Source organism: Quercus robur, chromosome 5 (assembly GCF_932294415.1).
Source record: "Quercus robur chromosome 5, dhQueRobu3.1, whole genome shotgun sequence".
Classification (NCBI taxonomy): Eukaryota; Viridiplantae; Streptophyta; class Magnoliopsida; order Fagales; family Fagaceae; genus Quercus; species Quercus robur.
In genome coordinates this window covers 69279462-69351550 of record NC_065538.1, presented here as the reverse complement: position 1 = coordinate 69351550, position 72089 = coordinate 69279462, and the positions used below count along the sequence as shown (strand labels likewise).

The following is a 72089-nucleotide window of genomic DNA, read 5'->3' as shown; positions in this document are numbered from 1 at the left end:
TATCCAAACCAGCTTCTTCCACTTCCTCAGTTTCAAATACCCACTTGCAAAAAAATGCCCAAAACCAGCACCAGCAACAATCCCATGTTTCTAATAGGCCGGCGGTGCCGGAGGCGGCACCCTTGGTAGGGCAGAATCAGCAGGTGACTCAGATTGGAGGGGGGGAATCAACTTGGCAACCGCCTGACTGGGCGATTGAGCCTCGGGCAGGAGTTTATTTTCTTGAGGTTTTGAAGGATGGGGTGGTTCTTGATAAGATTAATCTAGATAGACGGCGACAAATCTTCGGGAGGCAGGTTCATACTTGTGATTTTGTGCTTGATCATCAGTCTGTTTCACGCCAGCATGCTGCAGTCATTCCTCACAAGAATGGGAGGTTAGATCTGTTTGCAATCTTCCTTGACATTATTTGGACTTCTTATTTTGTTCTTTGCATAACATTTCCTGACATTTATTTGCATTACATGTTACACCACTATATTGTTTATGATTGAAAACAGAATTGTTAGGAAAGAGTGTGAAATTGGCTTGATTGTTTTTAGTGATAGTGGCTTAGTGCAGTGGAACTTTTGTTTTGTTGAGTTCATGTTGGTTGAGCAAGTCAAAATTCGTAATGCACCTGAATTCTGGGAAAACAGTGAAGGAAAGAACAAATCGTCTGAGCTAGAGTTAGAGCTTGGAGGTGGATGTTTCTATTGTTATCTGTACTAGAATAAAAATGTTTATCATACTGGGTTCGACATTATTGGGTTTGCATTTTGTTGATGTTCCAGTGGGCTATGGGTGCTTTTGAGGTGAAGTAATCTTTCACTGTCCAGGCGACAGGCGCCCATGATGGCATGCATGTGTCATTTATAATTGTTACTTCTCATAGATAATTTGGTTTTGTGAAGTTTGGAAGGTTCTTTTATTTTATACATGGCATTCACAATGTTCTAACTTTCCCACAGCATATATGTAACTGACTTGGGATCTGCTCATGGTACATTTGTTGCGAATGAGCGCTTGACTAAAGATAGCCCTGTTGAGTTAGAAGTGGGACAGTCTTTGCGGTTTGCTGCATCAACAAGAATTTATATCTTGAGAAAGAATGAAGCAGCTCTTTTTCCTCGTCCTCCACCTAAAGAGCTCAATTTGCCGCCACCTCCTGATCCATCTGACGAAGAAGCTGTTGTGGCTTATAACACACAGCTAAATCGTTATGGTCTGAGCAAGCTTAACCTACTGTCAAAATCCACCAAGTCTGGTAGCTCAAAAGGTGGAAGAGATGACAGCCACCAGTCGGAGAGATCTACTAAGAGAATGAGGAAGCTGAGAGTAGCCTTCAGGGATCAAGCTGGGGGAGAGTTGGTTGAAGTCGTTGGGGTTTCAGATGGTGCTGATGTAGAAACAGAACCTGGTCCATTAGATGTGAAAGAAGGAAGTCTTGTTGGAAAATATGAACACCTTATACAGACTACAGTAATACCTAGAGGAAAGCAACAGTCCTCCATGAAGGAAGATACTACTTCCCAAAAAGGTGTGACCAATAAACTACAGGAAGTCTTAAATAAGGTCAAAACCACTTCAAAAGGTGGAATTTATGATGATCTCTATGGGGAATCATTTTCTGGAAAACTAGGTTCTTCCTGGGCTTATCCATCTGTTAGTTCTGGTGATAGACCAGCTTCTCCAACAAAAGATGCCCAAGGATGGACATCGAGTGTAAGCTCAAGTAATGTTGATGAAGAAAATGATGATGATTTATTTGGTGACTAACTGAAGTGGGCAGACTAGGCAGTGGAAGGATTGTGTTATTTTCCTGTATGTGAGTTTGATAATATGATTGGAAGTTGAGAAGCAGTAACTTTTGGAAATTATTTGAAACTGCTTCCCTTGAAAATGGGTGATATATGGTGAATTCATTAACAATTTTTTTTTTTGTAATTGCATGCCCCACCAAGGGTCTATAATCCTCCAATTCAGTTATAACCCAAGACTTTAACCTGTGTTATCCTAGAGGAGGCCAAAAGGAATTTAATTATGGCTGATTTTCAGCAGGTCAAGTTATTCCTTTTATATTTTGTGTCACGTGTAAACCTGGACTAATGTGCTTGTGTTGGCCTAACAACAATGAAGATCATGTTCACAGACTGCAAATAGTTGGTTGGCATCCCTGTGGTTTGGCAAGTAGGTTATCTTACAAGGTTTACGGTGTTGTTGTTCACTTCTCCTTGCTTGTGCAACTTGATATGTTGGAAGGCAATAGCTCTGTTGTATTTCCGCTAAAAATGTGTCACACTCACTCTCGAGTTCTTGATATGTTGGAAGGCATTAGCTCTTTTGTACCTCTGCTACAAATGTGTCACACTCACTCTCTTGAGTTTGAAATTTGATGTTATGGGGATTGTTATTCCCTTCTTTTTAGGCCGTGAAATGTAGAAGGTTAAAGCCACTTTGCATTTGAGGACCAAAAGGTCCAAAACAGTGTCTTCAGTCTTTGAGTAACAAACGCATGCATTTAGTTTTGCCCTCCAATTTTGTTTCTCATAATGCTCGGTAGGACAGGCTAGTACTTCCTCCTCTCTCCTCTTTTGGGTAGGAGATCATGGTGCCCCTTTGGCATTGCTGTAGGAAGTAAAGCTTCTATGATATAGAACTTTAATTGAAAAACTATTTAATGTTTGGTAAAAAAAATGAATAATGCTTTAAAGTTCTGGATTTATAAAGCCTGAACGGTAAATTGTAGAACTTTTTTCTTAGAAGTTTCAAATTTCAGCTTTAGCCTTAAAGCTAGAGGGAAAATACTTTTGGAACCTTAACTGCATTTTGATGTGCCCGTTTGGTATTAGTGTAGGAAGTAGAGCTTTAGCTATAAAGCTTCAGTTGTAGACCTTTTGTGAGAAAGAGTTTTGATGTTTAGAAAGTTTGGCAAATCACAATACTAAAGTGCTTCAAAATTACTAAACCGTTTGCTAATCTATTGCTAAGAGTTTTAAAACGTGGGAAATGACAATAATGGGACAAATAAAAGTTTTTTTTGTTTTTAATTTTTAGATTTGGTTGGCATAAAAATGCTGCTAGTTATTGCTATTTTATTTTATACTAGTTAGGGCAAGCACGTGCCTTGCTGTGGAAAAAAAAAGTAGTAATTAAGGTCAATTTTAAATTTTATTTGTATCACAAAACAAATATATGAATCATTTAATTTTTAAAGTATATAGAGATTTACATTAATCAAAAGAAACATTAATTTTAAGAATTTTGATAATTATGTCATAAAAAGTTAATCTCAATTTTGATCAACCACAAAGTTAGGGTAGCTATTTAACATATAAATATTATTTAACTATAATAGTTTTTTAGTATCTATTTGCTAAAGACAATATATTTACTCTCCAAAAACTTCTAAGAATGATAACGAATATTATCATATTTTAATAATAAACAACTGAGTTTTGCTAAGAAATTTAAAATAAAATAAAAAAATAACAAAAGGCATGTGTCATCGAATTTTTCATTAGATAAATTATAAGTTTTCAAAATTTAAACCTAGAAAATCAATATTCTTTAGATAACAAATAAATCACCTAATATCATCATTCTAACTTTCTAAGAACTTCTATCATTTAAAACTCAAAATACATAAAGAAAATTTTTAGGATGTTAAAATTTAGCGAGAGTAATTTAGACATTACACAATAAAATATTTTAAGAATCATAAGCTTTCATTAGGATTTAACTGAGAGAATAACAATATGACATATTTGCTCTTTTCCAGAATATTAAGAGAAAAATTGCTTGATTTTAAAATTTAAGGAAGAATTGTAAACTACCCCAAATATAAAAGATGAAAAATGTTTTTTTCCTAAGTTTTTGTTTTTGTTTTTGTTTTTGTGTGTAAAATTATTTGTTTTTACTTAAAATAGTGTGTAAAGAAAAAAATATACAAAAAGTCAACCCAAGAAAATTGTATGTGGAATAGTGAATTTTGGCTCAACAAAGTTGATTAAACCAACAAAAAATTTCTAAAAACACAACAAAATGATGCAACATTTTCATAATACCTTTATAATTTTGTTATATTTTATTTTAACTTGTAAAGAATTGACAGCTCAGCAGTTTTGAAAATATTGTGACGACATCAAGATGTCTTAACATTTTTCACACAAAAAAATGTTATGCCCATGACATTTTCACAACAAATCATAAGTAGTAGGTTACTACAAGTTGCTATTGCTGGACAAAAAAGTAGTTTCATTGATAAGTTTAAATTAGAACCAATAATAATTTACCATATTTGATTTGTTATGAAAGTGCTGTGAAAATTATTGTGGATATAGCTCTTCTTTTTCACAATAATTTTATTTTTAGTTGTAACTGATTCTAGTACGATATTTTATTATTTTATTTTGACCTATAATGAATTAACACCTTAACAATTGTGAAAATATTGTGCCAATTTGTGATGTTAATATTTTATTATAATGTGAAACAATGTGAATTGGACAAACCAAAAAAATATAGCAAAAATACTACAACTTTACGCATTCACAACAACAAAAAAAAAAAAAAGAAAAAAAAAAAGAAAAAAGAAAAAAAAGAAGCTTGCAAAATAGTGAAAGTTGAACAAACCAAAGTACTATAGCAAAATTACTATAGCTTTTTCCATTCACTCTTTTTATATATAGAAATATACATTGCACTTACAATGTAAATTTATATTGTAAACACATAAAAACTGGTTGTACAATTTTTTTTTTTTGCAAATGTATATAATATTTGCTACTTTTTGTGTATATACAATGTAAGCTTACATTACAAGTAAAAAGTAAACATATAAAGATCCTTTAAAATAAAAAAATAAAAACTCAAATCAAGTTGGTGGACTTGAAGAAATAAAAAATAAAAAGGGAAAAAGGCAACTCACTAAACCAAAAATACTGTTCATGAGCTTATTAAATGTATATAATATTTGCTACTTTTTGTGTGTATACAATGTAAACTTACATTACAAGTACAAAATAAACATATAAAGATCCTTTAAAAAAAAAAAAAAAAAAACTCAAACCAAGTTGGTGAACTTGAAGAAAAAAAAAATGGGAGAAAAAGGCAAGTCACTAAACCAAAAATACTATTCATAATACTATTCATGAGCCTATTCACTCTTTTTATATATAGAAAAAAGAGCACAAATCGATGATTTAAAAAAAAAAAAAAAGATGAATAGTACATATTGAACAAATTAAAAGTACTGTAACTTTTACACATTCACCTAACAAATGTCACAATATTTTCACAAAACATTTATTTTCAATTGGTCACAGTTTCATATTTTATTATTTTATTTTGACTTGTAAGAAATTGACACCTCAATAATTGTGAAATTTGTTGTGTCAGTATAACAATATATATGCGGTTTCTTATAAATATTTAAAAGAAAAAAAGTACAAATGGAAGACTGAAGAAAAAAAAAAAAAAAACGTTGTAGTTACTGTAGCTATAGTGCTACTTGAACAAACCAAAATGACATTGTAGCAACTGTTCAAAACTTGAAAAAGAAAAAGATAAAGATAAAGATAAAGACTCAATAAACCAAATATGTACTGTAAGAGCATTGCCGCTTTTTATATAGCTAATAGAAATACCTTTTTCAAAATTGAATCTAATCAATTCACTTATTAATCAATATTAATTTAATTTTTATTAAGTAAAATTACATAAAATTTTGAACATTTGACACTACTTTTATATTAAACCATAAATTTCTAATTACCCAATAATTATCAACCCCTTTTGTTGCAATTATTATTATTATTATTATTTTAGATAATTTCATAATTGGGGTATAAGAGATTTAAACCGGGGATGTCTTTATTGGAAACACTAGGAGTGCTTATTGAAGTATAATGCCCTTGACAATTATTATTACTAGCTTATAACCTTTGCATGTGTAGGGGTGCAACTCACACACACACACACACACAACATTTCTACCTATTAAATAATAGATCATACACATCCATAGTATTACATGGAAGCATACTAAATTTGAATTGAGTCATTTTATATTTTCTAAATTTAGATACACAAATTTGCATATAAACATAATTGACACACACAATTAAAGTGTAATTGAAATGACATTTGTAATGAAATTGTAGTGGTTTTTTAACAATTTGATAGTTACAATGGGGGATAGGAGGATTTTAACCTTAGACCTCTATGTTGGAAACATTAGCAAGTGTTAGTTGAATTACAAAACTCTTAGCATCAAATAATATGATAATTAGCATGACACTTGACACAAAATTGAAATTCAATTAAAATCTAATTTAGATTCTTGATTGAAATTTCTATCTACTTTTACATATTATAATTGTTGTTGTAGTTGTTGCTTAGGGAAATCATCCCAACCCCCAAAATCGATTTTTTTCTCACTCTCCTCAATAGTAGCAAGCAACAGTGGTGTCATGATGAGTGACGGTAATGGGAGGGATGATGATGGATGAGAATGGGGGAGAAATGGTTCGGTTCCTCTCTCTCTCTCTCTCTCTCTCTTTGATCGATAACAACGCCATCATATTGGCAATGACTCATTATATTGACAATAAGGACCTTCAATAGGGACTTGTGTGGTGGTGCATGGAGGGTCGGGGGATTTTTATTTTTCATGTTGTAACCAACTTTGGGCTTCACTAGTTCATGATTGTAATTTTTAATTGTATTTTTTTAAAGTTTCTTTGTGATTGTGTGTGAAAAATTTAAGGATTACATAATAAAAGATTTCTAATCCTTAACTTTTCGAGGAATCCTTTATTATAGTGGTTGTAAATGATTTATTTTTCTCGTTCAAGAATCTTTTTCAGCAAAAAAGAAAAAGAAAAAAAAGAAAGACAGAGACAATTTTGTCAGGGGTTTTCATAAAACCCAAACAATAACAAAAAGAGCTTAATTTACTAAAAGTTTCAATTTTGAGCTTTCACTAAAAGAGTTTGTTAGAGACTTAAAAGCTCTTTTCTGTAAGTTACAAGACATGATAAAATTACTTAAAGTGTTGTTTTGCACAATGATAGTTTCAAGGATGTGCTTTAACACATAGCTAGACAAACAAAAAATGCTTTAAAGGGTTCAGTAGCACATGAATAAACATTTTGTTACATGATCTAATATGCATACAAAACGTGTCCTAAGTAAAGTCATAATAGTAATTTTGACAAATTAGATTTTATTGTTCTATACTTTAAATTTTCTCTTTCATTCTTATGATATTTTGTTTATGTAATTTTTAAGATTTTTGAGAATTATTTTACTTTTTTTAGAAAAAAAAATTATTATTATATATTTTTGAAATTATGTTATCATGGGTTTTTGTTAAGACTTAGATGATTTTAGGACTTTAGTAGGTTGCTTTGAGGGAACCTAGGCCTCCATAGCAGAATTGAGAGAGAAAGAGGGAGAGAGAGAGAGAGCTAATGAAACTGTATTAACAATCTTGTTCAAATCCCCAATACAATCTGTGAAATGCCTATACATCTATAACCAACTTCACTCTAACTAACTAACTACCTTGCTCTAACTAACTAACTGCCCTATTACTGTTACAACTGAGTGTAGTGTTTTTCAATGAGTACAATTACTTGCTGCTATACTAACATGCCTTGTACACTTACCCAATACAAATAACATGCCTTGTACACTTACCCAATACAGATAACATGCCTTGTACACTAACTAATACAGATGTCTAACATTACTTCCCCCATTTAGAGCACCTTGCCCACAAGGTGGGGAAATGTATTTTGAAGCTAATGTAGAGACTCCCAGGTGGCATCCTTAAGAGGGCAGCCCAGCCATTGCACCAAAACTTCAGTAATCACTCTAGATCTTAGTGACCTGGTTCGAGATTGCAACACAGCAACAGGCTCACTGGACACCTGACCATCCTCATCCACTGGAGGTAAAGTGGGCATAGAATGCTTATTTAGGCCAAGCTTCATCATCAGACAAGAAACATGGAACACAAGATGCAATCTGGACTCAAGAGGTCGAGCCAACTTATAGGACACAACCCCTACCTTCTGCAAAATCTGAAAAGGCCCAAAGAACCTTGGGGACAGCTTCCACTTCCCTTTATAAGCCAAAGTCTTCTGTCTATAGGGTTGCAGCCTCAGGTAGACCCAATCACCCACATTAAAGGACCTTTCTTGCCTGTGTTTATCTACTTGAAACTTCATACTCTCCTGTGCAACAACCAAATGTGACCTAAGAGTAATCCAAACTGCATCCCTTTGACACAAGAGAGAATCCAAAGCATTCACACGAGTAGTGCCAAGAATGTAACTTTGCAAGGTAGGAGGAGCAAAACCATAGAGTGCCTCAAAAGGTGTTAACTTCAGACTAGTGTGGAAATTAGTATTAAACCAAAATTCTGCCAAGGACAACCACTCAGCCCATCTATGTGGCCTATCAGCAATGAAAGCCCTCAAATATTGTTCTAAACTCTTATTAACAATCTCAGTTTGGCCATCAAACTAAGGGTGATAAGCTGTAGACATGGCCAATGTTGTACCTTGCAACCTAAACAATTCAAACTAGAAAATGAAGGTAAAAGTGGCATCCCTATCACTAACCAAGGTTACAGGCAACCCATGTAGTTTAAAAACATAGTGCATATACAATGAAGTAACCTTAGCAACAGTATATGGGTGAGAAATAGGAATGAAATGGGCATATTAGTCAATCTATCCACCACCACCAAAATTACCTCAAAGCCCTGTGATTTGGGCAGACTCTCAATAAAATTCAAACTAACATCAGTCCAAGGAGTAGTAGTCCAATGGTTGAAGTAAACCAGTAGGGATAGAGGTTTTAGATTTAACTTGTTAGCACACATCACATTCCCTAATAAACTGCTTGATAGCAAACTTCATACCTTGCCAATAAAACTCCATTTTTACCCTTTGATAAGTCTTAAGAAACCCAGAATGGCCAGCAACAGGATTGCTATGTACATGATGGAGAACTTGGGAAATTAAAGGACAACCTAGTCCCAAAAAGAACCTACCCTTGTAAAAGATCAAATTATTTTGCCAAGTAAACCCCTTAGGGGTAGTACCAGACTGGATGGATTGAATCAATTGCTGTAAAGATTGATCTTGAATATAGCTCTCCTTAAGAGTAGTCAACCAAGTAGGGTCAGGAACAGAAAGAAGGAACAAACAACTTGACTTCTGAGAACTACACTGCTGCCCCAACTCAAAAACACCATCAGATCTTCTAGAAAGAGCATTAGCCACCTGATTCTCCATTCCTTTCTTGTATTCCACCACAAAGGCATACCTTAAGAGCTTTACAAGCCACTTTTGCTAAGCAGGTGTTGCAATCCTTTGCTCCAGTAAGAATTTAAGGCTTTGGTGATCAGTCTTCACAACAAAAAGCCTACCCAACAAACAGGGTCTCCACTTCTTGACAGCAGTAGCCAAAGCGAACAATTCAGTTTCATAGGTAGATAAATGAAGATGCTTACCCTTCAGAACTTGACTATGGAAGGCTATAGGTCTATTGTCCTGCATCAGTACAGCTCCGAACCCAAATCTAGATGCATCACACTCAATTGTAAAAGGTTTGGTAAAATTAGGAAGAGCTAAGACAGGTGGTTGAGCTAAGACAGGTGGTTGAGCTACTGCTGCCTTGAGATGATTGAAGGCAGTGAGAGCCTTATCAGTCCAAAGAAACCCATCTTTTTTTGAGTAAATCAATCAAAGTTGGGCTATAGCACCATACCCTCTAATGAACATCCAATAGTAGCCAGTGAGGCCTAAAAAACCCCTCAAAGTCTTCACAGTAGTAGGGACAAGCCATTGTTGCATTGCAATAGTCTTCTTAGGGTCAACCCTAACCCCATCCCTAGAGATTATGTGGCCTAGATACTCTACCTCAGCACATCCAAATACACACTTAGACATCTTAGCATACACCTGATGGGAAAGAAGAATCTCCAAAACAGTCCTTAAGTGTGACAAATGGTCAGTGAAATAAGAGCTGAAGACCAAAATATCATCAAAGAAGACTAAAACAAATTTCCTAAGATAGTGTTTGAAAATAGCATTCATGAGAGCTTGAAATGTAGAAGGGGCATTAGTCAAACCAAAGGTCACCACAAGGAACTCATAATGACCTTCATGAGTACGAAAGGTTGTCTTAGGTAGGCCTGTCCACGGGTCAGGTCGGTTCGGGTTTGGGCCTAAACCGAACTCGACCCGTTTGAATCGGGTGGATGAATCTTAGACCCGTATCCGACCGAATAGTCGGGTCGGATCCGGCGCTTCGGGTCACTGGATGGGCGGGTCGGAGTTGTCGGTTAGGCAGGTTGGGCCATTAATATGGGCCCAATTTTTGAACTTTTATGAAATTTTTGTTGGTAAAATTTTATCAGCCCTTTTAGCCCACTTTTAGCCCAAATTAAGGACTTGGCAGTTTTAAAAATTATTTGGGTGTCATAATTTTTGAACCATACAAAACAGATTGGGCCTCCGTTTTCCCTAATTTCTTTTAAAAAATGGGGCTTTCAACTAAACTAAAATTAAGCAACTTCACTTCCAAATATATTGGGCCTTCAAAACAAAAACTTCCTGGAAAAATAACCTCACCAAAGGTCACAAAATAAGCCAATTTCTACCACCTGTTAAGCATTAAATATCCTGAACAAAATACCCCACAACAACACAAAATAAACCTATTTTTACAACATCCGTTCAACCTCCACACATGGACCACAAAAACTAAACTCATCAATATATATTGTAAAACCTCAACAAAGAGCACAACACAAGTAACACACAAAATCCTATTTTCACCACCTGTGACTTTTTAAACAGCCACATTGACTACCCAAAAATTACCACAACAAATAACCTAGACAAAATAGCAAAACAATACACAAAACGTGTATTTCCATTCTAACAACCACACAACAAGTGATTAATTATAAGGCAGTAAAATCAATGTTTCCACAATGCAATAAATCATAAGGCAGCAACCTTGCTGGCTATACAATGTTCCAGCAATATAATTAATTACAAATTATAAAATACCACAGGTATTTCCAAAAAAAATAGCTTTTCCCAAACATTAAATGACAAATTCTCAAGCTTATAACTAATAGAAAAGAAAACCTATATGATTCCTAGGATTTCTTTCCTATAAGCATTAAGACTAGTATTGTTAGAAAAGCAATTTACAAAAAAGCTTCCAAAATGTTCCCAAAAGGTTCTGCCTCCTTTACAAAATAAGTGATTCCACCTACAAAAGACAAAAAAAATATTTAACAAATAATACATCACTACCAAATACAAGACCAAATATAAAGGGCAACAAGCCAGCAAGCTTATAACAGTAAGAGGTCAAAGGCAGTAACATACTAAGTCAGTTATCAATCTTCAACACTAATTATGGGTCATTTGCCTAAGCTAGAACCCAATTTGGAGCTGTTACATGCTAATGCACTTGATGATGACTGTTGATTTAAAACTAGAAAAGAAAAGGAAATAAATACAACATATTAAATTTTGTTTGAACATGAGACATAGACTATAGGTTCTAGAATTTAAACATATTACCTAAATCATGAAATTCCTCCTCCAATGCCTCAACCTCATCCCTTGATTGGCGATGAGAAATTGGTACTGTGGCTTGAAGCCAATTTTGTGCACATGCAAGGTTTTGAACCATGAGAGGGGAGAGAGAACTTCGAAATGGATCAACAATGCGGCCTCCGGTGCTGAATGCTGACTCAGATGCAACAGTCGAAACTGGTATAGCCAACACATCCTTAGCCACTTTGGACAACATTGGGTACCTACTAGAATTGTCCTTCCACCACCCCAACACCTCAAAATTCACATCCCTTCTACCATCACAATTTTCAGCTAAATACTTGTCAACCTCATTACTACAACCTATAGATTGCTTAGCTTCTAAGAAAAGCTCATATCAAGAGTGAATCATCACATATGGATCACTTGGATCACCTACCATTGGTGTCCTTTCACCCCCACTTGGTTCTTGCACATTTGGGGAATTAACAGAACAGAAAAAAGTATACAACTTCATCAAAAGAGCTTTCACCTTATCAACCATCACATTCCCCACTTCATTCCCATAAATTTCAGAAAAAAGAGAACTTCAAAAACCTCAATTTTTTTCGTGGATCAAGAACAACAGCCACATACATAAGAGGATTAATTTTATCACCTTCCCCCCCAGTACTTCTCAAATTTAGTTTGCATGTTTGTGGCTATGTTTTTCAAGAGGGTGTTTTGGGATTTAACTAAATGAGAAATACTCTCTTGAATAACAAAGATCTCATCAAAAAAGGCATTTGAGGTCACATACAAAGAGCCAGAGAACTTCTTTGTTGCATTGTAAAAAAGCCTCAAGAAAGTCACAAATGCCATACAATTTTGGAAATCACTCATACAAGGAGATCCCAAACCACCACTATCTTCCTTGCTCCTAAAATATGATGAATAACCATCATCTTCAAAGTCCATCCTAAGGAATACTTTCTCAAATTTTTCAACAGTTTCTAATATAAGGTAAGTTGAGTTCCACCTAGTAGGTACATCTAAACAAAGAAGACTCTTGGACTCCATACCTAACCTCTCCATAAAATTCCTAAAGGTTTGATTTCTATTGGGCGAGGACTTCACATACCTCACAGCTTCATGCACCCTAGCAACAGATGCATCAATTTCTTTCAAACCCTCCCCAATAATAAGATTTAGGATATGGGCACAACACCTCATGTGCATTAACTCATTTCCTAAAACTGTCCCATTCCAATCTTTTGTTACCCTTTGTAAAAATTTAATTGTGGTTAAATTGGAACTAGCATTATCCATTGTCAAAGTGAATATGCCATCAATACCCCACTCACGCAAAGACATCTCAATCTTTCTACCTATAGTCTCCCCCTTATGATCTTCAACTTGACAAAAATTTAAAATTCTCTTATGCAACTTCGAAGCATCATCAATAAAGTGACATGTAAGACACATATAATTCAAATTTTGTAGAGAAGTCCATGTGTCCGTAGTAAGACACACCCTACAACCCTTCAAGGATTTCCTTAGCTTCTCTCTCTCACTATTATAAATTCCAATCACATCTCTAGCCACAGTTTGTCGAGATGGAATATCTTTTAGACGAAGCTTAGGTTGCAAGGTAGTTACATATTTCTTAAACTCATAACCCTCAACACACCTAAAAGGCAACTCATCAATTATTATCATTTCAGCTAGTGCCTTTTTAGAAGCCTCAACAGAAAAAGTTGTTGACACAAGTTTGAACCCTTCATCTCCATCATTTTTGGGTTCAAAAGCTAAGGTTTTCTGCCCTTTATCTTCTTTATTAGGGTTCTTAGGACAGATTGTCACATGAGCTAACAAATTACTAATATCACAACTCTTACTATCAGCCAGATATGATTTTTTACAATAATTACATACAGCCATAGTGACACCCTCGTCTACCTTTACTTTTTCAAAATGATTCCAAGCTAAAGACTTTTTCCTACCACTACCAGTACTAGTCTTACTCACTACACTAGGTGGAACTAGGGGCAACTCACCATCAGTAGCTTCAGCTTGGGTTGCAGCAGCAGCCTCTTGGGTGGCAGTGGCAGTAGCACCATCCGCTTGGGTGGCAGTAGCACCATCCGCTTGTGTAGAAACAAAGGGAGCATTAGTGAAGGGATCCATGACCTAAAAAATCAAACATAGAAATTAGCAAACTAACAAATAATAATAATAATCAAACAAACCAAAAAGGAAAATCTTTGATGCTTGAATCTAGATAACAGCATTCTACATAAAACTCTTTTATATATATATATATATATATATTCTTTGCTAAATCAGTTCAAGTTATACTTAATATAAATTATAATATTTAATTAATCTGAACATCTTTATATCTTTTATATATATATATAATTTGATAGTTTAGGAAGAATGATTTGAACTCTAGATGTCTCATTTTAAAATATCACAAAGTATACCAACTAAACTTCAAAGTTCTCAACATTTTTATTCTTTAGAGTTCATTAAACCCACAGCTAATTGCATGTTTTACGCCCATCATAGTGTCAAACATTAAAATGATGATTGGAAATTTATAAAACATCTCATATATAAAATGCATATATTTATGGGCCAAACATTAAATGACATCTCATTTATAGGAAATTTGGTTCATAATTTAGATATGGAAGACAAGTCTCTTTAACAACAAAATCTTGATACAATTTAAAGTTGTGACGGCAATGCAGTAGTAAATTTGAATGTAACTTTATTAAAAAAGAAAGAAAAAAAAAGTTTGACAGAACACTAGACAAAAGAAATTCCAAACTTTCCATAAATCTTACATCCTTCTCTAAATGAGAGTAAAAGACAAATTCCATACAAGCTCCAAGCAACATGGTTTGAACTTAGAACTAGAAGGACAGCACATACACCTATTATCAGTAACTTTAGACAAAGTTATCTTCTATTCCAGTTACCATTTATCAACTTACAAGTAAAATAATATCCTACCCTCCCCCCCCCCCCCCAAAAAAAGTGCTTTTTCTTTTTCTTTTTGCTGGATTTGTGATTGTTTAAGCCTTTAAGGTATATTTCAGGTGTCTGCAATGAAATAAAAAGTTGGACAGAAACAAATTTTATCAGAAATCTGAGCTGGACTTAGAAGCCCAGATTCAATTGCAGGGACTCTCTCCTGGGCCGTTGTCACCTAACAAAAAAAAAGAACAAAATCCCAACTTTTAACACAAAACACAAAGGGAAACAAAAATCATACCTTAAAGAAACTAGGGGTGTTGGAGTTATGAATTTGAAGACTGAAAACCCCACTTGGACAACTTTCAATTCCTGAGTAAAATTAACATAGGAACAGAATTAATCAAACAAATAAACAAAGAACAAAAAACTTGAGAGTTTATTTGATTTTTAACAGTATAAATTTTACTAAATAATAAAAGCTGAAACATTGAACACATCCACAACAGCTTAAGTTACATGCATCAACTCTACGTCTCTAACAAAAAAAGAACAAAATCCCAACTTTGAACACAAAAAACAAAGGGAAACAAAAATCATACCTTAAAAAACCGTGGGTGTTAATATCAAGTTTGAAGACTGAAAACCCCACATGTACAACTTTCAATTCCTGAATAAAATTTAAATAGGAACAAAATTAATCAAACAACTGAAGTTACTGAACAAAGAACAAAGAACAAAAGTAAATGGTTAAGGTTTCAACTATTTCTAGTTAGGGTTTCAAATTATAAAACTTAGGGTTTATTTGATTTTAACAGTAGATTTTCATAACATATATAATCAATGAGAGACTGAAAAAAAGAGAGATGAGAAAAGGAGAACACATACCCTAGGTTCAACCCATATGATTGGCGGCAGGGAGAGGAGTGGCTGCTGGTGGCGGCGGCGGCTAGGTGTGAAGAACTTGTAGTGAGAAGCTAGGGTTTGGATCTTGGAGTAGAGAAAGGCAAAGTGAGAACTGAGAGTTTGAGAGTGTGGTCTGTTCATTGGTGAGAAGACCGAAGATGCAAGCTTTTAAAGAGTGAAGATTGAAGACTGATGAAGATTTGAGATTTCGTATGAAATTGGTGAAGGGACTGTAGAGATTAGAGAGTGAGAGACAGAGAGCATTCGTGTGAGATTAGAGGATTTGGTGAAGAGATTCCAAGTTTTGAGGATTTGAGATTGAGATAGAGAGAGAGAGAGAGAGATACAGAGATGAGAGAGCGTTACTTTGAGAGTGAGAGATATGAGATTACGATTAAAGAGAGAGAGAGTGAGTGAGGTCTGAGGCCGTGGATATGGTGAGAGAGTGATTAGGTGAAGTATGAAGAGAGATTGAGGTCATTGATGACATGTTGATCACTTGATCTTGATTCGGTGAAGACTGAACTCTGAAGAGTGAGAGAGAGTGTTGGGATATGAGATTAAGATTGAGAGATCTAATCAAATATTTCATCTTTAATTGTGACCGTTAGATTTTGATTTTAGTTTAATTTTAACCATTGATTTTGATATCTCTGACTCTCTGTGCTGTGCTAGGAGCTGTACTGTTGTAGAGTAGACTGAGTAGTATATTTATAACCGTTGATCTTAAACAGCAATTTCTTAAAAAAAAAAAAAAAGATTTAAAAATGGTTGGATTTGAAATTGGGAAGTTGTGCCCAAAATGGTTGATCGGCAGTTCAGCACATTACCCACTAATTAGATGACATGACTCATATCAAACTGGTGGAGAGTTGTTTATTATTTTATTTTACCAAATATTCGGTCGGGTCGGGTTATTCGGATTTTTTATTGTGTAACCCGAAACCCGAACCGATTATTCAATTCCTCTTAAAACAACAACCGTATCCGACCCGTATATGCACTCAGATTCACCCGTGGACCTTCAAGTCGGGCGGATATGGTCGGGCGGGTCGGATTACACGGGTCGCTGGACAGGCCTAGTCTTAGGGATATCCTCAAGTTTCATCCAAATTTGATAATACCTTGACCTTAAATCCAACTTAGAAAAATTGTGGCACCAGCAAGTTCATCTAACAACTCATCAACCACAGGGATTGGAAATTTGTCCTTAATAGTAGCCTTATTCAAAGCCCTATAGTCTATGCACATTCTCTAACTCCCATCAGCCTTTCTAACAAGCAAAGCAAGTGAGGAGAAGGGGCTCTGATTTGGCTGAATAGAACAAACCTCTAGTAATCATGCATTATTTTCTCAATCTCAGCTTTTTGAAAGTAGGGGTACCTGTAGGGTTTCTCACAGATAGGAGAAGTGCCTTCCGTAAGTATGATTTGATGCTTATGTCTTCGGAATGGGGTTAGTTGAGATGGTACCTCAAAAACCTTAGAAAACTGCTTTAACAAATCTAATAATGCCATAGGCAGTGAGGGCTGATTAAGACCTGAAGTGTTGACAGCATTAATGTGAAGAACCAGCCCCTTCTTGACTGAACTACCAAAGAGCTTGTTAGCATCCAAGAGAATAGACATCGATGGATGCAGACCTTGCAATAACACCATTTTACCCAAGTAAGAGAATTTCATGGTTAATAACTTGAAGTCCTAACTGATTTCCCCCAAAGTACTTAACCATTGGGTACCAAGAACCACTACATAGCTTCCCAAATGCAGGACATTGAAATCCACCACAAATTTATTCCCTTGCATAGAAATAGTAACTCCATGACACACACCTAAAGTTTTAACAATGCTTCCATCAGTTACCCTAACCTCCAAAACCTGAGAAGTATCTAAATACAAATGTAAAGTAGGCAATTCAATAGCATCCAAGAAATTGTGAGTGCTCCCAGAGTCAATGAGAGACACTACTTCATGATTTAGAATCCTACCCTTAACTCTCATTGTCTGAGATGCAAGACTACCCACTAAAGCATATAGTGTAATTTTAGCAGGTAAGGTCACATCCTCTTGCTTCTCAGTTTCTTGATGCTCCAACACCACTCCATCATCTTCTAATTCCACTAACTGCACTCCTGGCTTATGTTCAACTCCAACATCCCAGCCCTCCAATAAAAACAACTTTGCTCCCTTACATTTATGTCCCATCTGCCACTTCTCATCACGGTTATAACATAGACCTAATTTCCTTCTTTCCTCCATTTGAGTACTAGTCAACCTTTGAAGTGGCAGCTTCACCTTATTATCAGTCCTACTTTCCAATTTAGGCAAGCCCAATATAGAATTTTTTTCCATTATCTATCCCATTCTTGAAAGATTTCCTGCTACTCACTAAGTACTCTTCCTGAATTTTAGCTAAACCAAATGCTTCATTAATTGATTTAGGCATTAACATTCTTATTGGTAACTAAATCTCATCTCTTAAACCACTTAAAAAACAACTCAACTTATGAGACTCAGACAAACCTAGAACTCTATTAGAAAGAATCTCAAAATTACCTTTGTAGGAAATCACAGTTGTAGTTTGTTTGAGACGAGTGAGTGCTTCCATGGGTTCATCATAAGCTGTAAAACCAAAACGAGTTTGAAGAGCCATAATGAAGACCTCCCATCTAGCAAATCCACCCACTTGCTCAGCATCCTGAAACCAAATCAAGGCTTCATCATCAAGATGAAAAGAGGCCACAATCACCTTTTAATGCTCAGGGGTGTTGTGATAGGGAAAATATTGGTTTGCCTTGTAAACCCAACAAGTAGGATCTTCTCCATGGAATCTAGGGAACTCCAGATTTAGATTCTTGATAGAATTCTGAGGTAAAGAATCTGAACTTCCCACATGATTGTTAACAAGAAGGGCATGGGAACCTGAATTTGGGTCTTGTTGTCGTTTCTCCTTTGTTTCAACCATTCTTTGCATGAAACCATTGATAACTTGCAACTGCTTCTGAATTTCTTGTAAAGCATGCTTGTGAATTTTTGAAACCCTAGTTAAAGCTTCTTTTTTTTTTTTCTTTTTTCTTTTTTTTCTAAATTTTGTGAATTGGAACAAGTTTATGTCATGGCAGTGTGGAGGGATCGAATGCTTTGATACCAACGTTAAGACTTAGATGGTTTTAGGACTTTAGTAGGTTGCTTTGAAGGAACCTAGGCCTCCATAGGAGAACTGAGAGAGAAAGAGGGAGAGAGAGAGCTAATGAAATTGTATTAAAAATCTTGTTCAAATCCCTAATACAATTTGTGAGATGCCTATATACATCTGTAACCAACTTCACTCTAACTAACTAACTACCCTATTACTGTTAAAACAGAGTGTAGCGTATTTCAATAAGTACAATTACTTGTTGCTATACTAACATGCCTTGTACACTTCCCTAATACAGATGTCTAATCATTTTCTTCAAGGGAATTCAAGAAACAGTCACTTTTCTCTTTCTTTTTCTTCTAATCTTTGTTCACAAACTCTTTTCTGTCTGCAATGGAGGGGATGACACAAAATTAGACAAAACTAATGCTTTCTAAGAGGGAGGGACCAAGTTGTTGCTTAGAGAGTGATCTTAGCTCTCAAGAACATATCATTGCAGTAAAATTTCTTACGAAACGAGACCTCAACATTGATGCTATTACTAAAACATTCACTCTACTTTGGCGAACCAAGAGCAGGTTTAAGGTTCGAAATCTCGGAGATCATGCAATCCTATTCATCTTTGGCAACGCCTCTAATGTGGATATGGTTCTTAGTGCTGAGCCTTGGAGCTTTGACAAACATCTTGTGATCATGCAGAAATATGAAAAAAGTATTGTTGTGGATGAATTGAAGTTTAATAGGACTCTATTCTAGGTGCGAGATCATGAGATCCCATATAAATATATGAATGTCAAGGCCATTGAAAAAATTTGTGATGTTGTCAAACATGTTATACACTATTGATCCTGCTAAAACAAAGGGCGGTAACTTCATGAGGATTCAAGTGGAGCTAGATGTCTCTTTACCTCTATGTCACAGCTAGGGCTATCCACGAGTTGGTCCGGGTCGGTTTTGGCCTCAACCCGGACTCGACTTGCTAAGGTCGAGTGGAACAAAACAAACCCGCAACCAACCGCTGACCACCACGGGTTGAGTCAATCGGGCTTAGGGGAGCACACAGTCGGTTCGGTGGAGTCCGATGATAAGCGACAACGAGCGGTGGAGAAGATCTATCTTCGTCGATCTAAGTTGAAAGGTAATTGTATCTAACGGATTATTTCCGGATTTGAGTAGATTGGAGCCTAATCTAACCAAGAATAGCAGGATTTGTGTAGATCTAAGTTAGATCTAACCCAATACCACCGGACTTGAGCAAATTTGAACGAAGGAGTTGAGTAGATCTTGGCTAGATTTGAGTGAATTTGAGAAAATACCACCAAATCTGAGCGAAGGAAGACCAAGGGTGGTCGGATTGGAGCTGAGGAACACTAGAATGTCGCCGAATTTGGGTAATTTTGGCCTTTTCTTAGCATTTGTTGGTCGGATCAGATGGCTTGGGTTTTAGAGACTGAAACCCGCCACTCACCCCGCTGGAATCGGGTTTTAGAGGTTAAGACCCGTCACCGACCGCCGGAGGTGTCAGGTTTGGTCGTGACGGGTCAGTTTGGTCGGTTTCGGTCGGTTTGGTTGGGTTTTCGGGTTGCTTGGACAGCCCTAGTCATAGTTGAGTTATCTCAGTGGAGAACGACAAGAAATCATGGATAACGACAAGAAATCATGAATAACATTCGAATATGAGCGCCTCCAAAATATATGCTATTGGTGTGACCAATTGGATCATTCTGATAGGGACTGTGATATCTGGTTGGAGAGTGAAAGGAGCCTAACCAATGATCAAAAGCAATTTGGCCCAAGTCTCCATGCACCACCATTCTTTCCCTCGCGAAGAAGTGTTGTCACAATGCGTTGCAACCTACAACTGATCCAATGGCGATGCACGACTTGGAGAAGATAGGTCAAACAAAAGGCTTTCGTTAAGGCAAGAAACTAATAATTTTAATGCTCCTAATAAATCGCTAAACGTACAAGCATTTAGTGATAAGAAAGATTACATTTCTTCAAATATCCCACAACATCCAGACTCTCTTAATCGATATGTATGATGCTAGCTGTGAAGATTCTGCAATGGCTCAATCAAATTCCATCAATCCTATTCAAGACACGGCCTAGTTAAATTCTAGCCATCAAAGCCCCATTAAAGAAGTCGAGTCATGTGAGAAGCATGATACAGATAGGGCACAAAAAAAAAAAACAAGCATGTGGACACGTCTGGCTAGGGCAGACACAAGTGTTCACAACAATGAGCACATTGAAAACGTAGGTGGGGCAAAAGGATTTTTTTCGTAAATGGATGATCATTTAGAATTACCTTGCAATAAAAAATAGGTTTTGAAGGATGATGTTGTTTTCTCTTTTCCATTGATGGAGGCTGATAATCAGTCCCGCCAAGAATTATGAGTTTCTTAGTGTGGAACTGTCATGGGTTTGGAAACCTACGTACAGAGAAGGTGCTTGGAAATATTATCCAGGCAAAAGATCCCTCTATTCTATTTTTAGCCGAAACATGGGCAAATAAAGCTAGGCTAGATCATATTCTTCACAACATTAATTTTGATCACAAGTGGGAGGTTTCGAGAGGTAGGAGAGGATGTGGATTGGTACTATTTTGGAAAGATGAAGCAAATGTAACAATTGAGGACTCTCTCAAATATTTTATCGATACTACTTTTGATAAAAATTTTGCAATGGAATGGAGGTTCACAGGCTTTTATGGGGAGCCTAAGACTCATAGAAGAATTGAAGCCTAGAACAAACTGAGGGGCTTAAATTCTAGGCTGAATGTACCTTGGCTTTGTGCATGGGATTTTAGTGAAATCATTAAGAAAGATGAGAAATTGGGAGGTGCTTTGAAGAGTCATAATCATATGTAAAGTTTCAGAGATGTTATTGATGAATATGGTTTCATGGATTTGGGATTTGTGGGCTCTAAATTCACATGGAGTAAACACTTTGCTAATGGTCACTTTATATGGGAAAGATTGGATAGAGGTTTGGCTAATAATGAGTGGCTTCTAAAATTCCCAGGCTCTCGAGTTACTCATCTCAGATGTGACTCGTCGGATCATGTTCCTACTTTCATCAACCCCTCTAGTTTGGAGGCTCCACCTAGGAAAAAGGTGTTTCATTTTGAAGATATGTGGTTGACTGATTATTGTTGTGCAGAAATAGTAGAGGTGGCCTAGACAAATGGAGGAGAGAGTGATATCTTGAAAAAAATAGATAAATGCAGCAAAGATTTGTAGTGGTGGGAGAAGAATTGCTTTGGGAATGTGAGGCAGGAGTTGGAGAAGAAAAAAAATTGTTAGCAAGAGTAGAAGTTGAAGCAATGAGGTGTGGAAACAACTCTTGGGTTAGAGAATTAAAATCAAAAGTTAATGTGTTGCTGGACAAAGAAATTTGGTTGTGGAGCCAAAGATCAAGGGTTCTATGGTTAAAAAAAGGTGACAACAACTCGAAGTTCCTACGACAGGGTGGAGTGGGTTTTTATGGAGAATCTTATGAAGAGAATGGGCTTTTGTTCTAGTTGAACTGGTTTAATTATAGTGTGTACGCACTGTCTCAGATTCAATTCTTGTGAATGGCAAGCCGAAGGGGTCAATTAATCCAACAAGAGGAATTAGGCAAGGGGACCCCCTCTCCCTTTTCCTATTCCTCTTCCTATTATGCATTGAAGGGCTGCACGACTTATTTAAAAAAAGTTGTAAGAGCTAAGGAGATTAACAGCTTCTCCCTCTGTAAGAGAGGTCCAAAACTAACTCATTTATTTTTTGTAGATGATAGTTTTCTTTTTTGCAAGGCTAATCCCCAAGAATGTGGAAATGTGCTCAATACTCTTTCTAAATATGAAGTTGTATCTGGTGAGAAAATTAATAGAGAAAAGACAGCTCTTTTCTTTAGCAAGTTCACTGATGATGATACTAGGTAGGAGATAAAGAGGCTTTTGGGTGTTCAAGAAATAAAATTTTATGAGAAGTATTTGGGGCTTCTAGCTTTGGTTGGTAGGGGTAAAAAGGCAAGTTTTAACTACATCAAGGAGAAGGTATGGAGGAAATTGCAAGGGTGGGAAGGTAAACTATTGTCTCAAGTAGGAAGAGAAATCCTAATCAAAGCAGTTGTCAAAGCCATATCGACATATGCCATGGGTTGCTTCAAACTTCCTTTGGGTCTATGTCATGACATGGAGGTGATGATAAAAAAATTCTTTTGGGGGCAGCGAGTTGATAAGAGAAGAATCCATTGGAATAAATGGTTAGAATTGACAAAATCCAAGCTAGCTGGGGGGATGGGTTTTAGAGATCTTGCTTTGTTCAATGATTCTCTTATTGCCAAACAAGCTTGGTGACTCATGCATAAAACAGGTAGTCTCTGTTACAGGATCTTCAAGGCTCGGTTTTTCCCTCAATGTTCATTTATGGAAGCAAAGGATTCAGCGTCTACGTCATATGCTTGGAAAAATATTTTTCAAGGTAGGGATGTCATTAAAAGGGGCTTAAAATTTCGGGTTAGTAATGTGAAGAATATCTAGCAACACCATTGGCTTCCCATTAAGCACCCAACCTTGGTTGTTTCCCCAATCATTGAGTCCATGGAGGATGCAACAGTTGATTGCTTAATTGATGAGAACTCAAGACAATAAAATGATGGTAGATGGGATTTTCATTCCTGAAGAAGCCGAGCTAGTCAAAAAAATTCCACTAGCCTGAATTGCTACTAAGGACTCTCTATTTTGGCCTCTCTTTGATGATGGGCATTATAATTGCAAGTCGGGTTATCGTTTTTTAAAAGAGATGGAAGCTGATATTGATGGGGAAGCACCACCAGATTTGGACAAGAAGCTTTGGAAAGGCATTTGGTCCTTGGAGGTTCCTAATAAATACAAAAACCTGGTTTTGCAAGGCTGTAGAAATTCCCTTCCTACAAAAATGAACCTAACCCGAAGAACCATCATAACCAATCCAACCTATGACCACTACTTATCTAACATGGAGGATCCGTTGATGCTCTATGGGGTTGCTCAGGATTGGATGAAGTGTGGAGTGAGGGGGATCTATGGGGTTTTTGATCAAGAGAGTGTTTTACAGAATTCAAATACTTGGTCAGGTGGATCATGGAAAACGGAAAGACACTGGAACTCTTTACTATTCAAGTTTGGTCGATATGGAATCAAAGAAACCAGACCTGCCTTCATCAAGCATACTGCCCTACAAGGATAACTTGCAGCAGGTCGCCAAAGAACGATGGGAGAAGATAAAGGCTGCCAACCTAACGCCAAGCCCACATCAACCACAACTGAAACCTCGATGGGCAGCTCCTCCAATGAATGTTTACAAAATAAATTATGATGGACAGGTCTTTGCTGGAGCTAATAAATTAGGTATAGGAGTGGTGATCTGTGACTGTCATGGACAGATTATAGCTGCATTAGTGCAACAGCTGGGGCAAGCGTACCAACTTTTGAATGTTGAAGCACTCCATCTCGAGGAATCCGGCAAGGGGACCCATCATCTCCTTATCTCTTTATTTTGTGCATGGAAGTTTTGGGCCATTTAATTGAGGAGAAGTGTAAAGATAAGGTTTGGATTCCTGTCAAAGCTTCTAGAAGCAGAATTGCTTTTTCCCACCTATTCTTTGCAGATGACCTTGTACTCTTCGCAAGGGCGGATGGCAGCAACTGTTCAGCTATTAGGGAGGCTTTGGATGTGTTTTGTATCAAGTCAAGCCAATCAATTAGCAAAGCCAAATATAGAGTATTTTTCTCTCCTAATGTGGATAGAGACACTCGGGAGGCTCTTTGTGACATTTTGGGGTTTTCTTCAACTCCTAACCTTGGCAAATATCTGGGTTTTCCTATTATGCATCGAGGATCCAACAGCCAAGATTTCAACTTTGTCCTTGAAAGAGTCAAGTAGAAACTAGTAGGTTGGAAGGCCAATCTATTATCTTTTGCTGGTAGAACAATTCTTGTCCAGGCATCTTCTTCGACCATTCCAGCGTATATCATGCAATGCAATGCTTTCCCGGCTAAGCTCCTGGATAACATTGATAGAGTGAATAGGAATTTTCTGTGAGGTTCCTCTGAATCGGTAAAAAAGATGCATTGGGTGGGTTGGCAGAAGGTCACACGGCCTAAAAGTGAAGGTGGGCTCGGCCTACACACTGCAAAGGGCAGAAACCTTTCTCTCCTTGCTAAGCTTAATTGGCGTTTTCATTCTGAGAAGGATTCACTATGGAGCAAGGTCTTAAGAAGCAAATATTGCAATAGGCAAAGACTAGATGCTAGAAATCCTGCAAAACTACCCTATTCCAGAGTATGGTCAGCAATGAAAAAAGGTGAAGATATCTTTCGAAAAGGGACAAGATGGATTGTGGGCAGGAATAGTGAGTTGAGCTTCTGGTTTGGCAATTGGTGTAGTGATGGGCCTCTTAAAAGTTTGGTACAAGGACCTTTGTCTCTAGAAGAGGAGAAGCTTAAGGTTAAGGAGGTGGTTACAGTAAATGGATGGAATTGGTCAAAAATCTCCTTTTCTATGCCAGATAGAATCAACACTAAGCTAAAAGCCACCCTGGTTTCCCTTGCAGCCCGAGGTCAGGATAGATTAGCATGGGGAATGTCCTCTCATGGAGGGTTTGAGCTTAAAAGTGCCTATAAAATTGCCATTGGAAGTGAGGAAGGGGATTCTTCGTTTACTGGCCAATGGGTTTGGAAAACCAACATACTTCCCCGTATTCAAACTTTTGTGTGGATGTGCTTGCATAATAGTATTGGCGTAAAGGAGTGCCTCACAAAGAGGGGGGTTCAGGTGGATCCTTCATGCCCTCTATGCCTCTCTCAAACTGAGTCCATAATTCATGCGCTAAGGGATTGTAGAATAGTTAAAAATTGCTGGGCTCAATTGGAAGCAGAGGAGATCAACACCTCCTTTTTCTCTGGGAATCTACAACAGTGGGTCGCTACTAATAGAAGGACTGAATGGAAGAAGCATAAAGACCACCCCCACCCCCCCCCCCCCCCCCCCCCCCCCCCCTTGGAGAACTTCATTACTTTTTGCAATTTGGCGAATATGGAAGCATAGGAACCAAGTTGTATTTCACAACAAGCCTATACAACATAATTTGGGTCATGAAATTTTCAGAGAAGCCATGGAGTACGAACACTGTGTAAAGGTTCCTAAAGAAATTACTAACCAAGTGGTGAAGAGGATCAGATGGGAAAGACCAGAGGCGGGGTGGTTTAGACTCAATTTAGATGGTTCCTCAACGGGTAACCCAGGCCCAGCTGGTAGTGGTGGCCTTATTAGAAATGGAGATCGAGATTGGGTCTGTGGGTAGGCTAGGAAGATTTGGGTCTTAGAGACGGTTTACTGCAATGTTTTAATCTTCATTTACCTGCTGTTGAGATCGAGATCGACGCCAAATCTATAGTTGACTTGCTAAATAACTCCAAGAATGCTAACAATGTCATTTCGGCTTTGGTGGATGACTGCAAGTACCTTATAACTCAGCTCCCTCAAACCCAAATTAAACACTGCTTCCATGAAGGGAATAGATGCACTGATGCCTTAGCAAGATTGGGTTCCAACCAAATAGAGGATTTTTGTGTTTTTCACAGTCCGCCTGTGGACATTGTTGAGCTGCTAAAAGCTGATTCTGATGGCTTGTACTTAAATAGACTTTGTATTGAGCCTATTCTTGCTGTTTAGTTCTAGTAATATATTCCTTTTTACCAAAAAAAATAATGTCGAAGCACTGGCGGCTTGTAGAGCCTTGGAGTTTGGCAGCGAGCTTGGCATTCGCAGAGAAATTATGGAGGGAGATTCAGAAGTAGTTGTGAAGGCCTTGGGGAACTTAGACAATGGTTTCCACTCTCATGGTCTTTTGATCAATGATGCAGCTTTGTTTTCAGGATTGGTTTCAAAATCATTGTACTCTCATGCTAGGAGAGATGGAAATAAGGTTGCTTATAGTTTAGCTTGGTTAGCTATGACCACATCAAAGTGTACTGTGTGGATGGAGGTTGTTCCACCCCGCACCTTACCTTTTGTTCAGGCTAATTTAGTTGATCTTTCTTAAATATATGGATGTCTTTTTTCTTTAAAAAAAAAAAAAAAAATTGACATAGCATAATAAAAATTAAAATAACATGATTTAATTAATTCAACTAACACATGTGATAGGTTTGGGTGACGCTTAGTGACCACCTTAACACTAGACATGAATGAATAATTTGTTCCAAAGCATTATATCTATAACGTTAACGTTTGAATCCAAAAAGTAATCTATGGTAATGATGCAACGATGATGATCATATATATTCTTATATACTTTGATATATTATGATGCATTAGAGGATGCTATTTGTTAAAAATAAAAAGAAAAATGGAAAATCTAAATGGACTTGATGGATGAGGCCTAATGCATGCTTTATGTGTAGTCATTGTTTTTTTTTTTTTTCTTTTTTTTTTTTTTGGGGTTGAGAAGCATGTGTACTCATTGTAGTTAGGCGATCTTGTTCATCTTAAAAAGAGTAAGTTAGGTAGTTGTACAGATTTATAGGAGACAAAAGTTGTACTTAGAAATAGACAATGGACCTGCTCCCTATTACCCAATTGGTAATGCCAAAATCTTTCGCATTTGTGTTTTTATAAATTGTGTTTACACAGTGTGTGAAGGAAAAACACGATTTTTTTTGTTTTTTTTGTTTTGGTTTTTTGTGATAATGAGGTACCTGAAGAATTGGATGAGAAATGAGATTCAAGTTCTAGTTAAAAGGCTATATAACACTCAATTAGAAAAATATATGGGAGAGTCTTGTTATTCAATGACATTATTTGGTCTTTTTTAAAAAAAAAATCTTTTTCCCACTTGTTATAACTTATAACAATTGAATTGTTAAAAAAAAAATAACAATATTCCATGATTAATATTTATGCAGTAAATTATTGTTTAAAAAAAAGAAGAGCCGTAAGCTACTTTTTCTAAGGTAAACTATCACATCTAAACTTATGAGGCAGTATTAGATTAGCAATGGGATACTGAAAGAACACAGAGAAGACCGAAAAAATAGAGTATAACAGAAAGAGAAAAGAGAGAGAGAAAGAATTACTGAATTGAATCAATTGTATTGATATGAAAAACAGATTAATACAATACAGAGACAGTACACTATATATATACAGTATCAGTAAAGGTAAACAGTTAGTTACGGGCTGAATCAAGCATGATTGCCTCTCACACGTGCTAGACTTAAGTTATCAGTACATACAAGACTAAACGACACCGTTCTATTTAATCTTGCATTATGCCTTCTTTATACTTGGAATTGAACTTGCTTCATCTTCAATTTCCTCAATCTTGCAACTACTGTTATCACTGCTTTCATCCCCCCTCAAACGAAATGGGAATTTCCACATGAGTTTGGATGTCAACCAGTGAAAACGAGAAGAAGGTAAGCCTTTGGTAAAAAGATCAGCAAGCTGATCATTGGAAGAGATGAACTTGACCATGAGATCCTTCCGGAGAACCTTTTCACGCACAAAATGGTAGTCCACCTCAATGTGCTTTGTACGAGCATGGAATACCGGGTTGGAAGCAATGGCCAAGGCACTAACATTATCACACCACATTAAAGGAGGGGTAGAGAGAAAGATCCCCAAATCTCTGAGAAGCATACGTATCCAATATAATTCAGTTGCTGTAGAGGCTAAAGCTCTATACTCAGCTTCAGTGGATGATCTGGAGACAGTGGACTGCTTCTTAGCAAACCATGTGATGGGGCAATTTCCAAAGAACACAACAATGCCAGAAATGGACCTGCGATTTACTGGATCACCAGCCCAGTCTGCATCACAATAGGCAGGCAAGGAAGGAAAACCAGGTGTAAAAGCAATGCCAAAATGAAGAGTGCCCCTAATATACCTCAAAATACGTTTGGCAGCTTGGAAGTGGTTCTGAGTTGGAGAACACATGTACTGACAAGCTTGTTGGACAGCAAATGACAAGTCTGGCCTGGTAAATGTGAGATATTGAAGGGCACCAACAAGGCTTCTATAAGAAGAAGGGTCAGACAAAGGGGAACTATCATTAGGTAGTAAGTGTTGATTAGGAGAGCAAGGAGTCTTGCAAGGCTTGCAATCAACCATAGCAAACTTGGTCAACAGATCAGTAGCATACTTGGATTGATGCACAAACAGCCCTGAAGTAGTATAGTCAATCTGCAACCCAAGAAAGTAATGAAGCAACCCAAGATCCTTAAGATCAATGGCAGAACTCAAAAGCTGAACAATAGAAGCAGTGAAAGCCTTGTCACTGCCAGTTAAAATAATGTTATCTACATACAACAAAAGGTACACCAAATGGCCATCATGACTGTATATGAACAGATTACCATCAGCCCCTGATGCCGAGAAACCAATGTGAAAGAGATGAGTGGTGAATCTCTCAAACCAGGCCCTAGGAGCCTGTTTGAGACCATATAATGCCTTGTGGAGAAGACAAACATAAGAGGGGAATTGAGGGTCAACATACCCCTGAGGTTGTCTCATATACACCTCTTCCTTCAAAATGCCATGAAGAAAGGCATTACTAACATCAAGCTGCCTCAATTCCCAACCATGATGCACTGCTAAAGCCAAAAGAAGCCTCACAGTGGTAGGTTTAACCACAGGGCTGAAGGTTTCATCATAGTCAAGACCATGTTGTTGCAAATAGCCCCTTGCTACTAATCTTGCTTTATATCTAGCTATGGACCCATCAGCATGCTTCTTCAATCTGTAAACCCACTTACAAGTGACTATATTCTTATCAGAAGGTAAAGGAACCAAGGACCAAGTGTGCTGTTTTTGTAAGGACTGAAATTCTGAGTCCATGGCAGCCACCCATTGAGGGTGTTTAGCAGCAACAACATAGGAAGGAGGTTCAGTCATAGAGTAGTCAAGCTTAACATGTAAAACTTTAGGCTTATATATACCATGCTTAGACCTAGTAACCATAGGATGGGAATTATGAGAAATAGGAAGAGAGGAAGAAGGATTGGTATCAAAAGAGTGAGAAGTGGAAAAGTCAGTAGAAGGGACAACAGGTTCAGTAAATAAAGGTGGTGGATGAGGAACCATAGAAATTGGAGTGGAGGCTGGCACTAAAGATGGAAGTAAAGAAGAGGTAAGGTCTAATGGAGTGGTTGAAAGAATAGAAGTAGAATTGGAAGGAAAATTAGAAGAAATGGGATTGACAGAATCAGAAGGAGGAGTAGAGGATGATTGGGGAAACCAAAGAGAGAAGGTAGTGGAGAAAGGAGTAGTAGGATCAGTAGAGAAGGAAGGTTGAGCAAAAGGAAATAATGACTCATTGAATAGGGCAAAACAGGCAATGTAAATCTTGTTGGTTGTAGGTTCAAGGCAAATGTAGCCCTTAGACTGTGGAGGATAACCAAGAAAAATGCACTCTTGAGACCTTGGTTGAAGCTTGTGTTTAGTATATGGCCTAAGATAAGGGTAACAAGCACAACCAAAAGCCTTGAGAGCTTGAAGAGGAGGTGGTTTAGAGTATAAAACTTCCCAAGGAGATTTGAAACTCAAAATAGAAGAGGGTAATCTGTTAATGAGAAAAACAGCAGTAGAGAAAGCATAGGACCAGTAATTGTAAGGAAGATGTGATCTATAGAGCAAAGAAAGACCAGTTTCAACAATGTGCCTGTGCTTCCTCTCAGAAACTCCATTCTGCTGAGGAGAATGAGGACAAGAAGTTTGATGCAAAATGCCATTTGATGAACAAAAGGCTTGAAAAGCAGAATTGGTATACTCAGTACCATTGTCTGTTCTAAGCACCTTAAGAGAAGTAGAAAATTGATTCTCAACAAGAGCTTTAAAATGCTTGAAAACAGACAACACTTCATTCTTATGTTTGAGCAAGAATAACCAAGTAAACCTAGTGTAATCATCCACAAAGATCACATAATATGAAAAACCAAGAATAGAAGATAAAGGAGCTGGACCCCAAACATCACTATGAACAATATCAAGTACAAAATTAGACACAATAGGAGACTTAGCCAAAGGATATTTGTGCATCTTGGCACTTATACAATATTCACAAGAAGAACAAATGTTCACAATTTGAGACAAAGTAATAGAATGATAGAAATGCTTTAAAGCAGAATACAACAACCTAGAACTAGGATGTCCAAGTCTGTAATGCCACAGCAAAAGTACATCAGACTTGATGGAATTGGAAGCAGATATAGTGGATTTGGAATTGAAGGCTGAGGAAGATGATAGTGTGGAAGGAGATGGAATAGGATACACTCCATCTTTACTCAACCCTTTGTAGAGGATCTTCCCCTAAGGTAAATCCTGAATTAAGAACTTGTAAGCATCAAAATAACAAAATGCATTATTTTGAAGACACAACTTATGGACAGACAAAAGATTAGAAGCAAGAGCAGGAACTCTAAGTATATTATGAAGCCTAAAGTTATGAGAAGAAGTTTTAAGCTCACCATGACCAACATGAGTGACTAGAAGCTCCTGACCATTGCCTACTGTAACTGTTTCAGTGCCTGCAACAGGTTGTTGATGAAGACTCAATTGTGACAGATCAGGAGTGACATGATCTGAGCAGCCTGTATCAGTAAGCCAGCCATTGCAGTGCTGGACTTGAGATGAGTTAGCCACCATTGAAGCCAACTTAGCAGGGGCATGCCTCCCTTGATATGCAAAATCCATTCTGTGGTAGCAATCAAGGGCTGTGTGACCACCCTTTCCACAGATTTGGCAAAATGGCCTATTTGACTGAGGTTGGCCAAAGGGATTTTGTGACTTAGAATGTTGCCCTGGGGTAGGATGATAGCTAGTATTACCAAAACCTCCATTGTTGTTGTTAAAACCACTGTGATTGCCAAAAACTTCATTGTTGTTGTTAAATCCATTGTGGTTACCTCTGCCACCTCTTCCTCTTTGATTAGAATATCTACCCCCTCTACCTCTTTGATTAGAAAAACCTTGATGTGGAGATTGAAAATTGGCATTCATAGCCATTGAAGGAGGAACAAGACCATTAGACCTCTTTTTGATTACTCTCTCCTCAGCATTAAGTAAAGTATTTAATTCCTCAATAGACAATACATCACTACGAGTTCTAATTGCAGAACTGAAAGAATCATACTCTGAGGGTAAACCATCAAGAGCAACATGAAGAAGCTCTTCATCATCCAAGATCACAGAAACAGCAACCAATCTATCACGAATCTATTTGATCTTTTGGAAATATCCATCAATTGAATCAATTCCTTTCTTCACTGCACTCAGTTCATTACGAAGACTCATAACATGAGACCTTGACACTGAGGCAAACCTCTTTTCTAACACCTTCCATACTCCCTTGGCAGATCTTTGCCCAACAGTGAGAGCAAGAATTGCAGGCGATAAAGTGGAATTGATAAAAGTGAACATTGCTTGTTCACGATTCTTCCAAGAAATGAAATTAGGGTTAATCTCAGTAGTGAGATTACCAGAAGAATCCTTCAGAAAACGATCTGGAATAGTAATTGAATCATCAAGAATGTCAATCATAGAGTAGGTTTCAAGAATTACCTCAATCTGATGCTTCCAAACAGTGTAGTTGCTATAATCGAGTTTAACAATCATCATTGAAGACATATTTGATAACAAAAGCAACGAAGTGTTGACAGGTAAAGCTGTATTAGTTACAGCAGGGGTTGAACCAGAGGTTGAAGATGAAGTTGCAGATGTGGAAGCCATGGATAAGGATCAAAGCTCTGATACCATGAAAGAACACAGAGAAGAACGAAAAAATAGAGTATAACAGAAAGAGAAAAGAGAGAGAGAAAGAATTACTGAATTGAATCAATTGTATTGATATGAAAAACAAATTAATACAATACAGAGACAGTACACTATATATATACAGTATCAGTAAAGGTAAACAGTTAGTTACGGGCTGAATCAAGCATGATTGCCTCTCACACGTGCTAGACTTAAGTTATCAGTACATACAAGACTAAACGACACCGTTCTATTTAATCTTGCATTGTGCCTTCTTTATACTTGGAACTGAACTTGCTTCATCTTCAATTTCCTCAATCTTGCAACTGCTGTTATCACTGCTTTCAGATACTATTTTTTTTTTTTTTTTTTGATGGGTAGATAATGAAAGAGGGAATACAAATCTTTTGTATCATTTTTTGTGTTTCACTTTATGTTACACCAATCACAACTTGTCATGTATTTATTTAACTTTCCTTATAAAATAGCCAAAGTTTAAAATAGAAAAAAGTAAACACATGACAAATTAAGATTGATGGAATATAAAATGGAATACAAAATGTAATACAGATGATTTGTATTTAGGAGAGATGAGTTTTAAACCAATAACATGGTGATGGAGTACTACAAAAAATATGTATTATTATCACCACATTAGTGGGAAAGGTGGTGTTGAATCACAAATATAGACACCAGAAAAAAAAATAATAATAAAAAAATAAATAAATAAAAAAATAAAAAAAAATAAAAAAATTGTATTACCACGTACCGTTGTGCTATTACTTAAACCGCTTAAAAGTGGCATAGTCTTGAACATTTCTATTACTTCTTAAATATGAAAGGAAAAATGTTATTCAAATACAATGTCATTGGCGTCAAATATATATATTGGATAGTCAAAAGTAATATATTATGTAACATTGACTTTCCTGGTGGGGACCAAAGGATTATAACCAAGAGAACAAAGCAAAAGATTAAAGACACAAATTCAACTTCATTTTAACTTACTAGTCACAACTTTATTTCAAAAATCCTTATCATTCTCAACATAATGCATCATTAAAGCAGCACATCAGTACTAAAAATGGGTTGGTGAGAGGCAACTTTTTTTTAATGACAGGCACATGATTAGCTTTTCAGGAAGATAATTAGTCTAGCCAGATACTACAAAATGATAGCAAAATCTAATTAGGAATCCAGAAAGAAAAATTACGATAATGGTGACAATGATGATGATGGTCATGTTAATAAGATATATGGTGATAGTCATAATGACCATCATCAGCAGCTCATCATAACATAAATTGGATTGGGGAATACCCCAGAATATTGCTTCAGCCTTCAAGCTAATACATGCTTTAAGCTATAAGATAAAAAAATAAAAAATAATAATAAAATAATAATTTTAATAATAAAAGTGTCTTAACAGATAGCAAATCGGCTTCAAATGAAGGGATTGAAGTGATGGGAGAGGGTGGGCCTTTGTAGTTTCTTTTGTAAAATACAATGAAAAAATGAATGAATTGAGAGAGAGAGATACATACAGTCACACACACACGTGCAAATGAACACGAACACAAAGAAGGGTACACCACGCATGAAAAATTTACGAGACACACGGTGACAGGCAGAGAATTAGTTGTCTGTGTTTGGCCTCCAAAACAACCAACAAAGGAGCCAGAGAAATCCCACCAAGGATGATGAAACCAACGGTACAGGACAAGACACGTGGCCGACATGCAGATCAATAAGAAGGGGTTAATGCTTGCTATAGAGGAAGAATATACCAAAAGATAGTGGGGAGAACCATGATGAGGAAGTGCACAGAGAGATAGAGAGAGAGAGAGAGAGAGAGAATTAATTCTTACATCTTTCTTTCAGTGTGTTTGTTTGTGTATGTGTGTGTATGAATGAATGAGAGTTTGGTCCCACGATGATAAGCTAGCTTTCTTTCTTTAGTTAGGAGTGAGCACTCTCTCATTTTTAGTCTCATCTCATCTCAACAAGTTCTATCAATAACCAAAGCCCTTTTGCCCACTTGCATTGCATGCTTTTTTGTGTGAAAATCAATCATAGAGCACCACTATTTCAAGCAAGCCCATGACCCTATAGCCTAGAGTATACACCTCTCTAGTCTCTTCTCTTCCCTTGGAAAAAAGATGAGTTTCTATTCTCTCTATTCTCCTCTTCTATTCAAGCAGCTTATCATAATATGCTTTTGATATATTACCATGTTGACTAATCCCAACCAACCACTTGCACTCTCTTTTCTCTCTCTCTCTCTCTCTCTCTCTCTCTCTCCAATACTCTTGGTGAGACACCGGGGGGCCTCATTTTTCTTTTAGTTGGTGTGTCTCACTAGCTGATATTAACTGAAACCCTTAACCCTCTCTCTCTCTCTCTCTCTCTCTCTCCCTCTCTCTGAGGATTATATGCATGAAATCGATCCCATTTCACGTCGCATATATGCATCTCATGTTCAAGTACCCGGATGTAAATATATGTATGTTTCTTACTTTAGGCTTTCATATCAGAAAGTTTTTTCACAGCTTCACGGCCTTGCTTTCTCAACTTTATGCAGCCAGTTTGGGGTTCTGAGGCTAAATTTTCTGCCTTTTCAAATTGTTAGTGGTGGTGCTTGCTCTCTTGGAATCAAACAACACCAGTCACATATTTCTGGTACGTACGTTTTCTTAGCCTGATTTTTTTGAATTGTCAATGTATTTTCCAGTATTTTGTTCAGTCCCACTGTTGGTATACAGTGCTAATTCTGTTGGTATATATGGTGGAATAATTAGGAGTAATTTTGATTGATAGAAATTATAGAAATGGTTGTTTTTATATAGTTTGTATTGTTGTATATTTGTATCCCCACTCCAAAACCAACCAAAAGCTCAAGGTGCCTTTTGGTTCTGTTTATACAGATCATGAAGATTCTGCCATACTTTGCTAGCAGATAAAAATAATGTAGAAAAAGAAACTATACTGTAGGCGTTAAATATAAAATTCCAAAAGAATATGGACAAAAAGAAAGCAATAAGACCCTCATGGGGGTCTTTAGGGAAAGTTCTTTATCAATCTCAAAAAGAGAATGTTAACTTAAGCAGATAAATAGCATAGTGAATGGCATCAAATCGACTAACTTTGTAAAGGTCAATTTTTTATATATATTATGTATATATACTCAGTAAGAAAGTGAGAGAAGCAAGTTACACATTTCCTGATTATTGATGTTCATAATGACATGTAGATGTTGGGATCTGGTAAAGCTACCTTTGAAAAAAGGTGGCTTATAGGGAGGCTTTATAATGCTATTTTTCCTACTTGGAAGAAAAACCTCAAGGGTTTTTTTTTCAATATGATAAAAAGTGCTGAGTGCCATGCCACATTAGCACTGTTTGTGGTTGTTTCTTTACCACCATTTGTCTGCGAAAGCAGAGACCACACTAGCTTAGATTTCAACCAATAGGTGGTGATAAAGGAACCTGGACCAACATCACGTTATCCCTTGGAACTATAGAACCATAGAAGATTCTTCTCCTCTTTCCCTTTCCTTTTTCTTCTTTTGATGGGGGTGAGAAAAGTCATTTTCTTCCCCCCAAGAAAATAGAAGTATGCCTTGGGTGTACTTGTCTGACATATTAGAGCATATCCTTGAGTATAGTATCATACTAAAGCTAAGATATGCCTGTAAAAGTTAATTAAGCAATCTAGGTTGGAGTATTTTGTTAATCATTCATGTAAGAGGAGGTATTAAAAATGTATTTGGAAAAAGAATAAGAAAACAAAAATTTGTTGTACTCAACTCTCCAAGCTAGGGGACATGTGGAATGCCAATAAAAACATTTTCTCATACTCTAGAGTGCTCCACTTTATATTCCACTTATCCTTTTTTTTTTTTTTATAAGATAACTTAAATTGGAAAAAAAAATTATATACATGGCATATCTCAAATTAAGAGACTTGTGGAATGCAAATAAAAATCTTTTTAGATATTTTTGAGTGTTTCACTTTATACTCCATTAAATGCAATTTTAAATAGGAAACAATTATGACAATTATATTCCTTATAGGATAAATAAAATTTTAAATAGGAAACAATTATACACATAGCATATTATGACAATTAGTGGAGTATATAATGAAACAATAAGAGCGGAATATAAATTTTCCATTTTTGGAATGTTTGAGAAAACATGAATAAAAATCATTTATTCCACTTTTGGTGTTCCATATTCCACCAACCACATTTTGCTACAAATCATTTTTTCTTTCCTAATAAAATGACTAAACTTTAAAATGAAAAAAAAGAAAAGAAAAGAAAGAAGGCAGATATCATACTATGATTAATAGAATATAAAGTGGAATACTCAGTATGAGACATAGTATTAGGGTTATCCAACCATGCAAGCAATCTGAGCCACCCAACTGGAACCGACTCAACCTACACTCGATTCAACGATTGCGGTGGTTGTCGAAGGGTGTTCACCATCAAACACGACAAACGGCAGGTCAAGTGGTGGGTTTTCTCCTCCAAAATCCAACTTTGCTTGATCCAACCATCATTTTCCTTCGTTGTTTGAATATCCATTTAGATTCACCATCTCCGTCGTAATCTCCACCTAAACTGGCCAAGATTTTACAATCTTCGACTAGATCTGGTGGATCTCTGACATCTTCTTTCTTTCCATTTCAATCTAAATCGATTGAATTAACCCAAATCGCCACACCTGAAAACCAACTCAATTTGATCTGTCTTCTCTCCAATTGATGGTGGGTGCTGTTTTTTGCTACCTGACAGGATTAGGTTGAGTTTTGGTTGTGTCCAAACCCAACTTGGACCAACCCATAGACACCCCTACATAGGATTTCCTTTCAAGAGAGTATAAATTGTGAGGTGAATTAATGGGCATCAATTATAAATGCGATTAAGAAGGTACATTAACCAAGACCTATAATTCCACCTACATTTATTTTTTTATTTATCGTAGATAGAATTATAAAAATCTTATTCTAGTATAATCTAAGTGTATGTGTATGACCATCACGTCAAGAGTGCATATTAGTAATTCCACCTACTCCATTGAATCATTGATGTCTTTAATACTTCCTAATTTAGAAGATTGTGACTGGAAACACCACATTCTATGCATGTCCATGATAATTTAATGTTAGTACCTAACATCTGGTAGGAATAGTTCAAGTCATAATTATTATATGTCACAAGGAAAATGAGTCACAGAATCCAATAGCCTAGAACATAATCTAAGACATGCCAAAAGTTCATCTCAAGCACCTTCAACGTTATTCTACACAGTATTAGTTTGCACATCAAGGTAGGAGTATGATATGGAAGACTGCATTTTGATTATGCCCGAAACCAATACAAAATTGATGATTGATCCAACGCTGCTGTGGCTATATTTTTTGAATTCTAATATTTTGTAAGTAATTCATTCTCATCGTATATGCTTAATTGCTTATATATAGTGTTTATCACTGAACAGATACCAGTGGAAAATAATAAATTACTGATGAAGGCAAAGAATTATTGATCTTGTTCAATTTTCATCGAGTTTTTTCTTCTTTTTTGTTTCCTTTGTTCACCAAAAAATGAGTAGTTTTTCTTTTAACTGAAACAAATTCTCTTAAGGTAAAATGGCTGAAGATTGATTTTCTCTCTAATTTTGCGCTTTATGAATCTTTAATATAATGGCACTAATTTATTTCTTTTATTTAAGCACGCGTTTGAAGATTTGATGGTATAAATTATAATGTGAAAGGAGAAAAAAAAGTGGAATTGACGGTCCATAATATAGTTTCAATTTCAATATTTTCCTGTCAATGGTACTATACTGTAGCTCAACTTTTTTGCTTTGGTTTATTCTGATGCTTCATGATGGAACTGCACAAATATTGATCTTTTAACAGAACTATGAAACTAGATTACTAGGGGACATTCTATTTTGCCCAGCATATATAAGACCATCACACTCCAATTGAAGCCACAGAGCACAAGATGTTCCATGAAATAAAGGTCCTTTGGGAACATAGGTGAAAGAGATGGATTAGTCTAGTGGACAAATGATAGTCATATTTTCTTATATTTTCTGGAAAAAGATATTGTCATGTGTGTGTTTATGTCATCTGTAACTGATTCCTCGGGTCGTTCAGATTCTTGTTACAAAACTTACCATATGTCAGGAATTGTCACAGAAGACTGAAACATCTTGAGCCTAATGAAAATCAGTGAGAGTGGCTGTGTCCACGTCCTTTGAATGAATTTAAAACTACTTAATTAACTCTAAAGTAACGTCCAAGCATACTAGAGTAGAGACAAATTTGCATGGCTTGCAGTAAAGGCCTGAAAGTAGTAGCACAATGCTATACTGCCTCTTTGATACACTTATCTGATACAGCACACATCACTGCAGAAACTTTATAATATTTATTGGTTTTGTTTTGTTTTGTTTTCTTCTGATTTCTAGGTGTAACTTACTTCTATAAATTAAGGTGCATGTGGGACTACATTCAGGAAATGAGGATGCTTGAGCTTCTGAGGATGCTTGAGCTTCTGTTGGATGCAAGGTGAGATAATTAAGAAAAGTTTCCTATTTTTATTTTCATTCTACTAGTGAATCTTCATGTGCTATACTTCTGCATATAAGCTCTAGAATGATGAACCCCAACCTGTCTTTTCATAATCTCTATTCTTCTCTTCATCTTCTTCCATTTCATCTTCTTCTTCTTCCATTTCATCTTCTTCTTCCATTTTTCTTTTTTAAAATTTTATGTATTATTTGTTCTTTTTGAAATTGTGAGACAAATGATGGACGGACTTGATTCATTCAAACATGTTCAATGGGCTGTTGCAGGTATTAGATCACCCTTTTGTTACAATCAAACATATCTTTATTTGTAAGTTTGTCCTAAAACACTCTCTAATCCCTCTTTTCCAAGTGATTTTTAGTTTTAAATTGTACATTTCTTCAATACTATTTTATTTAACTTGTTAGTCTTGATGCTGTGTTGTTTTTCCTTTTCTCCATTTCATTTAGCCTTCATTAATTACTACTATATTGGAATCAAAATATTGGTAAAGCTGACGTTTGACTTCGAGTAAAATCTCAAGTGCGTTTCTTTCCAATGAATTTAATTCTCTGAAATATGATACCACTGCTTTGATTCTTTTCTGTGAATAATGTGTGAGGTGTCTACTTAATTTCATGCATGCATTAAATGTATGCACAAACACACTTGCCTTTTTCTTTCTGTACTTTTTTTTTTCTCTATCATGAAAATGTGACAATGATTTTCAGATTCTGGATTTCATTTGGAAGTCATCTGAAAGGGGCACGTCCCAGTGTTATGAAGAAAGGACTGATCAGGGTCTATTGACAAAAAGAACACAGCTGTCATAAAAATGAAGTTTATGAAACTTGGAACAAGGCCGGATACCTTTTACACAGAAGAAGCAACCAGGTATTAGATTTTATTATTATTATTATTTTTTTATTTTTTTGGGGGGGGGGGGGGGGGGGGGTGGGGGAGGAGGGGTGGTGGGGGTATGTTTGGAAGCTAAAACTGACAGAATTTATTGTACAAATGCAGGACAGTGATTTCAGATATACCTAGTGACATTGTCATTCAAATTAATGATACCAATTATCTTCTCCATAAGGTATGAACTGATAATGAATAATTGTGCCTCATTTAGCCAAAAAGAAAAGGTGATTTTGTATTTCTGTTTTTAGCTGATGAAATCTTTTTTGTTGTATATCTTCCTGCATGGTTCTTGTTTAGACTCAAGTGCTTTCAAATTGCAAATTAAAGAGAATCATAGGACCAGGGGAAGAAGAAAATAGAAATTACATCCATGGATTAAGAAAACATGCAGCAAATTAGTATCTAGATGGTCATGGGTTGAAATTCAAGATAGGAGACATTTTTCTTAGGACACTGTGTCATGGACAGAGCATATGTGAATGATTCTAGATACATAAAAAAATGATGGAAAAAAAAATTAACAAATCCAAAGAAAACCATAAGCAACAGAAAGCTAAGATGCATGAAAAAGATGTTCAAAATTCAAGTTAAAATTTCAGTATAGTCAAATGCTTCTAAATGTTAATTCCTATAAGAAGAGCTTTGTTTCTTGTGCTTGTGTTTTTACGTTTCTTCTTGATCATTGTCACTTAGATCCTTCTTAATTGTACCATTCTTAGCTGCAGTTTCCACTTCTTCCAAAGTGTGGCCTCCTACAACGTCTTTGCTCCGATTCTGGTGATTCTAACATTGTTACAATTGAGCTTCATGATCTTCCTGGAGGGGAAGATGCTTTTGAACTGTGTGCCAAGTTTTGCTATGGAATTATGATTAATGTCAGTGCTCATAACTTTGTAGCCCTATTCTGTGCTGCTAAGTTCCTTAGAATGACTGAATCTGTTGAGAAGGGAAACTTAGTTCTAAAACTTGAGGCTTTCTTCATGTCATGCATTCTTGAAGGCTGGAAGGACTCTATCATCACACTCCAGAACACATCTAAGTTACCTGAGTGGTCTGAGACTTATGGAATCACCAGAAAGTGCATTGATTCAATTGTTGAGAAAATCCTCACACCCCCAGCAAAGGTGAAGACTTTTTCTTCTAAATTTCTTTTTATTTTCATGAGAGATTGATCCTAAGATGTAAATTTTAAGAATTTTATTTTAGATATAAATCCTTGCTTAAGACTGATGACTCTCTGCAGGTGGCATGGTCCTACACCTATACTAGACCCGGTTACTCCAAAAAGCATCACCATTCTGTCCCAAAGGATTGGTGGACTGAGGATATATCCGACCTTGACATAGACCTGTTCCGCTGTCTGATTACTGCCATCAGATCAACATACATGTTATCACCACAGCTTATTGGTGAAGCTTTACATGTCTATGCTAGTCGTTGGCTACCAGACACTACAAAGAATAGACCTCCAGAGAGTTCAGTGTCTCAAACTGAAGAGCTTATGGAAAAGAATAGAAGAGTTCTTGAAACTATAGTAAGCATGATTCCTGGAGATAGAGGATCAGTTTCAGTTGGCTTTATGCTAAGGCTTCTCAGCATAGCAAATTATCTAGGAGCTTCTCCAATGGCAAAGGCAGAACTCATAAGGAGATCTAGTCTGCAATTTGAGGAGGCAACAGTGAATGATTTGCTCTTTCCCTTGCCCTCAACCTCTGGGAGGCACTCTTATGACATTGACTTAGTTGTGTCAGTATTAGAAAGTCTAGTGGTACTATGGAGAAGAATATCTCCTACAGCTTCAGAAAACAGCCAGTTTCTGGTATCTATTAGGAAGGTTGGGAAGCTCATTGATTCCTATCTTCTAGTGGTTGCAAAGGATGTCAACATGCCAGTGTCAAAGATTGTGTCTCTGGCTGAAGCATTGCCAGATATTGCTCGGCTAGATCATGATGACCTTTACAAGGCAATCAACAGTTATCTTAAGGTATCGTACTAAAGCAAAGTGAAGGATTGATAAGAACCAATTTGCCACATACTTTCAAAATTTTCAAAGCTTAATGCTATTAGATGCAGAGCCAAATATATTCTTGCACATTCTCATTATAAAATTAGCTGAAATTAAGTTCATGGTAACTTTAATTCACTAATTTCATTTCTTACACATTCACAATGTGTCTCAATTGATAAACAGGAGCATCCTGATCTGAGTAAGGCAGACAAAAAGCGCCTCTGCCGGATTCTAGACTGCCAAAAATTGTCTCCAGAAGTACGTGCCCATGCTGTAAAAAATGAACGGCTACCCCTGAGAACTGTTGTGCAAGTCCTCTTTTTTGAACAAGAGAAAGGTTCCAAGGAAACAGGTAACAGGCTGCTACCACCACCAGAGCTTATTCGAAACCATACACCAACTATCGGAGATGATCAGGGTAAGCTAAAACTGGGTCTGGACGAAAAATCAAGTAGAGGGGAGAGCACAAGAAGAACCATCACTCCTGCAGGAAACAGTGAAAAAGATCAAAATAAAATGAAGAGATCAGATGGAAAATTGCCCCTAGAATTGGAAAAAAAGTTGATCATTGCAGAAATTGAGGAAACAGAGTCAGAGAAGGGGAAGGAGATTAGAGGAGAGGGAATGTCTCGGAGCAAGCTGGATCCTAAGAAGATCATAACGAAGGGAAGTAGATCAGACAATAGCCGTGACAAAAGCAGAGACAGATAGTAAATGAAGACCCAATTGTTTCTCTTAGAACTTACAATAATTGGCCTTGGTTTTGTTAGTAAATGTATTGATTTTAAACTGTTACATAAGCCATTTGCATCATTTGTATCAGTAGAAGTTGTCATTAGTTGGGAATGTGCTCATAGTCTGTCTTTCAGAAGCTACATATTCCTGCTACCTAATAGATAATTTAATTTCCATGGGATTCCCAGAGGCCCCATTTAAGAATTACTGCTAATTATAACATCACTGAAAGAAAACAAGCCAACCAGTTTATAGACAAGAGAGAACTCTGCAACATTAACCCTCAAGGAGCTAATTATACCATGGAAATTCTATACTTTAAAAAACGGTCATACATTCATGCATAATCAACCATTTCGCCAATATATTGGCTGATATGCTTTTGAAGCAATTGGCTACTCATTTGCTGATCAGCTTCACCTGCTTCACCTAATTAGGTAGTAGAAGTAGGCTTAAGAAAGTGGTAAGAGTGAAAAATAGTTTGCAATTAAAATCTTGTTCTTTTTTAAGGAATAAGCAGCACTATTCAATCAGATGAAAGTACAACTTATGAACCAAAAAAAAAACAAAGCAAAACCTATTGCTGCAGACCAACCTACCTTTACATCAGAATACAAAGAGAACCCAATCTCATCAATTAGAAAACCTCTTAAGTAATTGTTGGGAAAAAATACCCACTTCTTGATGAGAGCAAAGCCTCAACCAATATTATCAACCAAGTGTAAATTTACCACCACAAGGTAATGGAAGTTAGCCACAATAATATTAAGGCTAAGCTAGCAAGATATGTAATATGGAATCTATAAGAAACAAATTATCAAATATATGGAAGGCATACAAAATGCACACAAGATTTACATGATTCGGCTCTATGCCTACATCCACCAAAATCCATGGATCAAGCCCTGAACAATCCACTGCAGTCAAGAAGTTACAATGGTCTTTTATTCAGGTTTTATCGCACAACTTGAGCTTGCACAATAAACTTGGAGGAATACAAAATTACCTGAAAGAGCTTTACAAAACTAAACTGTACTACAATGAAATCTTCCAAACAACTTATTGAAAGAAACCCTGAACACCTTTGAGACACTTGCTTTGATAGGTTTAAATGGCTATAGTAAAAGCAACAATAAGAGTTGACAAACCCTTATCTTTCACTTTGGTAGCTCCTGCTTGCTGTTGTTTTGTGTTGTGTTGTTGTTTCAACTGTTTCTAATAAAATTTCTTACTCAAAAAAAAAAAAAAAAAAAAAAAAAAAAAAACCAAACAAACAAACACCAAGTAGACATACAATACAACAACTTCAAAATTAATGAGTGTCAAAAACAGTAAAAGGGATCTTCCAGAGGCTGTATAGAACCTCTATTTTAAATTGAGTTTTTGACTTGTGTGCAAGTATATGCTAGTCTGCTACTAATAACAATGAATATTCTTTTGGAAAATTAAGCTTCACTTCCCAATTTGCCATTATGGATTCTTGCATCACTTATTGTTCTATCAATTCATTTACAGTGCACCAAATAAAAATAAATAATAAAAAAAATCATATACAGTGCAATGTAGCCGCCCAAGCAAATATGTAGATCTGTTTCTAGAAAACTTTACCCTTAAGGTTTTTGCTAGTCCAATCCAGTTCATCCCTACCCATTTTCCAATCTTTCTCTAAACCAAACATTTTCCACCACCTCCTTCCATATGCTCCTATTATAAAAACACTAAAAAATATAACAATTTGCAATGCAGTCCCTTGTTTTTTATGCTGAATAACAAGGTATTTGATTTACTACTACTGGACCAATAAAACAGAAAGAGGAGTCTAATCCTTAGATAAACATGCAGTCCCTTGTGAGTCTATTCTAAAACCAACTGACAAAAGTGTTAGGATATATGCTTTTTAAATCCTATTATATGATGCTATGTATGACATTATGTTGTGATTAATAAAGTTGTTTTATTATTATCTAAAATAATGGTAATATGAATATTTGGACATTATCATATAGTCTATGAGATGCATAGTATATGATTTAGTTACAGAATATATAAATCACAAGTTCTTTGTAAATTTATAATTTTAGTTCGTAGTCGGCAATGAAATTGAGCATTTCATCTGCGAAGACTATAACATATCAACTAAGATGATTTGTCTTGATCATGGAAGTGGAGACTTTTAGGTGATACATTGATCTGTTTTAAGTGATAAGACATATTGAACTGGACTGCTGTGAGATTTATTATTCCACTAACGACTGTCAAATAAATAATAAATATCACCACTTCTATTTACATGAACTCTCAATCCTAAGAGAATAATGAACATGATCATGAAGTGTAGATTACTTTGATATATCAAAAGTGAGATCTAAAGTCACGATCAAAACCTCAATATGTTGGGCAGCCACATTTAGTGTTGAAGGAACATATATTCTTAAGATGAAATTCATAATATCTTAACTGAGATATAAAATATTCCCTTGAGTTAAATTTAATGTGTTCGGTTATTCAGAGTGTTAGGTCTAACCACTTTAGTAAGAAATTACTAAAGTATATATATTTATGAAATTGGATTTCATAAATATATGATGAATAACTTAAAGGATTAAACCAGATACTCAAGGATTAAGGTGTATTAATCTTCAAAGTGGCAGTCAACATTCATGACTTTGTATTATTACGAATATTTTAATAAAGGGTTTGAATGTATAATAAAGTCTTGGGATATAATTTATTAATAAGGCTTAGAGTGCAATTATATTTATATAGTGGTATTAAATATAATTAATGATAATTTTGAGTTTGTCAAGAGTTGACAAAAAAGCCCAAAACTCATTAGAGCTAGTGTCTTATTTGTCCCTTTTGGTCTCACTCCAAGCCACATACTAAAACCCAATTGGAATGGCCCAAAAGGCTAACCCAATTAGATAATCAGTTATATATAAGGATAAAAACATATAGAATTTTGTGGTGAATGAAATTGTGTGTATGTGAGTGTAAGCTACTCTCTTATTCTCCCTTGAACACATATATATAAATTGATTGAGAAACCACACTTCTTGAGCATAAGTGGAATTGGAGTGAAGATTAAAAGTGTTTCCAAGTGTTTCCAAGTGTTTCTAATATTTGGTTTTGAATTTCACTGCACCAAGGTACGCTCTCTTATTCTTAAATTCTGAAATTTACATAATACATGTTATCAATTGCAAATGAAGTAGATCTGTTATTTTTCCACTGCGTATATTTTGTATGATATACAAACATGTGTTTTACCAATAATTGGTATCATAGTGGTCTTCAATTTCGAATTTGTATAACATGTTTTGTGAGTTTTGGAATCAAAGATAGTAATTTCATGATATTAGAAAATTCTACAATCAATTTTCTGCATAGTTATTGAAATTATTGTTTGATAAAAACTTATATTGATGTTATGATGTTGTTTAAGTTTGATATTAAGTATGTTAGATTGAACTTTAAGACTATAGCATCAATAAAATTTAGTTTTGATCTCAATCTCATTATGATATGATCAAGAAACTATGTTTTGTTCAAGTGAAACATAAAAAACAGTTACCAGAAAAATTTGAAAAAATTTCAGTTTCACAAGTTTCGACCGATCGAGAATTTCCTTTAATTGATTAAATGTTCCTTTCGATTGATAGAACAAGAATCAAGAATCGATCAAGTTAACCTGAGACTTTGTGAAAAAATTTCTTCAATTTTTCGATCGATCAAGAATTTCTTTCAATTGATCGGATTTGCCTTTCGATCGATCGAATAGGAATCGAGAATTGATCGAGTCATCTAGAAACTTCGAAATAGATTTGTTGAACATTTCGATCGATCAAGAAATACCTTCGACCGATTGGATGAACTGTTTTTGAAATTTCACTAAGTGTTAAAACATAGATAAAGTGCAAAGCTATGTATGATGAGATTACACATGATTTTTAAATAAAAACATTTATTTTAAAATACCTAGTGGGAGAGAGATATAAGGGTTGGATCTTACAGCCTCCATTATTGGTTCATAGTAGTGTGGGTAAGCACCTCGTCTTGGCGTATATGCCTCGCGATCCCAAAGGAGGGTGTTTACTTCATAGTACTATAAGATTAAACTTACCCGTTTAAAGTAGTGTGAACAAACACCTCGTCTTGCCATATATGCCTCGCGATCCCAAAGGAGAGTGTTTTGTTTCATGGTACTACAAGTTTAAACACTATAAAGGAGATGAAATGTGGCTACACATGATTTTAGATAATGGTGTACACTAGACTAAGTGTAATGTTAACCTCCCAATGGAACTATGTCATTATTTACTTAGAGGCTAAAGTTAATACGACATATTATTAGTGTTTGATAAGAGTTATCATGATAGCACTAATAATGAGAATAGTTCTCAATCAATCATGATGTTTTATAATATACTTGCTACCAAGGAATTATAGACATGGATTGGGTTGTCGTTGCATATTTTATGTTATGGTTTTATTAAGGTTCCATACTATATGTTTATATGCTAAATTGATAATGTCTGGTTTACTTATTATATTCACGTTTATTATTTTTAGATTTAAATCATGGCATCATTAGCCCATTTGTTGCTATTCTTAATCAAAACAAACTGACTGGATCCAACTATATTGACTAGAAAAGAAATTTGGAAATTATTCTAACTGCTAAAGAGCACAAGTATGTGCTTAGTCAACCTTGTCCTAACTTCCCATCATTAGATGCTCCTCCTGAGGAAAAATAGCGATATGATCGTTGGCAGAAATTTAATGAGATGGCCAAGCGCTATATCTTAGCATCTATCTCAAATGTTCCACAACATCAAATGTAGGATGTAGAACTAGCTTCGGACATAATCTAAGTCTGAATGAGATGTTTGGTGAGCAAGACTGTTCTGCTAAGCAAGAAACTATGAGGCAGATTTATAATACCAAAATGGCTGAAGGTACTTCAGTAAGGGAGCATTGTTTTAGGATGATCTCTCATTTGAATACACTGGAGGTTTTAGGTGCCGATATTGATGGAGAATCCCAAGGAATATGATACACCAGTCACTACCAGAATCATTCAAGGAATTCAGACTTAATTATAACACGAACAAAAAAATTTATATATTGTCTGAATTAATTAATGAATTGGTGGCGGCAAAAGGCATTCTTAGTACATCAAGTGTTGATGCCAACATGGTTGAAGCTTTTTCTTCTCAACGTAAGTCGAAAGGCAAGGGTAAAAAGAAGAAGAAGAATGACTTCACCAAGCAAGATGGTAAACAAATTGCCTTAGGAGTTGCCAACAAAGGAAAGAAGATGGACTACACCGAAGGAAAGTGTTTCCATTCTGGTGAGAAAGATCATTGGAAGATGAATTGTCCAAAATTCAAAACTGCTAATAATAAGGGTATGAAAAGTTCATTCCTTCTTCAAATATGTTTAGTACAAAATCTCACGGATTCCTGGTGTGTGGATTCAAGTTGTACTAATCATATCTGGAATTCTTTGCAGGGGTTCCAGGAGACCAAAAAGCTGAATGAAGGGGAAATGTTTCTTACTTTGGCTGATGGGAGCAAAATTCCAGTTGTAGTTGTTGGAGTGTTTAATTTGTGTTTTGGTTCTAGAGTTTTAATATTGAAAGACTGTCTATATGTACCTAATGTTCGTTGGAATTTAATTTCTGCAACTTATTTAGATAGACATATATTATGTTATCTTGAAATACAATGTTGTAATAAAGAAGGATAAAATGTTTATCTGTTCTGGCAATATTGTTGATGGTCTTTATATTTTAACTTTTGATAATCATGAATTATACAATTCTGAATTAGGTAATAATTCTCATGTAAAATCATTAAATGGAAAGTTTCCTTCTACTAATGATGCATATCTTTGGCACTTGCGTTTAGGTCATATTAATTCAAACATAATTCAAAGATTGATCAAAGATGGACTCTTAGAGCCATTGGACTTTGATGGATTTCCAATTTGTGAATCTTGTTTAGAGGGCAAAATGACCAAACGACCTTTTAATGCAAAAGGTAGAAGAGCTCAAGAGTTGCTTGAATTAGTTCATACGGATGCATGTGGTCCTATGTCAACCCAAGCAAAAGGAGGTTATGAGTACTTCATCACTTTTATGGATGATTACTCAAGATATGGTTATGTGTACTTAATGAGACGAAAGTTTGAAGCTTTTGAAAAGTTCAAAGAGTTTAAGGTTGAAGTTGAGGATCAATTGGGTAAACGCATAAAAGCCATTCGATCTAATTAAGGTGGCGAATACCTTCTTAGGGATTTCAAGGATTACTTAACTCAAAATGGAATTGTATCCCAATTGACTGCACTTGGAACTCCTCAACAAAATGGTGTAGCAAAGAGAAGGAACGTGACTCTTTTAGAAATGGTTAGGTCCATGATGAGTTATTCAACTTTACTAATTTCCTTTTGGGGATATGCACTAAAAACTACAATGCATATTTTAAATTTAGTTCCCTCAAAATCATTTCCCAAAACACTTAAGGAATTGTGGAATGGGTGCAAGCCTAGTATGAAATACCTCCACATTTGGAGATGTCCAGCACATGTGTTGAAATGGAAGTCTGATAAGTTGGAAGCAAAAACAGAAGTATGCATGTTATTAGGGTATTCAAAGGAAACTAAGGGTTATTTATTCTATAATCATAAAGATAACAAAGTATTTGTTAGTACTAATGCCAAACTTTTGGAAGATGATTATGTGAATAATTTTAATCCTAGAAGTAAAGTTGTCTCGGCTGAAATAGATGAACCTATAATTGAACAACCAATGGATTAAACTAGGGATGATGTGGTCGTATTAGATAAACCACAAGATTCTACTCATAAGATGTCTAGTACACAGGTGCCTCGTTGTAGTGGGAGGATTATAAGGTCACCTATAAGATTTATAGGTCTGGAAAAAACTTATGAAGCTATCTTAGAATAGGCTGAATCTTATCCTTGCACTTATGAAGAGGCAATAAAAGATATAGATGCACATCATTGGATCAAAGCTATGAAATCTGAATTGGATTTTATGTATTCTAATCAAGTTTAGGATCTTGTAAAGGCGCCTAACGACATTAAACTTGTTGGTTGCAAATGGATTTATAAGAGGAAGAGAGGGATAGATGGAAAGGTTGAAACCTTTAAAGTAAGGCTAGTGGCGAAAGGATATACACAAAAAGAAGGTATCAATTATGAAGAAACATTTTCACCAGTAGCAATGCTTAAATATTTCAGAATTCTCTTATCCATTGCTACTCATTATGATAATGAGATTTGGCAAATGGATATCAAAACTGCATTTCTAAATGGCAATCTTGAAGAAGAAATCTATATGATGCAACTGGAAGGTTTCATAGTAAAGAACCAAGAGCATATGATATGCAAGTTGAAAAGGTCCATTTATGGACTTAAGCAAGCATCTAGATCATAGAGCATCAAATTTGATCAAGCAATCAAGTCATTTGGTTTTGAACAAAATCTTGATGAACTATGTGTGTACAAAAGACATCGAGATAAAGTAGTAATGTTTCTAGTGTTTTACATTGATGACATTCCACTCATTGGAAATGATGCAGGGGTAATATCATCAGCAAAGATTTGGTTGTCAAGCCAATTTGATATGAAGGACTTGGGCGACGCTAACTTTATTCTAGGGATCAAGTTTTGGCGAGATCGAAAGAATAGAATATTAGGTTTGTCACAAGCTGCATATATAGATAAAGTTCTAGAGCAGTTTAGCATGCAAAACTCCAAGAAAGGATTACTTTCTTTCAGACATGGAGTTCTTCTGTCTGATGACCAAAGGTCGAAGACTCTTGAAGAGGAAAAGACAATGAGACAAGTTCCTTATGCTTCTACAGTGGGAAGTCTCATGTATGCCATGCTATGTACTAGGCTAGATATCTATTATTTAGTTGGCATAGTCAGTCGATATCAATCAAATCCAGGACCAAAACATTGGGAGGCCGTTAAGCATATTCTCAAGTATTTAAGGAGAATGAGAGATTATATGCTTGTTTACTAGTGTAAGGATTTGATTATCGTTGGTTATACAGATTCAGATTTTCAATCAGATCTTGAGTTCAAAAAGTCCACTTCAGGTTGTGTGTTCACCTTGGGAGGTGCAGCCATAAGTTGGAGGAGTGTTAAGCAATCTGGTGTTGCTGACTCCACCATGGAAACTAAATATGTTACTACTTGTGAAGCAGCAAAGGAAGCTGTTTGGCTCAAGAAATTCCTTTCTGATCTTGGTATTGTGAGAATTGAGAAAGTTTTTATCACATTGTTCTGCAACAATAGTGGAGCGGATGCACAATCCAAGGATCCAAGAAATCACAAGAAATGAAAGCATATTGAAAGAAAGTACCACATCATTCAAGACATTGTTGCTTAAAGAGATGCAGTAGTACCAAAGATTGATAGTGCAAATAATCTAGCATATCTCTTTACCAAAGTCTTGCCCCATAGGACTTTTGAGTCACATTTGGAGGGAATGAGAGTTAGATTAGTGCACAGTAGTCTTTAGGGCAAGTGAGAGATTGTTAGTATATGTGCCCTTTAAATCCTATTGTATGATACTATATATGACATTATGTTGTGATTAATAAAATTGTTTTATTATTATCTAAAATAATGGTAACATGAATATTTAGACATTATCATGTAGTCCATGAGATGTATAGTATGTGATTTATGTAATTTAGTCACAGAAAATATAGATTACAAGTTCTTTGTAAACTCAAAATTTTAGTTCGTAGTCGGTGATGAAATTGGGCATTTCATTTGCGAAGACTATAACATATCAACTAAGATAATTTGTCTTGATCATGGAAGTGAAGACTTTTAGTTGATATGTTGATATGTTTTAAATGTTAAGATATATTGAACTGGACCGTTATGAGATTTATTATTCTAATAACGACTGTCAAATGAATAATAAATCTCACAACTTCTATTTACATGAATTTTCAATTCTAAGAGAATAATGAATATGATCATGAAGTGTAGGTTACTTTGATATATCAGAAGTGAAATCTAAAGTCATGATCAAAACCTCAGTATGTTGGGCAGCCACATTTAGTGTTGAAGGAACATATATTCTCAAGATGGAATTCATAATCTCTTAACGGAAATATAAAATATTCTCTTAAGATAAGTTTAATAAGTTTGGTTATTCAGAGTATCAGGCCTAACCACTTTAGTAAGAAGTTACTAAAGTATATATATTTATGAAATTAGATTTCATAAATATATGATAAATAACTTAAAGGATTAAACCGAGTACTCAATGATTAAAATGTAGTAATCTTCAAAGTGACAGTCAACATTTATGACTTTGTATTACTACGAATATTTTAATGAATGGGTTGAATATATAATAAAATCTTGAGATATAATTTATTAATAAGGCCTAAAGTATAATTATATTTATATAGTGGTATTAAATATAATTAATGGTAATTTTGGGCTTGACAAGAGTTGACAAAAAGGCCTAAAATCCATTAGAGCTAATGTCTTATTTGCCCCTTTTGGTCCCACTCCAAGCCACATACTAAAACTCAATTGGAATGACCCAAAAGGCTAGCCTAATTAGATAATCAGTTACATATAAGGAGAGAAACATATATAATTTTGTGGTGAATGAAATGGTGTGTATGTGAGTGTAAGTCACTCTCTTATTCTCCCTTGAACACATACATATAATGATTGAGAGGCCACACTTCTTGGGCATAAGTGGAATTGGAGTGAAGATTAAAAGTGTTCTTAAGTATTTCTAATATTTAGTTTTGAATTTCACCGCACCAAGGTATGCTCTCTTATTCTTAAATTCTAAAATTTACATAATACATGTTATCAATTGCGAATGAAGTAGATCCGTTATTCTTTCGCTACGTATGTTTTGTATGTGATACAAACATTTGTTTTACCAACAAAAAGCATGCTTATGAATATAGGAAAATTCTTAAGTACTTTCAGAACATAGAGAAATTGTGCTTACTTCTCTCACATTTATAGTAGATTTCACAATGAATTTAATAAGTGGACCACAATATAAATATGAGATGAAAAAAACACCATTTTTTGTGCCTAGAATTACCTAAGAATTACTCAAAATATATATTTTGGGGTTTTGCTTACCTCTAGTACTTTTTTAACTAGAGGTCTCCTCTTATTTTAAAATACACAATGATAAGTGGTAATGGATTTTAATATCCACATTTATTTAGTTAGTGGTGATGTGACAATTTTTTATTAAAACAAAAGAAAATTTCAATTAAAAAACTATTAAAGATAAGCGAAATCCTATATTTTGTACAAAAAAAACCACCAAGGCACCTAATAATAATTAAATAGGCCTCTTCTCTTTTACTTCTACCAGACAACTCCATTTTCCCACGTGACATATTATATCCAAATCTTAAAGTTAGCTTGAATTACCTAAGAATTACTCAAAATATATATATATATATATATATATATATTGTACAACAAATACCACCACTAAGGCACCTAATAATAGTTAATAGGCCTCTTCTCTCTGACTTCTACCAGACAACTCCATCTTCCCACGTGACATATCGTACCAAATCTTAGAGTTGGCTTGAATTTTCCATAACAATACCTTTGAGAGCACGTCCCCCATAACGTTCATATCAAAGCCATCTATTATTATAATCAAAATAAAAAGACTTACTTTAAGTTTAAAATTAAATAAAATGTAAACCATATCTCACATTAGCGAAGCCTAGTCCCATCAAAAAAAAAAAAAAAAAAGCCAAGCATAGTAAGTTGGAGTTGGTTCAATCAATCTCTTTCAACAGTAATTTTTATACTAATAGAGGTCTGTTTGGGATCTGTTTATTTTGTTGAAATTAAAAATTTTTTGCTAAAAATATTATAAATAAATATTAAAATTAGTTAAAATAGTACAGTGAGACTCATGAATAGTACCAAAAAGTACAGTGAGACCCATAAATAGTAACAAAAAATAAGCTAAATAGTAAAATAAATTGGCAAAAATAATCTTGCCAAACAAACACTAAGGGTACGTTTGCTATGCTGTAATAGCTCCTGTAATAGAATAGTTATTCTTGTGTAATAGCAATTCGGTCATTTAGTTGCATCTTTATTACATGGATTAGTTATTACATTGGAATGACTATTCTTTAAATTTAAGAATAACTATTCCTCTTTAAAATGGATGTAATAACTATTCCTTAGTATATATAATAGGTTTTAAAATTAATATATTTCCAAAAATATAAAGTTTCCTTATACATCATCTTTTACAAGTTTTTCATATGTAACAATCAAACTTATGAATAGTAATAGTTATTCCATTATAATGTCTTCTATTTCCATTAATAAAGATTACTATTCCTAATGTAATCTACATTCAGTGTATCAAACGTACCCTAAGGGTCTATTTAGATACCCCTTATTGTTGAAAACTAAAAATACTGTAACGAAATAATTTTTAAATATATGAATAGTACCGTGGGACTCAATTTTAATAAAAAATTTGTTAAAAAAAGCATTTATAAGTTTCATAAATAGTACATGGGACCCACTCATTCAGACGCAAGCTCAACTGAATACTACTTTCAGCAACATCCAAACAGAGGCTAAGACTTATCAAATGTCCTAAGCAAGACGTGGCAACCTTAACCCAAAAGTTTACTGTAGAGTTAGATAAGGTGAAGAGCAATGTTACAATTACACACAAGTTTTCTCATAATTTGTTTGAGTGTCTGTTTAGCCCAAAACCTTTAGTTTTTAGATTTTTGTCTAAATTTTTTTTTCTTTTTTTTTTTCTAAAATTTAACAAAACTGGCTTTTTTTTTAATTTAAAAAAAAAAACTAATTTTTAGATTTTTCATACACATTTAGCATAAAAATTACTAAGAATTATATATTTTGATAAACACTTGCAAATAAATTATCGAAAACCTGTTGAATAACCAAAAGTACACTAAGTGATAATAACTTATGATTGGAGTAGCCTAAGTCCTTTATGAATTCACTTATAGTACGGCTTTTATTATATTATTATATGATCCATCAAAGTTTAGGTAAAAAGTTAGAAAAAAAAAAAAATTTGGTGTCTACTTTCTACTTATGGACTTATGGTTATGCTAAGGTGAATGACAGCGGCAAGACCACCTAACTCTAATGTTCACAACTGTACCTGATTCCCACCCCACCCCCCCCCCCCCCCCCCCCCCAAACTAAGAGCTGTTTGATACATCATTTCAAATAACAATTTTTAATTTTTAAATAATATTACACATATTTTCACATATTTTTTCACTTATAAGTATTTTTACACATATTTTCACATATTTTTACACATATTTTCAAACAACAAAACACATCATTTTTAATCCATACACCAAACACTTTCCAAATATAGCTAACTACTAGTCTGCTACGCACCTTTAAGAAACACAGATACCATCTTTGACGTTGTTTTATTAATCACAATTCACAAGCACGAATCTGCTTTTTAAAACTAAACTAGAATAGAACCCCACCTCCATAATACTATAAAAGCTGCTTTCTTTTTACTTTTATCTTTGGTTATTTATAACAACATAAGGGGAAAAAAAAAAATGGTTCGTTAGACATGTCTGAAAATCTTGATTCGTCCTCCTTTTCCTTCTCATCTTGTTGGTGGCTCTTCCTTTTTCCTCTTTCTTGGTTTTTCTGAAAAGGTAAAAACCCCTCTTGCCCCTTATATCCATCTATGTTGTAGTTCCTTCTCTTTGACTTGATTCATGTTATCATTCATTTAAAAAAAAAAAAAAAAACTAATGTTTTTTGTCGTGTAAATTATGAAAAGCACAAATCTTTTTGGTGGCTTCTGTTTGATCTGATATGGGTCTTATTCAATTTTGGTTTCCAATGGTGGCATTTGATTTCCTAGACCAGAAAGTTCGGGTTTCTTTGAATTGGCATCTGTTGGTGTTTCTGTTTGTTGCATTGCCATAATTCATTGCATTCTCTGGATGTATTTTTGTCCGTGTATGTGTTTGCAAATGTATGTAATTGACAATGGTATTGCTGGGTTCTGTTTTGTTTGCCTCTAATATCTATTTATTATTAACTAAGTTCTTAGTGATAAATTATCGATTGTTTTAAAAGTTTAAATTGTTAGGAAATTGTGAATTTGATTATTTAATCTAATACTCCGTGTCCACATGTGGGCCTAAACTACCCTTATTAAGTGGGACGCAACACGTGAGAATTTTTTAAGTGGAAGGTAAGATGGAGACAGGATTTGAACCCAGGCCTTCTGCTCTAATACCATGAAAAATTACTTATTTTCTTAAAAGCTTAAGATGTTTGGAAATTGTGAAGTTAATCATTTAATCTAACAGGTTGATTTCAAGGAAAATTCCGTCAGATTAAAGTCTCTGTTTTTCATTGTTTTGGGTCGCCATTTATTAATTTATCTGTTTTAGGTAATGCTGTTTAAGCATTTATGGGAAACAATGGAAATGAATCCCCAAAAGATTCACCTGGTTTAACAAACTTTTGAGTTGTCACAAAAGAATTACTTGGGAATGAATTAATTCTAAGCATCTAGAATATAAGGCAAAAAGTTCTCTGTCATGGGCAATCACAGTGAGCTGCAAGTTAAATGATTGTAGAAAGAACATGGCCTAGCCTGCTGCCCATTACCTGCATGCATATATAGCTATTCTTTTATTGCAATATAAATGCTTTAATAAGCAAGATATATATATAGGTTTAATTTCACCAAGAGTGCGGATGTTTTTCATATTGCATATGCTTTGTTTGTTGCCAAGAGGACAAACTGTGGGAAAGGAATGTCGTGTTGTTGTAGTGATCCAGGGTATGAATGAAGTAAGATCCTACTGTTTCTTTTTCTTTATTAATTTACGTGGCAACAAAGGAGCAGATTGTTTTCCTCTCTATTGTTTTCAAATGGAATATGAATCCAGTTGTTGATACAGCTATGTACTTATGCTTAACTTTATATGTTGTATGGGCGTTTCTCATATCACAATTTTGCTTTGGTTGTTGCCAAGAGGACAGAGTAAAAGGAAAAAGCACAGTCTAGGGTACAAATTATATAAGGTCCCAATGCTTACTTTCCTTTTGTTAATTTACACGGCAACAAAAGAATCTGTTATTTCTCTTTTGTCAAACTAGTTATTGATTCTAATATATTTGTAGCAGTTTCACCATGCATAAAATCTTGGATTTTTCATTTGTGCATGCATTTGTAGTATTCCACATAGGCTTTCTTTGTTGCTGAGATGGAGAAAAACGAAAAGATATGTAGGATGAGATACCAATGTTTCTGTTCCTTTTTCTAATTTATGTCATGCAACAAAAAGAGCAGATTGGATTCCTTTTTCACATGCTGGAATAAGATTTTGAATCTATTATTGAACTTAGCAGTTTCTCTATTAGTGAAATATGACATTGCATTTATAATATGTTGTTTCCGAGAGGATGGAGAAGAAGGAACATAAATTTTGGAATCTTATATCAGCTGACTGTAAAGAATTTGTTAGATTCTGAAATTTCCTTTCTTAAATCTACATGGTGACAAAGAGAGTAGATTGGACTCCTTTGTTACCTGTTTAATTTCTCTATACACACATCTTTTGTTTTCAAAAATGGTACGAGGAATTTTTATTCACATCTGCTTAGTTTTTGGTAAGAATAGAGAAGAAAAGGGGGAGGGGGAGGTTTTGGATTTTTACAAATATCCAGGGTTGAAAACAAATTTTAAGTTTCTGATGTTTCTTCTCCTTTTATTTATATGTATGTATATAAGTATTTATAGTGATAAAAAGTGATTGAATTTCATTGTTGCATGTTGGGTGGGACTTCAAAGCAATCATTGATGCTGCTACATATGTTAGCAGTATTAGAATCTAATTCTGCAAAATTGGGCTCAGGTCACATACAATGTTCTTTAGACACCTGTTACAATTGGTTGCTTATTTTTATTTTTGAAAGCTCGGATTTGTGCTAAAACACAAGAGCTTGTTCAAACCCCAAAATTTAAATTATGGCTAGATTGATTGTACTCTTACTTTATCAAAGTGTGGAACAAAAGTAAATGTGCGCAATGAACTGATAACTATTCTAGTGCATAAACATGAACAACAAACAATAAATGTAAAGCACAAGACTAAGGGAAGAGAGACGCAAACACAAGATAACACCAAGACGTGTTATCGAAGAGAAAACCGAAGAACTCAGCGAAAAATCTCTCCACAATCCTCTAAGTCGAAATCGATCCACTAGAGAATAAAGTTGGAGTACACGAATAACAAAAGGCCCTCCAAGTTTAGTCTACCCAATGTACTTGAGCCCTCCAAGTTCCTGCTACCAATAGACTTCTCGGAGTCACGTCTTTATTAGCTTTCCAATCTTGCAATACGCCCGATTGCATCCGTCAAGCCTCACCAGCTTCTTTTGGCAAATCCAAAAAAGCTCCCCAAGTTCCAAAACACTCTCTACACTCTAAAAATGTGGTGTTTGGGTACAAATCTCCTCTTAAAGTATGACAATGGGAGAGGTAAGGAGAAGAGACTATAGTGATTTCTCACTGAGGATGAGTAACTCTTTCTCTAAAAGATGGGTGTGTTATGTTGTAGAAAACTTATTTATTGTTTTTCTCTTTAAATAGTCTCTCTTTCTTTTGTGGGTAATGAAGGTATATATAGTATGGGTGAAGGGTAAGAAAGTCACACTTAAAATCCTCCAGGTAGAGAGTTTCGCAAGTATCTTGCGGGTTGGCCCTTTCCGTGAGACACTCGCGAAACTGATAGCCTGGTATGACTTTTCAGCTTCCAGCATGTGCTTTTCATGTGTCCTTTTCGCGAGAACCTTTACTCGCGAGCTTCTTGCAAGTTAGTCACGAAATTGCACTGATTCTTCATTTCATGCTCGATTCTTCACCAACTTAATACTAAACTTAATACAATAAAATCTCACAAAACACAAGGAACAAAATTAATGCAATTACAACACTTTTTGTCATGGAATAAAGCCAACATAAAATATAATTGTAAATCACAGCTTTACAATTTTCATGCTCCATATTTGCTGTCTCTCTAGGTAATGGTGTACATAAAGGCGTTAGCTTAGGTTTTTCCTGAAGTTATTCATAGTGTACTTTGTTCTTATATATTTTTTGGGGGGAAATTACACTTTACCACCCTAAACTATGTACTAGATTATACTTTACATCCTAAACTATCCGACTGCACACTTTGTGTCCTAAACTATCACACTTTGCACCTCGATGTTATTTTTGCTGTTATATTTAACAGAATCTTGCTGCATGTGACAAGCACATGCCTCTTGCTTAGGTGGAGCAAAGTTAAAAACCTTAAACACCCTTCTTCATAATCAATTAAAACAAAACCCAAATTTTTCTAGATCTCCCTCTGAAATTATGAACAGCTTGGAAATTATTATCCTTGGAACTATTATATAACAATAGAGGAAGGGGTGGCAGGGGAGGTGGGCGGTCTTATAACAACCATGGTTCAACCGTTCAAGGTGGCCATGCCCTAGTTGATGTTGGGGTTCGTTCATAACATATTCAACCATTAGATGTTCATATGGTGTTTGTTACTAGCTTTTCTCGGTGGGTGGTGAAATTGTCTTTTCTCGAAACATATCTTTAATTTGGTTGTTGTTTAATGAATTCACCAATCTGGACCACCTTTTTGTAGTTCGGTTAATGCAGGATTTTTCTTCAGAACCTTATGAGAAAATTAGTTTTTTTTTTTCAACTTCTTTTTTATAAAATTGCCATGCCGGGACTTATTTAAGTCTTGGCTTTTATTTTTTGGGTGTGATTGCCTGGTAGTTGACCATACCTGATGGTAAGCACTTGAGATCTTAGGCGAGTAGTGCTTCAGCCTTAACCTTTGATGTTGAGAATCTATGGTGTGATGAATACACAGTTTGTTGCGTTTTCTAATTTGATGCAACTGAACCTTTTTATTAGATTTTAGAATATCAGACGATTTTAGATATCTATTTTTGTCTGTTTAGATGTTCAATGGCATCTTAACAAATAAATAAATAAATAAAGGTGTCGCGCTGTTGGAGGCTTGGAGCAGAGGCAATTTTCGAATTGGAGATTTAGGGTTTACAAGAAACTGAATCTAGGGAAGAGGATGACACGCACGCGAGACAGAGGGAGATGTGAAAAAATTTGGGTTTTGTTTTAATTGATTTTGAAGGAGGGTATTTCAGTCTTTTAACTTTGTTTCACCCAAGCAAGAAACATGTGCTTGTCACATGCAGCAAGATGCTGGCAAAAATAACACTGGGGTGCAAAGTGTGCAGTTGGATAGTTTAGGATGCAAAGTGTAATTTAGTGCATAGTTTAGGGTGGTAAAGTGTAATTTCCCCTATTTTTTGACCATTGATCTCCTGTGTTAATGCATTAATGAGCATGCCATATATACATGGGAATGTTAACAATACATTTGTATGCATTTATGTCAAGGTCCCTCTGTTTGGAGTTAATGTTACCATATGAAGTCAATATTTTGGGTAGCTAATTCCATCAGCTTATTAATTTCTGGATTCCTGATGTGAAAAATGTCTCTAGAAAAATCATAGCTTCACTAGAAAACTGAAAAATTGGAAATGGTTTGAAATATATTTGTAAAAGTTTACTTGTTTGGTAATATTTTTAAATAGTATCACTTTTGGTTAATTGAACTTAAAGTAATGTTAAAAATAAAGAAAAATAATAATAAATTAGATATTAATGCATAAAGCTCAAGTAGATTCATGACTGAGATCAAGATTGTTAGTTCCAACTGAGCAAAATGGAAGGGTATCAGAAAACTGAACAAAATGGAAATTGTTTTAAAAATCTGCTGAATACAGGGTTTTTGTGTGTGTGTGCTGATTATGCATATTTTCATCTCGTATGATGTCAGCTAATTTGGAAATTCTAATCAGGATTATAAAGATGATATATATGTTTATGATCATAGTCATTTTATGCCTTTCCTTTATCCAGCAGTGCTTTTTGATAACCCACTTGATTTTCAGTTAATCGCCTCCACTATTTATTGTCACTTTCATCAAACTCACTGGACTGATGACACATCAATGTGTCACAAATAACCTTTATACTTTAATGTAGGACAATATACTCTCATCACAGTCCTGTGTCTTTAAGAATACAATTTTAAATTCGGCAAATGCTGATAATTTTTTGCAAGTTTAGGCAAGAGTAAACTAGCTGTAATAAGCATTCTAGATTTTTTTTTTTTTTGGGGGGTGTGCTCTTTGTTTCCTTAACCATTCACTATTTAGGCATGGGTCTGCTGTAGAAATAAAAAAGATTAAAATTGTTCTCTTCAATTAATGACTAGTATTTGGGTTTCTCTTAGCTGGAGAGTTCATATTTCAAGAATTAGCTTTTCCTTGTACACAGGTATGGAGTGTTTTGACATCTGGAAAAGATCATGGTGCAGTGCTTAGACGGTGTTAAGCGTTTGTGTGCTGCCTTCATAAATTGTTGTGACACTGAGATATACAAGCAACCCAAGGGTCTTGAAGATCCAGAAGCTCTTGCAAGAGAGACAGTCTGTATGTTGCCTTCTTTGATAAACTTTCCAATTATAGATGTCAGGAAGTGTACCTGGGAAAAATGGCAGAGCCAGGGAGGGCAAGAGGGGGGCAATTGCCCGATCCCGCCAAAAAAATCCTTTGATATGCTCCATACAGTATCAACAAAGCTACCAAATTTTACTAGACTATGTTGAACTAAAAACTAACACCACCACTTTGAAATCCTCCCACAATACTTAAAACTAAAAATTAAATGCAAAGGGTTTCTGTTCAAAACTCCAATTCACATGATCTTCAATTGAAATTAGATACACTAAATTGGACCCAGCACCTTCCCATCTTCCCCCTCCCTTCAATACTCCATCTCTAGTCTCTTAGCAATCTTATTGAACAATAACAGTATAAATGTTAATATGGAACTGATAGAACATGGGGCTCTCTCTATTCTTCCATTGTATAAAAATTAAACGCAAAAGGTTTGTAAGTCATACATTACCCATGACCCTCCCCTTTTTTCTCCAATTCCATCCTACTTCCCTTTAGCCATATTTAAAACTTCAAATAAAAAAAACTTAGGTCAAACCATTTTTAGCTAACTTTGTCCATACTTTTTAGGGTTTTTGTTATAGACTAAAATTTTGAATAATTGAAAGAGAAGGAAATGTTAGATTCTATTTAATTTTTTTTTCCCTTTTTAAACAATCAATGCACATATAACATTGAATTATTTTCTTAATTTACTTTTAAGTAATCAAATTTTATGTTTGAAATTTTTATGTATGGATTGCTTAAAATTGTAGCATATTTGGCTTATTTTAAAGTAAAGTTTTAATATACTCTACCAAGAAAGAAGTGACATTTTAAAAAGTTCGTACCTAATAAGCTAGGGAAAATAACCTAAAAAAAAATTAACAAACTTGAAAAAAAATAATTTATTATTTATATTTAAATAATTTTTTGTATTGCAATTACATTGCTATTAATTATTATTATTACTATTAATTTTAGAATTATTTGCTCTTAATCTTGTCTTTTAACCTTGCCCCCACTGGATTAATATCTTGGCTCCGCCACTGCCTGGGAAAATAAGTTATGGAAGAGTTGTCCCTTTTAATAATATTATTGATTATGAACACTTGAACAGCTCATTTTGATTTCCAAATTACAAATTGATCACAAAAAAAACTGATATTACCTGAGGCCTCTTTAATGGGAATCTGCTCAGCTGTTTCAAGATCTTTTTTTTTTTTTTTTGTTAACCTATCCCCCAAAAAAAAAAAATAAATAAAAAGCATATCTTAAAACCGGGGAAAGGATGTACTTTGCTTCTCAATTTTCTACATGTTGCAACAATAGCCCCAGGGGCACATCTAGGTCCTCATGGGTGATGTGATCCCTCGCTGATATCCTAAGTGATTCTTAACACCACCCTACTGCATTTTCCAATATTTGATCTGTGCTAGTTAGTTATATCTTTACACTTTATGAAGTAGTTTAAACATTTGGAGCATGCTAAGTTTTTTAAATTTTCCTACTTCAAATGCAGTTAGTGTAAGTGAGATAGAAGCGCTGTATGAACTGTTTAAGAAGATAAGCAGTGCTGTAATTGATGACGGGTTAATCAATAAGGTACCAAATGCTGTAATGTACACCACTATTCTAGTTATATCTGAGTTTTATTATATTCCTTGCACTTTCAAGCAGAAAGCAACTTTGTTTTTTTTTTTATTTAATTGTAATGACAACTCTCTTATTGAACTGGAAAAATAATCTCGCTTGAGTATTGATATATATTGCTTATGAATTATCTCACTTGTGTTTATAATGGTTGTCCTCTTAATATTATCTTTCAGGAAGAATTTCAACTGGCCTTATTTAAGACAAACAAAAAGGAAAGCTTATTTGCTGATCGGGTACTCCTTTTTTATATATCCACTCTTCAGTTTTTATTGGTTTGGCTTTGATCCGCTTATGTCCCAGATAATTTTATTTTATTTTATTTTTTTCACTTGGAAGACATGAAATTATTTTCTTAGAATGCCTTTCTGTATCTTGTAGATCTGCTGACATGTTATATAATTAAAATATCTACCCACAGGTTCATTGACCTTATTTTGGCTTTAAACCTTTGGACCCATTTTGGGATGTAAACCCATGGCAGGCTAGTTTAAGCTTGACTGCTTGAACAACATGCTTGCCTAAATTTTCATGAAATCCTTTATGAACACATGTTCATTCATGAGCCCTAAGAAAGTAATTGTGCCTCAGCCAAAAAAAGAAGATTTGTGCTATTTATAACCATCTGCTTTTCTAATTTTGTAGGTATTTGACTTGTTTGATACAAAGCACAATGGGATACTAGATTTTGAAGAGTTTGCACGTGCTCTCTCTGTCTTTCACCCCAATGCACCAATTGATGATAAGATCGAGTGTAAGTATCAGCTAAGTATTCAGAAATTGTTAAATCCTTTCAAATTAAATGCCTTGATTTAGTGGAGAGATAGGGAGCTGTAGCTTGAGTACAATTCTTGTTTTATGCCTTCATAATTTTTTTTATTGGGGATTTGAGGGGGTGTCATAGCTTAATTCTTCTGTTTTAGCTTTTTTCTTGTTAGCCCTTTCTCTCTTGGTGATTGCCTTATGATTGTGTGGTGGGGATGCATAACATTTCCCTTCTTGCAGTTTCATTCCAATTGTATGATCTCAAACAGCAAGGGTTCATCGAGAGACAGGAGGTATTGCTCTTAGTTGCTGTTGAGTGAATATAGCATATTTTGTCAACTACCCTTGCAAAACTAATTATGTACTTGGCATTTTAATCTACAGAAACTGTATGTGTGTGTGTGAGTGTGTGTGTGTATACTATATGATTTCTAGCATTTTATCTTTTAAAAATGGAAAATTTAGTTGTTTCTATAACTTTTTTTTTTCCATTTATTAGGGTGTTTAGAAAAATGTAGTTTTCTGGGATATTAGCCGTAGGAGGTTAAAATGTGGTTGACAAAATATTGTTCAGACTATTTTATACTTCTTTGAGGTGACAATGGAGTTATCTAAACTTCTATTAGGGAACTCATTGGCTCATTGCTCTTATGAAATCCTATCTTTCTTTCTTTGTTTCTTTTTTAATAAAAAATAAGAATACTGAACAAAAATTGCATATCCTGGAAATATGTGGAACAACAACAACAACAACAACAAATCCCTTGTCCCAAAAATTTGGGGTTGGCGATGGATCTTCCATAGATTATTTAGAGTCAGTCACATGTATTCTTTTCGTCCATTCTACAAGGCATATAATAGAGAAAGTTTTTACATATTTGAAGCATCAGTGTGGAGGACTGATTGACTGAAATCATAATCTGGCTCATTCTCAATCATGATAGTGGCCTCTTAGAACTTTAGGGCTTTGAATGGGCGAGCTTTGCAAAGGGCTGACTCGGTAAGGCAAAATATATATGTGATGAATCTTTCATAAAGGACCTTGCAGCTTCCAATATGAAGCTACAAGTTCTCGAAAGTCAAGATTTTCATGTTTCACTTCTAAATACATTGTAGAAGATAAGGTCAAAATAACTCTTTTAGGACTTATATGGCAGCCAGATACCCCTGTATGGGAAGATTCAAAATTCTCAAGCCTCCCTAGCAATGAATGAAGATTTCACGTGCAATTAATATCACCTTTGCAATGGTAGAGTCATACTTTGGAGGTTTAGGGGTTGGTTGCAGTGGACTTGATCTGGTGAGCTGGCCAGCTAGGCCAGTGCAGCAGGCTGATCCCAACCACACTGAAAGTGGAAGTACACCTTCTGTTTTCGCATGGATCAATCATGATGATAAAATCACTTTCACCCTTTTGCTGTTTCCATCTTCTAAATTGCTTTTACCTAAAAATTTTGGAACTGATTCATATGAGTTTATTAATGATTCATTTGCCTAACTTTGTATCTCATACCTGCCACAACTTTAGTTTTTCTTCTAATCTCTCTTTGAAGAAAAAACACTCGGGCATGCATCTAAAGAGAGTTGATTGTTGATCATCTTAATGAATAGGTAAAGCAAATGGTAGTGGCCACGCTTGCTGAATCTGGAATGAATCTTTCAGATGATGTGATAGAAAGCATAATTGATAAGGTACTTCCTTTCTCTTTTTTTAATTCAATTCACATTTCAGTTCTCAATGATATTGATCATTGCTATATATGTTTTTGATCAAGTCCATGTGTTTTGACTTTTGATCAAGTCCAATGAGCTATAGCTGAATAGGCACTTTCTCCTCCCATAATAATGGGATGGAGGGTGAGATCTTGGGTTTAGGGCCCACTGCGTGTGTGTGTGTAACAAACTAAAAAAAAAATGTTTCCTTTTAGAGCCACGTTGCTTCATGCATGGCAATCAATTCTTCTTCTTGCTCCTTTCTATTTATGCCCTGGAACTGAAGCCAATCTTACAGAACATATTAAACTTGCCACAATTCCTTGAAAAAAAATGGAAGTAAAACAAAGGCATGTTGCTTGTTTCTATTGTTTAAAACAAGAAAAAGGGATATGATCCAAAAACAGACCCTTTGTGAAGGCCTATTTTCTTGAAGTTGTTAGGAAATGGTTGCTTAATTGAATAGTTTTTATTTGTTCAAAAAAATGCATGATTAATGTGGATGTGGATTTACACTGAGGAGTTTTGACAAGGAAGTATAATAAACAAGTATTTTACAGGAAAGCATTTAGCATTAAAAACTACTTGTGGTAGAGCATGTTTTTTGGTAATAAAGTATGACACTGAAAATCCCCATGGGGATGTTATTAAAGTGGGAGCTAAATGATTCTAATGTAACAGAGGCAACCCTATAACATAAAACAGTACTCTCTCCCATTTTAATATTATGATTATGAAGCAAACATGTACTGATTTGGCAAGCAAATTTTGAATTACTGGTAGAAGGGCTTGTACTGCTATGAAGGAACTGAAATTGTTTTTCTATGTTATTAAATATCACATAGTTATCATCTATTCTCATGGTAATTTCCATTCACAAATTCTGGAGTAGAAATTATTTTTGTTTCAATTTTCTCTTTGCCATGATTGAAGAATCTGAATACCACAAAATCCACCCTCAAGATGGACACATTGCAACTGGTATAACTAACAAATGGAGTTTCCAACGTCTGAATTCCTCAAGATGGGTCTGCCAATGCCAACTCTATAATATACTAGACCATTAGACCATTGGTTTTGTAGCAGTAAAATTCCTGTGGTGGATGCATATATGGATGATGTGTAGAATTAATCAATCTTTTGTGGATGCATATATGACTGATATTGCAATTGTAATCCTCTCACATATATGTTAGTGTTTTGGTTATTTTAGACATTTGAGGAAGCTGATACTAAGCATGATGGGAAGATTGACAAGGAAGAGTGGCGAAACCTTGTTTTGCGACATCCATCCCTTCTGAAAAACATGACTCTTCAATATCTCAAGTGAGTTATTTATTACAGCTCTATGTTCCCTGCACAAATGAGAATCACTTAATATGTCATCAAAGATGGAAGATCCCTATTGAAATTTGATACATGGTGTCTCCTGTTGAAATGTGCTATGTGACATTTGTCCCTCTTACTAGATTTTAAATAGTTAGTTTTGTTGAACTCACACTGATGGGACGCATGTGTTATTTGTTATTATAGACTGGTATTTCACTGCTCATGTCATGTTTAGAGCATGATGGCCTCTCCATCATGAATAATTTCTAAATTCAAGCTCTTGATGCTAACATCCATCCGTTTTTTCTTGGACAGAGATATCACCACCACATTCCCAAGTTTTGTTTTTCACTCACAAGTTGACGACACCTGAGTTTCTAGCTGACGTCAAGTTGATAGTCTTTAGCTGGAAGAGCTTGTTTTTCTCTTACTGCCAATGTAGCTTTTTCTGTGCAAAGGTTCATCGTTAGAGAGGATTAATTATTTATTTTACATTCTCGATGAACAAAAGTTGCTCCCCATTTGGTTTGACCATTTTAGCTTTTGACCAAATGGGTTTGAGCTATTTGTTTGTTGGTTGGTCCCAGTGTTTGTTTGCTTCACTGGAAATCAGAGGGGGAAGGAATTCTCTGGCATTTCACCATACTCAGTGATCAAATTGAGTTTGTGCTATTAGCACTTTGTAAAGTATACCATGACTTTCAGATGAGGTGAACTAAAAGCAGAAGTGCAGAAAACTGATTGGAAATTGTAGCCTTGGCTTCCCTCATTTTTCTTATTGTAGGTTTGTATAACGATCTTTTTCAGTAAAAAGAATTGCAAAGCGCCTTTTTTTTTTTTGTCCCCTTTTGTGTAAACACTGGCACTCGGTGATTTGTGTACATGTGTATGGTACCATTTCTGCATTGATGTTTTCAGCAGATTATCTTGGATGATGCAATGAATGGAAAGTGTTACTAATCGTGTATTTTTCAAGCTATGTTATTATTGTGAGCAAATGAGCCTTTTCAAACAAAGAGCCGCAGAATTTTGGAAATTGCAGCAGAACTTTTTATTTTTTAATTATGATTAATTGTATTTTATTAAGAAGATAGACCTCTTGTTGCACACAAAAATGATACAAATTAGCCATAAAAATTACCCAAAATATATATATATATATATTATGCATTAAATCAAAATTATTCATAGAATTTACAAGACAAATTCTATGGATAACTTTTGTGTTACAACATTTGTCATAACTTCTTTCTAAAAAGGAAAACGTCATAACTTGAAAAAAACATTTGTCATAATTTTGATGTGAACGATTATGAATGATAATAATTGAAGAACCTAGAAGCTTTGCAACTAGAATTTTTGAGAGCATTTTCAAAATATCATGACTAAGTTTGATCATGAAGAAAAATTAAAGAGCTTCCTAAGGTTTAAGGTTTATGAAGAACCTGGCCACGCTTGCACCAGAATTCTATTGGCACGATGCTCTCAGAACCATCCACCATAAAAATTTCAATGGCAAGGAAAAGAATTGAACGCACATTTAATTCCTTTGGACCACCCCAGAAGCTATCAAACTATTTGTAAACATAACCAAGAAGGCACTAACTAACAATCCCTCAACCTTTGGGCTCTATGGTCCTTCAATATCATTCAGGAATACCTAACAGCAGTCGGAAAATATTGTAGAAACCCAACAAGTTTTGCCACGAGCAAACATATTTTATAATAATAAAGAAAAAAAGGCAAATTAAAATCAACTTGAGGAAGAAGAGTAGAAAAATAAATATCAGCATACATCTTAAAAGTTGAAACATAAAGTAAGGGCATATAGTTTGCACTTGTAATCAACTCTAAAATTGAAAGGAAAAAAAAAAAAAAAAAAACCATAAAGCTCTAACATAGCATCAGCATGTTTACTCCAACAAAGAAGCAGCACCAGGCATTGCAAAATTCATCAACATGAATTAGATTTAGTCGACCTCCTCCATCTTGCTACCCTCTGCGTCAGCATCGGCCTCCTCTAGAGCAGGCATCTCAGTGTCAGCTTCGGCAGTGTCTTCATCAATGCTCAATCCCAATTTAAGCATTCTGTGAATTCGGTTGCCGAAAGTATTGGGCTCATCCAAGCTGAAGCCAGATGTAAGAAGAGAGGTCTCAAACAACAATAGAACCAAGTCCTTCACCGACTTGTCGTTCTTGTCTGCTTCAGCCCTCTTCCTCAGTTCCTCCATGATGGGGTTCTCTGGATTAATCTCCATGGTCTTCTTGCTAGACATGTAACCAGCCATACTTGAATCCCTCAGTGCTTGAGCCTTCATAATTCTCTCCATGTTTGCTGTCCATCCATACTCTCCAGTAACCAAACAGCAGGGGGAATCCACCACGCGATCAGATACCACCACCTTCTCAACCTTGTCACCAAGCACGTCTTTCATCACCTTGCAAAGTCCCTCAAATTTCTCAGCCAATGCTTCTTTCTTAGTCTTCTCATCTTCAGTCTCCTCAAGCTTGAGTCCCTCCTTGGTTGCAGAGACAAGCTTCTTCCCCTCAAACTCCTTCAACTGACCCACTGCGTACTCATCAATAGCATCAACCATAAACAAAACCTCATACCCCTTTTTCTTCAGCTTCTCAAGGAATGGGGAATTCTCTACAGCCTTTTTGCTCTCTCCAGTAATGTAGTAGATATCACTCTGCCCCTCCTTCATCCTTGTGACGTAATCCTTCAGGCTTGTCATCTCCTCTCCACTTTTGGTGGAGTGATACCGAAGCAATTCAGCAATTTTGGTTTTGTTCTGTGAATCCTCATGAATACCAAGCTTCAAATTCTTGGAGAATGCCTCGTAGAACTTGTTGTAGTCCTCCTTGTTCTCAGCAATCTCAAAGAAGAGCTCAATGCATTTCTTGACAAGATTTTTGCGGATAACCTTGAGGATCTTGTTTTGTTGCAGCATCTCTCTTGAAATGTTGAGAGGCAGATCCTCAGAATCCACAATACCCTTCACAAAACCCAAATATTCAGGAATCAATTCCTCACAGTTATCCATAATAAAGACACGTCGGACATAGAGCTTGATGTTGTTGGGCTTTTTCTTTGTGTCAAATAGGTCAAAAGGTGCCCTCTTGGGAACAAAGAGGATAGCCTTGAATTCAAGCTGACCCTCAACTGAGAAATGCTTCACAGCAAGGTGCTCCTCCCAGTCATTGGTGAGACTCTTGTAAAATGCAGAGTACTCCTCCTTAGTGATCTCTTCTGGCTTCCTCATCCAGACGGGCTTCTGCTTGTTGACCAATGACCATTCATGGGACACCTCCTTGATCTTCTTCTTTTTCTTCTCTTCCTTGTCCTTTTCTTCTTCATCAACATCTTCCACCTTACCTTCCTCCTCCTCCTCCTTCTTTTCCTCCTCCTTCTTATCCTCTTCATCTTCATCATCTGAAATCTCCTTCTCTACAGTCTTCTCCACCCAAAGGGAAATTGGGTAACTTATGAACTCAGAATGCTTCTTGACAAGGTCCTTAAGACGACGCTCCTCAAGGTATTCCAATTGATCTTCCTTGAGGAAAAGGGTGATCTTAGTACCCCTTCCAAGGTTCTCACCAGAAGTGTCCCTAGTTACAGTGAAAGAACCACCAGCCTGAGACTCCCAGATATACTGTTCGTCATCATTGTGCTTTGTGGTAACAACCACCCTCTCAGCAACCAAGTAAGCAGAGTAAAACCCGACTCCAAACTGCCCAATCATGCTAACATCCGCACCAGCAGCCAAGTGTTCCATAAACTCCTTGGTTCCAGATCTTGCAATGGTTCCAAGATTGTTTACCAGGTCTGTGAACAACAAAAACAAACTCAACAGTCAAAAACACAAACACAAACACTAAAAAATAGAAACTTATCTTATACAAGAACCCAAGGATTCTGAAATAACATCATAACAGTGGGAAACAGTGAGACACTCACCAGCCTTGGTCATTCCAATTCCACTGTCAACGATGGTGATAGTATTGTTGGCCTTGTCAGGGATAATATTAATGAAAAGCTCAGGCTGCGCCTCAAGCTTACTCTTATCAGTCAAACTATCAAAACGGATTTTGTCCAGAGCCTATGTCAAAGGTCAACCCAAAACATATTAGAACCTCCTTATTCCACACAAGAGTGATTAATACTAATATAAACAACAACAACAAAGCCTTAGTCCCAAAACCCAAAGCATATTAGAACCTCCTTATTCCACACAAGAGTGATTAATGCTAACATAAACAATAACAACCAAACCTTAGTCCTAAAATTTTGGGGACAACCATGGATCCTCAACAAACTAGTCAGATTGGCAACACGTATAATTAATCAAAGAGCATGCTTACTATTAATCAAAACATATTAGGATCTCCCTTTTGCACATAATAATGATTAAACCATAACTATCATCACTGACACACACTCAATATACATGTCTCTCAAAATCAATTACCATCCACCTATTTAACCAATAATGCTTCGATTTACAAGACCCTCTTCAAGTAAAAGCTTGGCAAATAGTGAGACACCATAGTCACATAAGTAATAAACAAATAACATTAACCAACAAAAAAACAAAACCCAGAATCACAAAATCAAAACCATGTATGTAATTTACAGTCCTACCATGTAAAGGAACAAACTTTAAACAAAAAAAAAAAAACAAAAAACCAAAAACCCAGAATCACAAAAGCAAAACCATGTATGTAATTCACAGTCATATTATGTAAAGCAACAAACTTTAAACACTAAAACACTAAAACACAAAAAACCCACAAAACAAGTAAAACCCTAAAACAAAAACTAGGTTTAGAGAGAGAGAGAGAGGAAAAGTACATCGGAGCAGTTGCTGATAAGCTCACGAAGAAAGATCTCCTTGTTGGAGTAGAAGGTGTTGATGATCAAGCTGAGAAGCTGGTTTATCTCGGCTTGGAATGCGAACGTCTCAGTCTCCGACGCCATTGCTGCTTTTTTCTACGTAGATCTGAGAAGAATACTAATTTTAACCTAAAAGCAGCAGAGGCAAGAGTGAATGCAGAAAAAGAAAGAGATGCAAAGGGCAAAGTATGTGTAGGTGGTTATATAGTGCCCTAAGTCTCCCAAGTCTTTGCTCTTTGTTTTGTTTTTAGGGTTTCTAGATCCTTCTGAGGTATCACCGTTTAATAATACTTTATAGTGTTATTAGTATTTTTTTTTCTTTTTTTCTTCTCAACAAACAATCATGAAGTTTTTATACAATTTTTTTTTTTTTTTTTTTTGATCCTTCTAATCATTAATTCCCAATTGTATTAGCCTTTTGTTAAGGTTAAAGCAGTATTTAATACTTTATTAAAAAAAATTTCTCAAAA

The 72089-nt window shown here is 35.4% G+C and overlaps 4 protein-coding genes and 1 long non-coding RNA gene across 12 annotated transcripts in view; 3 read left to right on the top strand and 2 right to left on the bottom strand.

The window, feature by feature from the left end:
* LOC126726852 (protein phosphatase 1 regulatory inhibitor subunit PPP1R8 homolog) overlaps positions 1 to 2406 on the top strand; it is a 3137-nt gene extending 731 nt beyond the window's left edge. The window contains exons 1-2 of the mRNA XM_050432255.1: positions 1 to 376; positions 951 to 2406. The exon at positions 1 to 376 is cut by the window's left edge and continues 731 nt beyond it. Coding sequence (XP_050288212.1) covers positions 1 to 376; positions 951 to 1758 — 1184 coding nt within the window. The 3' untranslated portion in view covers positions 1759 to 2406. The remainder of the gene's footprint in view (positions 377 to 950) is intronic.
* A 31870-nt stretch (positions 2407 to 34276) lies between these two features.
* Positions 34277 to 42809, top strand: LOC126726849 (BTB/POZ domain-containing protein At5g47800). 7 transcript variants are annotated; one of them, XM_050432253.1, is made up of 9 exons: positions 34277 to 34865; positions 34992 to 35041; positions 38876 to 38950; positions 39238 to 39280; positions 39682 to 39844; positions 39974 to 40043; positions 40588 to 40992; positions 41112 to 41852; positions 42060 to 42809. In XM_050432253.1, exons 5-9 carry the CDS (start codon positions 39786 to 39788, stop codon positions 42585 to 42587), a joined length of 1803 nt encoding a protein of 600 aa, XP_050288210.1. In that variant the 5' UTR covers positions 34277 to 34865; positions 34992 to 35041; positions 38876 to 38950; positions 39238 to 39280; positions 39682 to 39785; the 3' UTR covers positions 42588 to 42809. The 7 variants fall into 7 exon arrangements, with proteins under 7 accessions (XP_050288210.1, XP_050288208.1, XP_050288207.1 ...); XM_050432251.1 differs by having other exon boundaries at positions 38851 to 38950; XM_050432250.1 differs by having other exon boundaries at positions 34944 to 35041.
* Positions 41913 to 44449, bottom strand: LOC126726851 (uncharacterized). The gene is made up of 2 exons (XR_007656080.1): positions 43618 to 44449; positions 41913 to 42360 (listed from the first exon to the last, which is right to left on the bottom strand). It is a non-coding gene; the product is annotated as an uncharacterized LOC126726851 (long non-coding RNA).
* Positions 44450 to 55148: 10699 nt separating this feature from the next.
* Positions 55149 to 67682, top strand: LOC126726848 (calcineurin B-like protein 3). 2 transcript variants are annotated; one of them, XM_050432247.1, is made up of 9 exons: positions 55149 to 55357; positions 61102 to 61256; positions 62785 to 62867; positions 63092 to 63151; positions 63561 to 63669; positions 63921 to 63973; positions 65292 to 65372; positions 66590 to 66719; positions 67038 to 67682. In XM_050432247.1, exons 2-8 carry the CDS (start codon positions 61133 to 61135, stop codon positions 66692 to 66694), a joined length of 615 nt encoding a protein of 204 aa, XP_050288204.1. In that variant the 5' UTR covers positions 55149 to 55357; positions 61102 to 61132; the 3' UTR covers positions 66695 to 66719; positions 67038 to 67682. The 2 variants fall into 2 exon arrangements, with proteins under 2 accessions (XP_050288204.1, XP_050288203.1); XM_050432246.1 differs by having other exon boundaries at positions 55158 to 55357; positions 66607 to 66719.
* An 812-nt stretch (positions 67683 to 68494) lies between these two features.
* LOC126726847 (heat shock cognate protein 80-like) lies at positions 68495 to 71828 on the bottom strand. Its single transcript, XM_050432245.1, has 3 exons — positions 71578 to 71828; positions 70684 to 70825; positions 68495 to 70551 (listed from the first exon to the last, which is right to left on the bottom strand). Exons 1-3 carry the CDS (start codon positions 71701 to 71703, stop codon positions 68693 to 68695), a joined length of 2127 nt encoding a protein of 708 aa, XP_050288202.1. The 5' UTR covers positions 71704 to 71828; the 3' UTR covers positions 68495 to 68692.
* Positions 71829 to 72089: the final 261 nt, after the last annotated feature.

Excerpts from the sequence above, each read along its gene's own strand:
- LOC126726849 (XM_050432253.1), top strand. The coding sequence starts at position 39,786 with ATGAAGTTTATGAAACTTGGAACAAGGCCGGATACCTTTTACACAGAA. Across the intron at positions 39,845-39,973 it reads TACACAGAAGAAGCAACCAG|GACAGTGATTTCAGATATAC; the intron begins GTATTAGATTTT and ends GTACAAATGCAG. Across the intron at positions 40,044-40,587 it reads CCAATTATCTTCTCCATAAG|CTGCAGTTTCCACTTCTTCC; the intron begins GTATGAACTGAT and ends TACCATTCTTAG.
- LOC126726848 (XM_050432246.1), top strand. The coding sequence starts at position 61,133 with ATGGTGCAGTGCTTAGACGGTGTTAAGCGTTTGTGTGCTGCCTTCATA. Across the intron at positions 63,152-63,560 it reads AAAGCTTATTTGCTGATCGG|GTATTTGACTTGTTTGATAC; the intron begins GTACTCCTTTTT and ends CTAATTTTGTAG. Across the intron at positions 63,974-65,291 it reads GGTTCATCGAGAGACAGGAG|GTAAAGCAAATGGTAGTGGC; the intron begins GTATTGCTCTTA and ends CTTAATGAATAG.
- LOC126726847 (XM_050432245.1), bottom strand. The coding sequence starts at position 71,703 with ATGGCGTCGGAGACTGAGACGTTCGCATTCCAAGCCGAGATAAACCAG. Across the intron at positions 70,826-71,577 it reads TTATCAGCAACTGCTCCGAT|GCTCTGGACAAAATCCGTTT; the intron begins GTACTTTTCCTC and ends CCTTTGACATAG. Across the intron at positions 70,552-70,683 it reads AATTGGAATGACCAAGGCTG|ACCTGGTAAACAATCTTGGA; the intron begins GTGAGTGTCTCA and ends TGTTGTTCACAG.